General features: G+C 42.7%; 1 protein-coding gene and 1 non-coding gene across 3 annotated transcripts; both read right to left on the bottom strand.

Moving 5' to 3' along the window:
• Nucleotides 1-6470: 6470 nt before the first annotated feature.
• CNEP1R1 (CTD nuclear envelope phosphatase 1 regulatory subunit 1) lies at nt 6471-22129 on the bottom strand. 2 transcript variants are annotated; one of them, XM_030298666.1, is made up of 6 exons: nt 22017-22129; nt 20855-20926; nt 17618-17691; nt 14273-14382; nt 14102-14156; nt 6471-7834 (listed from the first exon to the last, which is right to left on the bottom strand). In XM_030298666.1, the coding sequence occupies exons 1-6, from the start codon at nt 22039-22041 to the stop codon at nt 7793-7795; spliced, it is 378 nt and encodes a 125-aa protein (XP_030154526.1). In that variant the 5' UTR covers nt 22042-22129; the 3' UTR covers nt 6471-7792. The 2 variants fall into 2 exon arrangements, with proteins under 2 accessions (XP_030154526.1, XP_030154527.1); XM_030298667.1 differs by having other exon boundaries at nt 7792-7834; nt 14102-14151.
• Nucleotides 22130-67272: 45143 nt separating this feature from the next.
• On the bottom strand, nt 67273-67379 carry LOC115503609. Its single transcript, XR_003965444.1, has one exon. It is a non-coding gene; the product is annotated as a U6 spliceosomal RNA (small nuclear RNA).
• Between the last annotated feature and the right edge of the window lie 2326 nt (nt 67380-69705).

The following is a 69705-nucleotide window of genomic DNA, read 5'->3' on the forward strand; positions in this document are numbered from 1 at the left end:
GCACCCCCACACCAAATAAATAAATAAACTTTTTAAAAATTACATAAAAAAATTGCTGAAGTTAGGTGATGGGTACTAGGTGTTCATTACACTACTTTTACATGTGTTTAACTTTTACATGTGTTTAGGGCTTGAACCTATGAACTGTGAGATCATGACCTGAGCCGAAATCAAGAGTCAGACCCTCAACCCACTGAGCCATTGAGGTGCCTTAAAATGTTTTTTAAGTGTTTATTTATTTTTGAGAGAAAGACAGTGTGAGCGGGGAGGGGGGGGGTGTGCAGGAGAGAGGGGGACAGATGATCCGAAGCGGGTTCCATGCTGACAGGGGAGAGCCTGATGCGGGGGCTCGAACTCACAAACCATGAGATTGTGACTTGAGCTGAAGGTGAATGCTCAACCGACTGAGCCACCCGGGTACCCTGAAAACTTAGTATTTAAAAAGCAACTTCTGGGGCACCTGGGTGGCTCAGTTGGTTAAGTGTCGTGCTCTTGGTTTCAGCTCTCAGGTCATGATCTCACAGTTTCGTGAGTTCGAGGCCCACAGTGGACTCCACACTGACAGTGCAGAGCTTGCTTGAGATTCTCTGTCTCTCTCTTTCTCTCTGTCCCTCCCCCACTTGCACTGTTTCTCTCAAAATAAATAAACTTAAAAAAAAAGCAACTTCTAACAAAAACATATTTCTCTTTTGAGTTAATGACGTTATAATCAACTTAATTATTTTAGTTTTCCTACTGTTATTTAAATAACAAATCTTAGGGGCTCGCTTAGTTGGTGGAGCATGTGACTCTTGATTCTGGGTTGTGAGTCTGAGCTCTATGTTGAATGTAGAGATTACTTTAAACAATAAATAAAATAAAAAGGCAGGGGCGCCTGGGTGACTCAGTCGGTTGAGCATCCGACTTTGGCTCAGGTCATGATCTTGCTGTGAGTTTGAGCCCTGAATTGGACTTGCTGCTGTCTGCACGGAGCCGGCTTTAGAAATCCTGTCTCTCTCTCTGCACCTCTCCACCTTCTCAAAAATAAATAAACACTAAAAAAATTAAAGTGATGTTTAGAAAAAATAAAATTAAAAAGCAAAAAAAGAGGCAAATTTAGCATTTAGTCTTCTATTTTAAGAACCTCTCCCAAAACTAGATAAGCAAATTATGTAAGAGAAGTTACAATTTAGTGTAATTATGTCCAAACCCAATTTCAGCACCAAAGTCAAGATTCATTCATTCTTTGGATAGTCCCTGAGCATCTTGCCAGGTGCTCTTGGGTACTGAAGATACACATTTGACAAAGACTCAGATAGGGGCTTGACAAGTAGTTTGTAACAAAAATACCCAGAATAATTTCATTTAGTCCTTTAGTTCTGCAAGATAGCTATGAGGACAGTAAGGTTCGGAGAGAATGAGTCACCTGCCCAAACAGCTAATGGAGGAACCAGGACTATAAACTGGTCAGTCTGCCAGAAGGGTCTCTTCCACCACACAGGGCCCAAAGCCCCTTACCTGGCAGATGAGGTCATGCTTAGTTTGAAGCAGCACCCTTGTCGTCCCTCGCACAGATCAACTCTCCTCAAAGTGTGCTCCTTGGAACACTGCTTCTGTGTAAGTCAGGGTCTTAGGTGCGAGTAATGGAAGCTGACTTCCATTTGTAGTGAAACAAAAAAACCTATTCTTTAAAGGACATTGGGTACCTCAGAGAATTTGGGGGAGGCCTAGAGAGACCAGTCTAAGACTAAACTTTTGGGAAAAGTGCACACATTCCTGCCATGAAACGGGCCTGATGGAACTGGTGCCCCCCAGGAGCACTGCCGAGCACCTGCAGCAGAAACGCAGCCGACAGCCTCCTCACGTGCCCGCGTCCCAAATGCAGAGTCAGGGAAGTTTTCTGGGCTGTCTGGGAGAAGCTGGACTGACTTGGCTGGGATTCCCCAAACCCAGCAAGGGTCCTCAATAGGAGCTTGGTAGACAGAAACCATGACAAATACCCCAATATCCACAGCGAACACTAATAGCTCACAAAATGGCAGGGAAACAGGTTTCTCTACTGCCGGACTTCCTGGAGCTTTTAGGTTTTTGGGCTTTTTTTTTTTTAAGTTTATTTATTTTGGGGAGAGAGGGAGAGAGAGAGGGAGAGGGAGAGAGAGAGAGAAAGAGAGAGAGAGAGGGAGGGAGAGAAATCCCAGGCAGGCTCTACGTTCAGCATGGAGCCCAACACGGGGCTTGAACTCACGAACCATGAGATCATGACCTGGGCCAAAATCAAGAGTCGTCGGAAGCTTAACTGAGCCACCCAGGCGCCCCCACTGCAGGGCTTCTTGGAGCTCTTAATACACTTTGGAGCATGCAGAATCTCCAGAGGGGGACATAAGAGTTCCCAAACACTGGTGATCACAGAACCTTTATTTCTGTAACAGGTTACACATGATGGGAAAGGGTGGCAGGTTTCATGCTCCACTGCTACCCCTCAGCCTCCCACTAGCTCTCACTCCTCTGGATCCCCTAGCTGCACTCTAATTCAGGAGCCCAAATCTGTCACCTGGACTGTCACAGTAGTTCCCAGCTGCTGGCCCAGGCCATGCCCCTTCAGTCCACAGTAGTCAGTCACCATCATCAGATACGAATCCACTTGTCACTTCCTACTTACAACACTCAGCGGCTCCCCACTGCCCTCACAGAACTCGTGACCCCTGGTTCCTACTTACCTCCGTGGTTTCATCTCTTGCCACAACTCCTCTCCAACTCCATGCTTCCAGTCACATCCGGGAACTGCCTGTGCTCCACAACAACCCCCCCCCACCCCGGGGCCCCACCCTGCCCTGCAACCGACCCTTCAGATCAGTTTGGAGAAAACTTTAGAAAGCCCTGTGTGGGCTGGACCCCCTCCCCTGGGGGGACCTTTCGTAGTACTTAAACAACATGGCAACTGCTTCATCACTGGTTTGTATTCCCCACTGGTTCTGAGAGGACAAAAATTCTTCTTCACATTTTTCTTTTTTAAAAAAAAATTTTTTAATGTTTTTATTTATTTTTGATACAGAGAGAGACAGAGTACGAGTGGGGGAGGAGCAGAGAGAGAGGAACACACAGAATCTGAAGCAGGCTCCAGGCTCCGAGCTGTCAGCACAGAGCCCGACGTGGGGCTTGAACTCATGGACTGCGAGATCATGACCTGAGCCGAAGTTGGATGCTCAACCGATTGAGCCACTCAGATGCCCCCTTCCTCACATTTTTCATACCTAGCAAAGCACCTGCCATGAGAAGGGCAGCCCACAAAGCAATGAAAGAGTACCCCAGGAACTTTCTGAGAAGACAATCTTTTACTTTCATTTTCGTCTTGCACACAATCAGACTTGCATAGCAGATAATTAATCACAGATGAGAAACGTGTTATTAAATGTTTCATGATGCAGACAAGATGCTCTTCCTATTTTTTGAGGATAAAAGATAAAGATTATACTAAAAAAGATAAGAGCTTATACTTACCCAATGCAAAAGCATTGAAAGTGGAGTCTGCAGAAAGGATGAAACTCAAGCTTCTGTGGTTTCAGCAAGAGGAAAAGATAGGGGAACTGTAGATGCTGATAAGGGCAGAGCATCTGTTAGCCAGAACGATTCTTAGCGGAGTCTCTATACAAGGTCAATCAAGGGGCACCTGGCTGGCTTAGTGGAGCTTCCAACTGTTGGTCTCAGGGTCATGAGTTTGAGCCCCACGTGGGTGTAGAGATTAAATAAAAACAAAAAACTAAAAAAAAAAAAAAAAAAAAGTCAATCTAGAGTCCAGTTCTAAAGGAGAAAAGAGCTCTTCAAAAAACAGCAGTTATCGGGGTGTCACAAGCCTTGATGTTGTCAGTGAGGCTATTTAAATGGAAAACACCTAGAATCGTTTTATTTTTTTGTTTGAAGTTTTATTTAAGTAATCTCTACACCCAACACAGGGCTCAAACTCATGACCCCAAGTTCAAGAGTCCTATGTTCTGGGGCACCTGGGTGGCTCAGTCAGTTAAGCGTCTGACTTCGGCTCAGGTCATGATCTTGCAGTTTTGTGAGTTCGAGCCTCACATCAGACCTGTTGTGCTGTGCTGACAGCTCAGAACCTGGAGCCTGCTTTGGATTCTGTGTCTCCCTCTCTCTGCCCCTCCCCTGCTCATACTCCTGTCTCTCTCTCAAAAATAAACATTAAGGGGCGCCTGGGTGGCTCAGTCGGTTAAGCGTCCGACTTCAGCTCAGGTCATGATCTCGCGGTCCGTGAGTTCAAGCCCTGCGTCGGGCTCTGTGCTGACCGCTCAGAGCCTGGAGCCTGTTTCGGATTCTGTGTCTCCCTCTCTCTCTGACCCTCCCCCACTCATGCTCTGTCTCTGTCTCAAAAATAAATAAATGCTAAAAAAAAAAAATTTTTTTTTAAAAATTTAAAAAAAAATAAACATTAAAAAAAAAAAAAGCCAGGGGCGCCTGGGTGGCGCAGTCAGTTAAGCGTCCGACTTCAGCCAGGTCACGATCTCGCGGTCCGTGAGTTCGAGCCCCGCGTCAGGCTCTGGGCTGATTGGCTCAGAGCCTGGAGCCTGTTTCCGATTCTGTGTCTCCTTCTCTCTCTGCCCCTCCCCCGTTCATGCTCTGTCTCTCTCTGTCCCAAAAATAAATAAACGTTGAAAAAAAAAAAAATTAAAAAAAAAAAAAAGCCACATTCACTCCACTATTCAGGAGTTTGCTTGGTTCTTAAAAGATAAGAATTTCCTCATGGTTATCCCAACTGAGACGTTGACATTGGAAGGAGTTGTTTTCCAACTTTCGCAATTTGGTTTAACTAGATTTACAGACCAATGACTCTGTAGCATAGTGGATATAAACCTGGCCAACTGGCATTATACCTATTTTATAAATGAGGAAACTAAGCATGCACAATTTGCCTAAAGTTACAAAACAAGCAAGTAGCAGATCTGAGATCCAAATCCAGACAGTCTGGAGTAAGAATCTACATTCTTTTTTTTGTTTTTTAAATTTTTTTCAATGTTTATTCATTTTTGAGAGAGAGAGAGCATGCACAAGCCATGAGCGGAGGAAGGGCAGAGAGAGGGAGACACAGAATCCGAAGCAGGCTCCAGGCTCTGAGCCGTTAGCACAGAGCCCGACGCAGAGTTCAAACCCACAAACCATGAGATCATGACCTGAGCCGAAATCAGACACTCAGCTGACTGAGCCACTCAGGCGCCCCAAGAATCTAAATTCTTAACTGTAACATTATAACGGCTCATGAATTAAGTTCAACACACACACGCATCTTTTCAGTCAAGACTTGGATTCTGGCGCTGGATCTGTCGTAAGTCATGGAGAGCCAGAGTAGAGTCACTTTTAAAATCCAAGACTACCTGGGTGGCTCAGTCGATTAAGCTTCCAAACTCTTGATCTTGGCTCAGGTCACGATCTCACGGTTCGTGAGACTGAGCGCCGTGTCAGGACCTGCCCTGACAGCACGGAGCCTGCTTGGGATTCTCTCCCTCCCTCTCTCAAAATAAACAAACATGAAAAAAAAAAAAAAATCCAAGACTGCTTTCCCTACCTGTGACATTGGACTGGACTCAGTCAGTAATTTCCTAATAGTGTGGAAGGGGGTATGAGAGGGTCTGGGTGGTGGTAAAGAGAGGCTAACCTGACAGGGATCCTTTGACCATTTCAATCAGACCAAACTTTTTTGGAAAAATCAATTGTTCTACTATAAGTAAAGGTATAAAAAATCTTTGGAACTATAACAAATGTTTCTTTCTTGGAGCCAATATATTCCAAGCAGTCTAGCATCAGGAAATCCTTGAAAGCATGCCAAGTTTATGTACACACTATTTTTCTAAGGGAGAAGATTCAAGGCTTTCATTAAATACTCAAAGTAGTTGATTACCCTAAAAAGGATTAAGGACCTATAAAATCCTTCCTCAGCTTTATGTGGAGGAAGATGGCAATCCAAATTTGTAAAGCACAATCAAGAAAACCTGCATCTCCTGATTAAGAGCCAAATGTCATTACATAGTGACAAGTTAATACATACTGAAGTAGTCAGTATGTAGTCAGTATGAAGTAGTCATAGCTTAATAAACTGGGTAGCTACAATTGCTACTTGAAATGTGCTCTACTAGACAGAGTTAAAGAATGGTAGTATCTAGGGGCACCTGGGTGGCTCAGTCGGTTAAGCGGCCGACTTCAGCTCAGGTCACGATCTTGCGGTCCGTGGGTTCGAGCCCCGCGCCAGGCTCTGGGCTGACGGCTCAGAGCCTGGAGCCTGCTTCCGATTCTGTGTCTCCCTCTCTCTCGGCCCCTCCCCCATTCATGCTCTGTCTCTCTCTGTCTCAAAAATAAATAAACGTTAAAAAAAAAAAATTAAAAGAAAAGAATGGTATCTATTTCAAACTCGCCTGTATCTGATACATATGGTACCTTAAATTTTTTAAGCATTACAGATTTTCAATGAATCAAGAAAAAAGCCCAACCACTAATTATATATAAAGTATTTATTTTTATGCACATATTTACCTACAAAATTTACAGAAAATAAAACAATGCCGAATATATAGAATACCCTCTTATGACTTCGTAGGAGCAGAGGGTTTTATTGCTGCAGCTTAAAGAATTAAAATTTTACACACATGAAAGCCAAGATCAACACATTTAAGTGGTAGCCTTGCTAAAAAGTTTGTGTCCTGTTAACTGAATTTTCAGCTTTATGGTAAATGGAATTTAAAAGACAGCTTGTGAAATAATTTAAACCTTTTCAAAATCTTCTAGTAAACAGGTAAAAGGCACCTCCAGTTCTTTAAAATATTTACAGCAATCCTAATAGTTTCAGTTTCAGGGCTATTATAGTACATGTGGCTAATATGCATACACAGTATGTCATTAACACTCTCTGAACAGTGAGAACCGTGGACTCGGGTTTGTGGTGCCGCTCCCACGTGACCTTTGTGATGGAGGGGCTGATCAATTACACCTGTGCAACACCAGTGTCACAGCCACGTCCACCACAGCATAAAATCCAATTATCTAAAACAATGACTATCGAATTCCCAGACATTACATAATTTATAACTAAACTTGTATATTCAGAAGCCTTTGTGGAGTGTTCTTAAAATTAATTAAAAAACATAAAGTATATTCAGCGTTAAACGAAAACAATGAACAGGAAACTTACTAACACAATAGTGGCTGAAATTCACTATCTGGCTTAATGAAAACTGTTTCTCAAAACGTCTATAATTTCTTACAACGTACACAATGGAAAGGAGTCTTCCTCAGTTTAGGCTCAATCCGATGTTTTTCTTGCATTATGATTAGAACAGAGGAGTGTAAGAATGAAAGGCACAGCTATGCAGGATAGCTGGGTTTAAAGAGCTGTGGGGATGGCAAACAGATGTTCCTGAAATACTGGTGCAGGAGAACAGAGTCCGAGTAACATCTCCCTCTGTAACATTGGCATTGATTTGCTATTTACAGTAGTTTGCAAAAATACATTATAAAAACTGGATGAGGTTCTAAGTTTAACTTAGTAACATACAGACATACTTCATCTGCAAAAGTCTCTGCAGGGTCTGAAGTACTAAAGTGACACTAATACTGAAACACAGATAATCAAAGGTACCGAGCCAGAGAATGCGAGCCATCATCATCAAGATCACCTGGGTAAATATTGCACACTTCTTGTCAGTTGTTGCTATGACCTTCACATATCCAACTGTAAAAGGAATCCTTTATGGCTTTTTGCTCAATCACTTATTTGAAGAAAGGCTGTTGGAGGTCCCATAACAACGAGCGCACATTGTCATTGAACATGAGGCCTAGGTTTCAAAATGAGTTTTCCTGTCTGTAAAGATGAGAAAAAATGTTTCAATACACAGTTCTATTAAAAGTATCACTTCTCCATAAACCTTAAGTGTATTTGAAGGGTAACAGAACACCCCTTTATATTAAGTAAAGATTAATCAATAGTTACGTTTTCAAAGTTTTCCTTGTGTGGAGCATTCTTTCTGAAATCTTCATCACTTTAAAACACAATCTGTTTGATCAATTCCCTGTCCACTGGCTACCTAAAAACCGACCAATCAATCCAATGAATAAAATCCCAACATGTATAAACCAATTCATGCTCCTTGCCAAATGGACGTTTATAAAACATAAATGTATTTGAGCAAAAACATTTTTCCTTTTTCAACATTACATTTTTAATTCCAAGTGAAAATGTAAACCAATGGTTGGAGTACTGAACACTCACAAGTTCAGTGTTAAGTGGATGTAACTCTTCTGTGAGGCCAATGGTCTTTTTTTTTTTTTAATATAAGCTCTATACCCAACGTGGGGCTTGAACTAATGACCCCAAGATCAAGAGTCACATGCTCTATGGACTGAGCCAGCCAGGTGCTCTGGACCAACTGTCTTATTTATCCAAAAAAAGGGTACATGCCACATAATCCGAATAGTTCTACTTCTGGGAAGTTTTCTGAACGAAACTGGACTTGAGTGTAAAGCTGTACACAAAAATGGTACTAACTCTTTCATTCAATATCTACTGAGTGCCTACTATGGGCCAGGCCTTGCATGAAATGCTAGGGATCCAGGAATGAACGAGACAGACTCCCTGGTCCTCTTGGAGCTCAAGTTCTGGCAGAGAATACAATACGTAAGTAATATAGAAACCGTGGAAACAACTGCATGACGAACAGGGCATTATATCATGATGCGTCCGTAAAATGGGACAATACATGATTAAACAAAACAGAAGACCCTAACTATGACAGTGTGGGTAAAAAGCCCAGAACCCTGCAATACATGCAATACATGGTGGCTCTTGGAGCCTAATATTGGGTCAAAGAAGCAGGTCTGAAAATTCCTTAATATCTTTTATGAGAAGTGAGAATGTGCAACATAATATAAGACACCTTTGGTTGCTGAGACTCCAGTATCCTCAGGTCAAAAGTGCTGTCCAGGGGCGCCTGTGTGGCTCAGTCGGTTGAGCATCCGACTTCGGCTCAGGTTATGATCTCAGGATTCTGGGTTCGAGCCCCACATTGGGCTCTGTGCTGAGAACTGGGAGCCTGGAGCCTGCTTCAGATTCTCTGTCTCCTTCTCTCTCTGCCCCTCATCCACTCACACTCTCTCAAAAATAAACTTAAAAAAAAAAAAAAAAAAAGTGCTGTCCAGATTCTGGTCACCTTAAGATTCTCCCTTTCACTTCATTTTCAGCCATTTGATTTTTGACAATTCCTTGACACACTGGTAGAACTTGGACACTAATTTTTTCACTGTTTTGTTGAGGTACAATTTATATACAGTTAAGTGTTCAAACCTTGTGTACAGTTTTATGAGTTTTAACAAATATATACGGCCACATAGCCACCACTCAGATCTAGCTACAGAACATCACCACCACCCAGAAAGTTCCTCCATGCCCCTTTCTAGTCAATGGCAGCTCCACTCCTTACACAGACATAACCACTTACCATAAATTCTGCCTGTCTCTGATCTTTACACAAATGGAATACTAGTGTGTGTCCTTTTGCATCTACTTCTTCCACTCAATGGGTGTGAGATTCATCCATGTTACTGTTTCAGTAGTTTGTATCATTTTATATTGTTGATTACAACATAAAACATACAGTATTCCACTGCATGAATAGACCATTTGTTTTATCCACCGTTTTAATCTATTTTAAATTACGTAAGACGTTAATATAATCTCATTTTTTATGTTTTTTAAAAATTTTGAGAGAGAGAGAGAGAGAGAGAGAGAGAGAGAGAAGCATGCACGCATGCACAGGGGAGGGGGTAAAGGGGGAGTGGGGAGAATCCCAAGCAGGTTCCATGCTTCCATGCTATCAGTGCAAAGCCTGACATGGGGCTCAAACCCACACACTGTGAGATCATAACCTGAGCCCAAATCAAGAGCTGGAGGCTTAACTGACTGAGCCACCCAGGCACCCCTAATGTAATCTCGTTATTAAAAAATTCAAATACAGGGGTGCCTGGCTGGCTCAGTTGGTGGAGCATATAACTTTTGATCTCAGAGTTTTGAGTTCAAGCCCCGTGATGGGTGTAGAGATTACTTACAAAGAGAAAATAAAAAATGCAAATGCTGCTAAACAAAATCCTTCCTTCCATCTATCTCAAATTCTAGCCCTCTTACAGAAGAAATCAGTTTTAGCATGAATTCTCCCAAACTGTGTTCTATGGGTTTACATTCATATATATAAATAAAACCTGGAGGGTTTTTTTTTTATTGCTTATTTATTTATTGAGAGAGAGTAAGTGAGCATGGGGGAGAGGCGGGGGGGAGGGAGGGAGAGAGGATATCCCAGTAAACAAAAATGAGCAAAGAAAAAGGAAACCAAGAAACGGACTCTTAATTATGGAGGACAAACTGGTGGTTACCAGAGGGGAGGAAGAGGGGGAATTGGTTAAACAGGTGATGGGGATTAAGGAGTGCACTTGTGGGGCTGAGCACCAGGCGATGTATGGAATTGCTGAAATCACTATATTGTACACCTGAAACTAACAGAACACTGTATGTTAACTCTACCAGAATTAAAAAATAAATGGTACTAGGGAAGAAAACAACTGAAAAAAAAATACCAAACTGAGTATATTGTTTGGTAATTTTCTTCTTGCACCTAACTTATCTTGGAGGTCCTTCCATGTCCACATTTACAGATTTACTTGTGCTTTCCTATTTTCCCACCCCCCTGTTGAGAAACATAAAACCTGTTTCCATTTTTTCTGTACTGCAAAGGATGCTGGATGAACGACCGCGTACCTGCCTCCTTGTGTACATGTGATGGTCCCCACTGGGGGGAGATAGAGAAAAGGAGAATGGTTGGGTCGTGAGGCATGCCAATTTTACATCTTACGGGATGATGAAACTGCCTTCCAACACGGCCATACCAGTGTATGTTCGCCACAGGCAGTGTGTGGATGCATCTACTTCAGTCAGCACAGTTCTGGGGGTTTAACTTCTGCCCATGTGACAGGTAGGCAAGACAAACAAATGGAAACTCAGTTTTACCTTGCATTTCCCCAGTTACAAATGAGGCTATTTGTAGTACCGCTTCTATGATTTGACTTACCTTTTCCCACGCATCAAATGTACTATTTGTCTTTTTTTATTGATTTTTAATACGTCTTTAAATATTCTGGATTCTATCCTCTACTAGATACCTTTCAAATGTATGTATTTTTTGATCTTGAAAGAGAGAGTGAGAGCGAGCCTGAGTGCACAGAGGGGAGGGGCAGAGAGAGAGAGAGACAGAGAGACAGAAACTTCTAAACAGAGTCCACGCTGTCAGCATAGAGCCTGATGTGGAGCTCAATCCCACAAACTATGAGATCATGACTTGAGTCAAAATCAAGAGTCACATACTTAACAGAATGAGTCACTCAGGCGCCCCCCCACCCTTTAAGTTATTTAGTTTTTGCAATAATCTCTACACCCAACGTGGGGCTCGAACTCATGACCCTGAGATCAGGAGTCACATGCTTTTGCCACTGAGGCAGCCAGGTGCCCCACAAATACCTAATCACTACTTAATTTCTTGCCTTTTGCTGTACAAAATTTCCAAATGTTGATGCAACTAAAGGTATCCAACCTCTTCCATGATGGCATTTCTGTGTCTTAAAGAAAAAGGAGCTTTTCTGCACCAAGATTATAAACATATTCACCTGTATTTTCTTCTAATGCTTTAATTGTGGGATGTGAATGTCTTCTTAAATACATTTACAACCAGGGGCGCCTGGGTGGCTCATTCAGTTAAGCATCGGACTTCGACTTAGGTCATGATACCACAAGTTGTGAAGTTTGAGCCCTGCGTTGGAGTCCTCACTGAAAAGTGTGGAGCCTGCTTGGGATTCTCTCCCTCTCCCTCTGCCCCTCCTCCACTCTCTCATTCTCTCTCAAAATAAATAAATATATATAGGGGCGCCTGGGTGGCGCAGTCGGTTAAGCGTCCGACTTCAGCCAGGTCACGATCTCGCGGTCCGTGAGTTCGAGCCCCGCGTCGGGCTCTGGGCTGATGGCTCAGAGCCTGGAGCCTGCTTCCGATTCTGTGTCTCCCTCTCTCTCTGCCCCTCGCCCGTTCATGCTCTGTCTCTCTCTGTCCCAAAAATAAATAAACGTTGAAAAAAAAAATAAAAAAAAAATAAATAAAATAAATAAATAAATAAATAAATAAATATATATATAAATAAAAAAGTTTACCTGGAATTTAGTTTAATTGATGCAGAGATCTAAATTCATTTTTTTCCAAATGAAGTCAATTATCTAAACACTACTAGCCGAATTCTTCCCTTTTGACTTAAAATACTATCCTTATTCTCTCCTAATTTTTAAAAAAAAATTTTTTATGTTTTTTTTTTGAGACTGAGAGAGAGAGAGAGCGAGCGAGCAAGCAAGTGAGCATGCGCAAGCCAGGGGCAGAGAGGGAGGGAGACACAGAATCGAAGCAGACTCCAGGCTCTGAGCTGGACATGAGCACAGAGCCCGACATGGGGCTCGAACCCACAAACTGTGAGATCATGACCTGAGCCGAAGTCGGACACTCAACCGACTGAGCCACCCAGGCGCCCCCTTCTCTCCTAATTTTTAAAAAATCAGTGTTGGGACCCCTGGGTAGCTCAGTTGGTTAAGTGTCCAACTTCCGCTCAGGTCATGACGTGATTCTGTGCCGACAGCTCAGAGCCTCCAGGAGGCTTTGGATTCTGTCTCCTTCTTTCTGCCCCTCCCCGGCCTGTGCATGTGCATGCGTGCACACTTTCTCTCTCTCAAAAATCAACAAAGAGGCACCTGGGTGGCTCAGTTGTGTCCAACTTCCACTCAGGTCATGATGTGACTTCAAGCCCCACCTCAGGCTCTGTGCTGATAGCTCAGAGCCTCAAGCCTACTTCAGTTTGAGTCTCCCTCTCTCCCTGTCCCTCCCCCACTTACACTGTCTCTCAAAGGTAAATAAACGTTAAAAAATTAAAAAAATAAAATAAACATTAAAAAAAATCGAAGTGTTTAGTCTTTATTCTCTTCACTCATAGCAGTGGGCTTCCTGCTCCTAGTATCTTTTTTTCCTCTTTATTCTAATTTTTTATACAAGGTATTACTTAATACATTAAAAAACATTTTTTTTAATGTTTATTTATTTTTGAAGGAGAAAGAAACAGAGTGTGAACAGGGGAGGGGCAGAAGAGAGGGAGACCAAGAATTCGAAGCAGGCTCCAGGCTTTGAGCTAGCAGCACAGAGCCCAACGTGGGGCTCAAATTCATGAGCTTTGAGATCATAACCTGAGCCGAAGTCAGATGTTTGACTGAGCCACCCAAAGCACCCCAATAATTTTTTGATTTGAAGGAAAAAAACACCTTAATAAATAAATAAGCAAATCAAAACCATGAGATTTCTTATCTTTTAATTTTAACTAGGCTCCACCCCCAACGTGGGGTTTGAACTCACCATCCTGAGATGAAGAGTCGAGTGCTCTACTGAATGAGCCATTCAGACACCTGAGATACTCTTATCTTAACACGTCAAAACCTGATCAACTTTTAGAAACACAGTTGGCTTGTATGTCTGCAGTCTGTTGATCTGAGATCTAATTTAAAATCCTACATACAGAATACCATTAGTTTACAAAACCTACACCCACCAAACTAGTTTTGGCCCATAGTGACCACTCTATATTAGACCTATGATGACTTCAATTATAAGACACTACATGGTGATTTTATGTCATTAAAAAAGATTACACTTGATCTTAGCCAAAAGGCTAAAAAGCGATGTCATTAATAAAGATTAAACTGGGGGTGCCTGGCAGGCTCAGTCAGTAGAGCCTGTGACTCTTGATTTCAGGGTTGTGAGTTCAAACCCCACACTGGCACAGAGCTTATTTACAAGAAAAGACTAAACTGTACAACACCACAAATTATTAGATGCATCTCAATTTCAGAGACGTAAATGTGTATCTTAGGATCAGTGCTATAAAGAATACTCCCACCATTAACCCTTGCCGACTGACAATCTATATTAATGTCTGTTTTACTTAAGCCAAAACCGTTCAGTCCTCTCACGCAGATCTGTAATTTTTTAACATAAACAATACTCACATCGTCACAAGACATGTTGTATTCTGCTAGTACAGTTCGACATCGAGCAGCTATACTGAAAAACTGTGGTCAAAGGAAAATTGATCATATGAGGAATAAGCTTTTAACAACCCCTAGATGATCAAGAAGGTGCTTTAAGCTGAGACTAAAACTCAATTCTGCAAAGGATACATTGACGGCGCAACGACCCGCTTGTGTATTCCAGCAAAAAACAAGCCTATCAGAGTGATACAGCTAATGGTGAAGAATGGGTGATTCCATAATGACGTGAAGAAGGACACCTGAAAAAGAAGAGTTTGAAATATAAAAATGTTCAAAATCTCAGAACAATACCAACACCTACCTCCCCACTTGTGCTTAAATACATGTTAACATTTTAATTATCTCAAAATACGAGGATTTGAAGAACTCAAAATAATCTTAGTTGTTTTGCTGGCCATAAAAATAATTTGTTTCATATCTTTCACCTAACAAGATAGCAATAATCCCCCCATTCATTCTCAGGACTTGAACCATTACAAATGCATTCCTATAATCAAAAACCATCCTACCAAAAATATTTACTGAACCCTTCCTAGCAAGAAGCAATTTAAAAAAGCACAAGAACGGGGACACCTGGCTGGCTCAGTTGGTAGAGCATCTGACTCTTGATCTCAAGGGCCGTGAGTTCAAGCCCCACATGGGGTATGGAGCCTACTTCAACGTTTATTTATTTTTGGGACAGAGAGAGACAGAGCATGAATGGGGGAGGAGCAGAGAGAGAGGGAGACACAGAATCGGAAACAGGCTCCAGGCTCTGAGCCATCAGCCCAGAGCCCGACGCGGGGCTCGAACTCACGGACCGCGAGATCGTGACCTGGCTGAAGTCGGACGCTTAACCGACTGCGCCACCCAGGCGCCCCGGTATGGAGCCTACTTCAAACAAACAAACAAACAAACAAATCAGAGTCTAAGAGAAACAAAGGGCTAATTTCAGATCTGGGTATAATCAGATGACAGCAGGCAACAGGACAACATGAATACGTGGAGACAAGAGTCCAGGATCCAGCACTGGAACAAGAGTGGGCACTGCAGCCAGATGAGTGGGGAATAGAACTTGAAGAAGGAAAGATGTGTTTAAAGTCTGGAAAAAGAAATCAAGTGGACTAGTTACTAAATGGGAGCAAGAGAATTAAGCCAAAGGCCTGTGTACCTCACTCTCCTACTGAGAGATGCGTACGTATTTCAAGAAAGAGAACTAAACTTAAAAAAAGCTAGCTGGGCCAGCATGGTATGGGTTAAATAGATTTGTCAGATGAAGAAATGAGAGGCTGAAATATCAGAAATGGAAAAAGCTCCCAGAAGAATAAAATTCTGAATAAAGGTTAATAGTCCAGAGGAACGTCTTCGTGAAACCTTTAAGAACAGGAATTTCCACAGGCCAGCTCTATTTCACATGGCCTACACGATATAAGCACATATGGTGTCTTAGGTGTTAATTTTAACTAGAACAGTCAGTATCAGCTTTCTTTCCTCCATGGCAACAATCAACTGCATCTAAATCCCAATTTCCCCCTTTAGATCAGGCATTTGTGTACTGTCCAGTGAGCTATATTCCTTCTCTCCTCGGGTTCTCCCAGCTAGACACACGCCGGCTTTCGAGTCTGCAACTCTTGCTACAGAAACAATTGCTTTTTAAAACTCCTTTCAGGTTTGAGGTTATTAAATACTGAAATACAAAGAGCTAACCCTTAGGCTAATAGTTATATTCTCACCTAATTTAGAAAATTACATTAACTACAGAGTTTTGGGCCTATTTCAAATTACATTTAATTCTGTGTTTTATTAAGATCTCAACTAGCTGAAATCAGCTTATATTTTTCCCAATTAGAAGTCAGATTCATTTCCCAAGACAGACCTTTTCAATCTTCTTGGCAGCCTCCTCACTCTTCCCCTGAAGATGAGCACCAAGCACAGGCTTAAGATCCGACTTTTTTAAACGAACACACAAGAGAGTTTCCTATCTGCCATAAAAACTCCTCTATTAACGTAAAATTCCATCTCCAACCTCCCCTACCTCCTATTCTTTTATATCTCCACCCCAGTGGATAAAGTCAGGGAAACTACATGCTAAATAAACCCTTGGCTGCCTGAATCGCCATTTGGACTGCTGACAAAAGCTGCCTTTTAGGTTTTTCTTCTGTAGAACCTAACAGACTATAAATAAAGCTGGTAGAAGTAGTCTACCTAATTACACTTTAAAAAAGGATGTGGGTTTACGATTTGAGAAAATTACAACATTACCTAAATAAAGCTCCACTGAGGGAAAAAAAACTTCACTGAAAAATGGGAGACTGTGGCTTCTCTAATAAAAAAGCGTGAGTTTGAAATTAAGGTACAAGTTAGAAGAAAGAGGTAGAATTTTGAGAAACACGCTATCAGATTTCATCAAAGGATGCTTCAAGAAATAACATTATGAAATCTGTTATTGCATTTGGTATAGGGATGTTCTTGGACAGTGCCCAATGGGAGATCTCTCAGTGTTTCCTATATTAAATTTCAGGCAGGAAATTTTTTTTTAAAGATAAATGTGGACAAAATTTTTGCTAGCTTATGGAACTTATACATGTGTTCTCTTCACAGAGAAACAAAACCATGGAACTGTGACTTTATTGATTAGGTAACTCAGAGACTAATTTGTAACTCAGTTTTGGCAAGTTTTCCGGCCCACATGGCCTTGTCTGTGACCTGGTTTCCTTCCTGTTTTTGGCCCTCCAATCAGTCTTTTTTATTCTAATCTGACTTTGTTTTACACTTATATTTTGCTATTTTATCATATGTTTCCTGCAAAGTCATCTCAAATACTTTATGGTATGAGGAAAGGAACTACCAAAGACATGTCATAGAAGAAAATGGTATTTTATAATTTTTTAAAGCTGGCACAGATGACCCTAAGTGAACAAAGGAGAATAAAGTCAATGTTTACACTGAAATATTTAAAAATATGTGAATATACGTAAAAAGATATGTAAAAAGCTCAGAAATGAAGGAGAAGTAGTGTAAGTGGAGTAATATTTCTTAGGCCTTTTTCCCTGTGAAAGATACTTAATCTACAAGAGCCAACCAAAGTTTTTCTTAAGCAAATGAATATGCAGGATATTTTTAATATAAGGATCAATATCACTACTTGTAACAATAGGTAGCATTTGAATAATACTTTACAATGAACAAAGCACCACTACATTACCTCATTTAATCTGCAAAAAATTTTAAATCAAAACTTCTGGGGGCGCCTGGGTGGCTCAGTCAGTTGGGCGTCTGACTTCCGCTCAGGTCATAATCTCATGGTCTGTGGGTTCAAGCCCTGCATCGGGCTCTGTGCTGACAGCTCAGAGCCTGGAGCCTGCTTCGGATTCTGTGTCTCCTTTTCTCTCTCTGCCCCTCTCCCACTTGTGCGCGCTTTCTCTCTCTCTCAAAAATAAATAAATGTAATAAAAAAAATAAAAATAAATAAATAAAATAAATCAAAACTTCTACCTTTTGTGTCTCAGGATCTATTAACCAGTTCCAGGCACCAGTAGCTGTACAGACAGATACCACTATGAGAAGCACTGAAGAAAGATAAACATGAAATTAGTAAGGACATAAGCCGTCAATAAATACATAAATCTATAAATGAATAAATGTATACAAATACCACCAATTCCTAATAAATGACAGCCAAAGGATGCAGCATTTTATTAAAATGGGGAATGCACTCAACTGAGGAATTAGGAAACTTGCTGTATGACCTTGAGGAATTCACATAAAAACCGGGATACTTAGTAACTGAGGATAATACTGTCCCTATTAGTTTAGTCAGAACTTTCGAAGATCAATGAAATTAAAAGCAGTAAGAACCAAGACAGTAAAATTTTAATATAAGATTCCATATTATGTAACTTTCAAAGTGCTTTGCGATTTTGCAGATTTTGTAAATTCAAGTTAAAAAACAAAAAACACCTCTCATTTTCAAATGTAAAAAAACCAAAGACTCCTTTATGAATGCACAGAGAATTCTGACTAGAGGATTTTGTCTTGCAGACAACTGTCTGCTGTTAGGAATGCGGAATACACAATCAAGATCAAATTTTCTTTAGAGACTTGAAGATCAGGGTAAAAATGACTGATAGTAGAACTAAGAAAAGTTTTCTTCCTCCCCACTAAGCTAGAATTATTTTAGGAATTCTAAATAGATCCTAAATAAAATGTAACAGTAAACGGTATTGGGCACCTGGCTGGCTTAGTCAGTGGAGAATGTGACTCTGATCTTGGAGTCGCTGGTTCGAGCCCCACATTGGGTATCGGTATGTGTGTGTGTATGTGTATATATATATATATATGTATATATGTATACAAAAAGGAAATCTTTGAAAAAATTTCTTTTAAAAATAAATGGTACTCCTGGAAAATAATAAAAGTGCACTAAGACTTAGTTAATATTCTGGGTATCAAGCTACTGTCCTTCAGTTAGGATGCAGACAGTGTTAAAATGTAAAGATCAGGATTCAAAGAACAATAGAAACATAGTAAAACTGTATCTAGGATTCCTGGTGATGTACTTTTAGAAGAGGCAAATCATAGGAAAACAATCTTCATTTTAGGTATTTAGTATAGAATCAAAATTTCAAAATTACATTCTCAGCTCAGAACAGACTAAACTCAATTTCTTATAATTCCTTATTTCAAATAAGAAATATATACTACACAGATGCCTCTTTTGAAAAATGAAGCAAAAGCAAAATCAAACCCACCAGAAGGGACCTCAGACACATATTTTTGATTGTTGTATTACCCAAGCTGAAGTCATTTTCACATAAGCACAGAGACCATGAATCACAGAAAAAAATAAAGTACACTCACTATATTATATTTTGTAAGATAGGACATTATCATATACATTTAAAAAAATTTTGGGGGTACCTTCGTGGCTCAGTCAGTTGAGTGGCCGACTTTAGCTCAGGTCATCGTCTCACAGTTGGTGGGTTCAAGCCCCACATTGACAGTCAGCCTGGAACCTGCTTTGGATTCTGTGTCTCCCTCTCTCTCTCTGCCCCTCCCCTGCTCATGCTCTCTCTCACATATTTAAAAAAAAAAATTTTTTTTTACAAAAAAAAGGAAAAAATTTGAAGTAGCAGTGAAATAAGGTTTATGGGGTAATTCCTCCATAAACCAAAGAACTTGAGAAAATCATTACCTGTAAATTCTGATCAATCAGAATCCTCACAGCATACAAATAAAATTTTGCCAATAGATCTAATAAAAACATCACAAACAGTCTTGACACAGAAAACACTCCTAACTGCAATAGTGCTCTCTGGTCCCACAAACTGAATTACACTTTGAAATGCAGGATGTGGGGCGCCTGGGTGGCGTAGTCGGTTGAGCGTCCGACTTCGGCCAGGTCACGATCTCGCAGTCCGGGAGTTCGAGCCCCGCGTCAGGCTCTGGGCTGATGGCTCAGAGCCTGGAGCCTGTTTCCGATTCTGTGTCTCCCTCTCTCTCTGCCCCTCGCCCGTTCATGCTCTGTCTCTCTCTGTCCCAAAAATAAATAAACGTTGAAAAAAAAATTAAAAAAAAAAAAAAAAGAAATGCAGGATGTTTTCAGCATGTGCTGTTGTACTTCCCTCTTTGCAGGAATTCAATTTAAAAAAAATTTTTTTTAATGTTTATTTATTTCTGAGACAGAGACAGAGCATGAGTGGGGGAGGGGCAGAGAAAGAGAGGGGAACACAGAATCGGAAGCAGGCTCCAGGCTCTGAGCTGTCAGCACAGAGCCCAACGCGGGGCTCAAACTCAGACTGTGAGATCATGACCTGAGCTGAAGCCCGGCGCTCAACCCACTGAGCCACCCAGGTGCCCCTGCAGGAATTCAATTTTAATAATATACATCCAAGAACCTAAGACTGGTCCCAACATAAGTGAGTAAAGCATTTTGTGTGCTGAGGTCATTACTTGTGTATTTGTCTGCATTTCTTGTGTATTTCCACGGGGTAATAACCACAATTCTTTCAATCCTATTTTGTGTTACTTGTGACATTTTCAATAGTTAAAACATGAATTTGTTTTCTTGGATAGGCTTCCAAACAACACAATCACGCTCTGCTAAAACTAAAGGTAATTTTATAACCTTTGTAAAGTATATGTTAAATATGGTTTTCCTCAATAAAACTTCAACAGTTTATAACCAAATTGTAAAACTGCTAAACAAACTCCTGAAATTATTATATATGTTACTTATCAATATTGTAATATTTAATTTTAAAAGTGCATGTATTTTAACGGAAAAATAAAAATTCAAACACATAAAACACTGTATGGCCAGTTCCTTTTCTTCACAATTTCTTTAGGATGCACTGTTTACAAATTTAAATAAATTTAAAAACTGTCACAACAGGGGCGCCTGGGTGGCTCAGCCAGTTAAGCCTCTGACTCTTGATTTCTGCTCGGGTCAGGTCGTGATCTCACAGTTTCTGAGATCGATCCCTAGTCCAGCTGTGCGCTGACAGTGTGGCGCCTGCTTGGGATTCTCTCTCTGCTCCTCCCCCACTCTCTCTCAAAATAAACAAACTTAAAAAAAAAAAAAGTAAAAACTGTCAAAACAAAAGGAAATCTTATGGTTTAGTAAAACATTTGTTAACCAAAAATTTTACACAAAAGCAAATCATTGCTAGGCAGAGATAAAAGTATCAAATGTCAGTTTATTTTGCCTTAAAGAAACATTCAAGAACTTACTTCTCCAACGTCCAGTGGCAGGTTGCAAACAATGAATATATTCTGTAAGTCTCCTCTCAAAAGCCTTGAGATCTAGGTAAAGAGATGTCAAATTCCTAATTAGCCACTCTGACGAGTTTGAATCTATTATGATGAAATTTTAGATACTCTAACTGCTTCAGGTGTTACACGCCAACTTACATGTATCACTGCACTGTTTACTTCGTTTACTATGACAGCTTTAAGCACTTGACAAAAACATTAGATTTCTTTAATTCCAATTTCACATATAAGGAAACTGGCTGGTTCACTTTTAGAAGCTTCGTAAAATGGTATGTGGAAAATCAGCAGCAGCCTCAGCCGGCGCCAAAAGCTAGAATTTTGGGGGTTGCAAATAAAAGGATCAGAATCAGGGCGAGTTTTAATTCTGTTGGAACCAAGAACTTTCTATTAGAACAACGTATTCCCCTAACCTCAAAGGCTTCCAGGTCTATTTGACCGCAATGACCCGATTCCGTTTTCCAGCCCTCATGTTTAATTAATGGCTATGCTTTCTGTCCGGTCTTACTGGACTCCTGATACGGCTAACGGGTGGGTGTGGAAAGACACTCCCCTTTCCTCCCTCTGAATGGGTTACAGGTGATCTTCGTGACACTACTGAAGCTCAAACTCGGAGGCCTTCTAAAAGGGGCGTCCAAGGTGCTCCTGAGTGAGCAAGGAAGGCTCGGTCGCGTTTCTTAAACTTTAAAAGGAGATCAAGAGGCACTCCCTTACTCCAGCAGGTACCGGAAACCAGGAATTAAAGATACAACTCCCATGGTTATCAATATAAAATAAAGTGAATTAGCATTCACAGAAAGCAAAATGCAAATCTTTGCCAATGAATAAAAACAAAAGCAGCACAGAAGAGGGGCTCCCGGTCCAAGCTGCGGGGGGTGGGGGGAGAGGGGGGATGGGAGAGCTGACGCAACGGCCCCCCAGCGCCCTCGGAGGCCAGACGCGCCGGAACCAGCGTCCGGCCCTCTGTGGCCGCCCCTCGGCCCCCAAGCTCCGACCCCCTTCAGTCCATCCTCGGCCTCCTCTCCCCGGGGCGGGGTCCTCGCCACTCCAGCCCCTCCAGAGCCCCGCCGGCTTCCGGGAGGAGCCCGGGACGGGCCCGGGCAACCCAGCAAGCCCACTCTACCTTCCGCCTGCTCCAGCGAGTTCATGTCGGGCGGCAGCTCAGGTCACCGCCGCTGTCCCGTCCGCATCGCAGCTCCCCGGCCCGCGCCCGGCCCGCAGCGCCAGCTCCCACCTCCAACCGCTCCCCGCTGCCCCTCCCCGTCGCACCGCCCCTTACCTACACCCGCTACGCTCATTGGGCATCACTGCCAGACCCCACAACTAATACGGTTTCCTATTGGTTAACTCCGGCACCGGCCTCGGGGCCTAGCGTTGGACGGTCAGCCGGAGGGACCAAGAACTGCCGGCGGCCGAGCTGGTGTAGCGCTGGCGCCGCCGCCTGCCCCGGGGGAGAACTGCAGCCTGTCCGAGCCAGTTCGCTCATAAAGGTATTCTTAGCTTTTTGTCAGGTTCTTTCATTCCTCAAATGTTTACTGTTGAGCGCCCATTTCCTTCCGAGCGGTGTCCTGGTCGCTGATGAGGGAATCAGAAATGAACCAGCTACCCTCCCTCTAGCACGTAAGGGAGTGTAGAACAAACTAGAACCCAAATAATGGATTTAGGTAGAGTACCTCTTTCCTTGATAACCTAACTCCTTAAGTAGGTATATTTCCCTTGGTCAATTTTTCTCACCTTACCCGACTTTCATAAATCATAAAGAAGGCAAGCAAAGTATGAGCCCCAGTACCTAGAACTTAAAAAAAAATCTGTAAGGTATTGACTACATTTATATTTAGTTAAAATGTTTCTTATTGGGTTCCTTGGAGTTATTCATCCAAGAACTATTTATTGCATGATGTTCTAGGCACTGTATTTTATCAGGGATACAGTTATGAGGAAGATAGAGAAGATTTCTGTCCTAAGAGAGGAAGGGTTACAGCAAGCGGTAAACATGCAAATAAGTAATGCAACGCTTGACCTTGGGGTCCTGAGTTTGAGTCCCACCTTAGGTGTAGAGTTTACTTACAAAAATAAATATCATGCAAGTAATAATTGATTTCAGATAACGATAAGTGTGTGAAGGAAGTAACAGTAATACCATGCAGTGAGCTAAAGGAGGGGTAAATTAATTAATTAATTAATTGTTTAAGCCCTAAGTCAAACTATCCCTTTTCACTTCTTGCTCAAGGCTCCATTTCTCCATCTCCAAGCCTTGTTCATCACGTTTTCCTTCTGTCTCCAGCAGTGTCTAAAGAATGGTTACTGAGCACCTGTTATATTATAGACTTTTCTGGGCTAGATGCTGGGGACGTGAGGAGTGAGACACACTGATGAAGAGGACACTACAAAGCACTGTGGTGAGTGGGAACTGTGTTAACTGCTAACCGCCTCCCAGAGACCTGTTAACTGCAGGTCTTCTGCTTGCCTGATGGGGTACGTCAGTTTCTAGCAAGAGCTTGGAACAACAGAAAGACCAAGGACTACCTCCTAGGGTTCTCCCTCTCCATCTTTCATTTTCAACTGTGCTCAAATAAATGTTGAATGTGTCTTTGAAAGGGTGCACATTCTTAGCTTGTCACAGGCACCGACATGTATGGGTCGTGGGGGTTAGGAGGCAGTAAGGGAGGAGAGGAGGGAAACCTATTTCCCTTCATAGTCAGATTAAGAAATTTTGGTTTTTGTTGTTGCTGTTTATTTATCTGAGAGAGAGAGACACACACACACAGAGGGAGAGCATTTGCACACACACAAGGGAGGGGCAGAGAGAGAGAGAGAGGGAGAGAGAGAATCCCAAGTAGGCTCCATGCTGTCAGCCCACACAGGCACCCTTATCTGATGTTTTTACAAATCCTTTGGTCTCCCCAGTACCTTGGGTTCAAAATTCTTAACCTGGTTAAAATATTGAAGCATTCATACATTGTTAGTAGGGGTGTGCCTGGGTGGCTCAGTTGGTTAAGTGTCTGATTCTAATTTTGTTATCTGGAAGGACTTTTATTTATTTATTTGTTTGTTTATTTGTTTGTTTGTTTATTATTTCTCATTTTATTTTTTTAAATTTACATCCAAATTAGTTAGCATATAGTGCAACAATGATTTCAGGAGTAGATTCCTTAGTGCCCCTTACCCATTTAGCCCATCCCCCCTCCCACAACCCCTCCAGTACCCCTCAGTTTGTTCTCCATATTTAAGAGTTTCTTATGCTTTGTCCCCCTCCCTGTTTTTATATTATTTTTGTTTCCCTTCCCTTATGTTCATCTGTTTTGTCTCTTAAAGTCCTCATATGAGTGAAGTCATGATACTTGCCTTTCTCTGACTAATTTCACTTAGCATAATACCCTCCAGTTCCATCCACGTAGTTGCAAATGGCAAGATTTCATTCTTTTTGATTGCTGAGTAATACTCCATTGTATATCTATACCATATCTTCTTTATCCATTCATCCATCGATGGACATTTGGGCTCTTTGCATACTTTGGCTGTTGTTGATAGTGCTGCTATAAACATGGGGGTGCATGTGTCCCTTCTAGTGCAATTGCTGGGTCGTAGGGTAGTTCTATTTTTAGCTTTTTGAGGAAACTTTATACTGTTTTCCAGAGTGGCTGCACCAGCTGGTATTCCCATAAGTGTCTGATTCTTGATTTTGGATCTGGTCATGATCTCACTTCACTGTTCATGGGATCAAACCCCGTATCGGGCTTTGTGTTTGCAGCAAGGAGGCTGCCTGGGATTCTCTCTCTCTTTCCCTGCTCGTGCTTTGTCTCTCACTGTCAAAAATAAATAAACATTAAAAAAAAAGAGTCTCTCTTTTTTTTTTTTTTTTTTAATTTTTTTTTTCAACGTTTATTTTTGGGACAGAGAGAGACAGAGCATGAATGGGGGAGGGGCAGAGAGAGAGGGAGACACAGAATCGGAAACAGGCTCCAGGCTCTGAGCCATCAGCCCAGAGCCCGATGCGGGGCTCGAACTCACAGACCGCAAGATCGTGACCTGGCTGAAGTCGGACGCTTAACCGACTGCGCCACCCAGGCGCCCCAAAAAAAAAAAGAGTCTCTTATGGTTTGCTTCCCTCTCTTTCTTCTTTTCTCTTTCCCTACATTCACCTTTTGGTTCTTAAATTCTACATAAGAGTGAAATCATATGGTATTTGTCTTTCTCTGACTTATGTTGTTGCAGATGACAAGATTTATTCTTTTTTAAAAATATTTATTTATTTATGAGAGAGAGAGAGCGAGAGAGGGAGAGTGCACAGGGAAAGGGCAGAGAGAGAATCCCAGCGGGGTCCAAGCTGTCAGCGCAGAGCCTGATGTGTGGCTTAAACTCACCAACCATGAGATCATGACCTGAGCTGGAATCAAGAGTCAGAAGCTTAACCGACTGAGCCACCGAAGCACCCCATGATTTCACTCTTTTTGATGGGTAATATTCCAGTGTGCATGTATGTGTGTGTCTGTGTGTGTTCACCATGTCTTCATCCATTCTTCAGTCATGCTTGAAATCATCAAAAATTTTTTTGAGAGAGAGAGACCATGCTCGGAGAAGGGGCAGAAAGAGAGGGAACAGAGGACCCCAAGTGGGCTCTGCATTGACAACAGAGAACCTGATGTGGGGCTCGAACTCATGAGCTGTGAGATCATAACCTGAGCTGAAATGGACACTTAACTGACTGAGCCACCCAGGCCCCCTGAAAGTTTTTCTAATTGAATATCTTCTTATACTTCTTTGTGATAAAATTATGTTTCTAAATTAAAATTTTTTTTTAATTTAAATTTCTTGTGACTTAGGGACTCTATTTTTAAAAAGTACTCTGGGGGCACCTGGTTGGCTCAGTGGGTAAAGTATGCAACTCGTGATCTCCAGGTCATAAGTTTAAGTCCCCCACTGGGGATAAAGCCTACTTAAAAAAATTATTCTGGGGGCGCCTCGGTGTCTCAGTCGGTTAAGTGTCCGACCTCAGCTCAGGTCATGATCTCACGGTTCACGAGTTCAAGCCCCGCGTTGGGCTCTGTGCTGACAGCTTAGAGCCTGGAGCCTGGTTCAGATTCTGTGTTTCCCTCTCTCTCAGCCCTTCCCCTGCTCATTCTCTGTTGCTCTCTGTCTCAAAAATAAATGTTAAAAAAAATTATTCTGGATTGAGTTACATTATAAATTATCACTTGTAAACAATCAACAAAGGCAATATAAATATATTACAGATACCAATAAATGACAACAAATAGAATAAAATTTGGTTGGAAATGGGGGCACCTGGGTGGCTCAGTTGGTTAAGTGTCTGACTCTTGGTTTTGGCTCAGGTTGTGATCTCACGGTTCATGGGATTAAACCTTGAGTTGGGCCCTGTGCTCATAGCACAGATTCTCTCTCCCTTTCTCTCTCTGCCCCTTCCCAGCTCTGTCTTCGAATTTTATTTTCTTTAAATAATTTTTTAAGTTTTTAAATTTATTTTGAGAGATACACAGCGTAAGTGCGGGGAAGCAGAGAGAGAAGGAGAGGGTGAGGGCAGAGACCAATTTGGGGCTCAAACCCACAGAGGTGGATCATCTTGGCCTGCACCAAAACCTAGAGTCAGATGCTTAAAACCGAGTCACCGGGGCGCCTGGGTGGCGCAGTCGGTTGAGCGTCCGACTTCAGCCAGGTCACGATCTCACGGTCCGTGAGTTCGAGCCCCGCGTCGGGCTCTGGGCTGATGGCTCGGAGCCTGGAGCCTGTTTCCGACTCTGTGTCTCCCTCTCTCTCTGTCCCTCCCCTGTTCATGCTCTGTCTCTCTCTGTCCCAAAAATAAATAAATGTTGAAAAAAAAAAATTAAAAAAAAAAAAAAAAACCGAGTCACCCAGGCGTCCCCATCAAATTTTATTCTTTTTTTTTAAAGTTTATTTATTTATTTTGAGAGAGAGAGAAAGAGAGGGTGGGGGATATACCTGTACTGTACATTGTGGTATATTGTGAAATGATTTTTCCAATCAAGCTAATTAAGAAATTTAAAATCTGACATAGTTACCTGTGTGTGTGATAACACTTAAGATCTATTCTTTCAGAAATTTCTAGTATACAATATAGTATTATTATTATTGTTATTATATTTTTAAGTAAACTCTACCCCCAATGTGGGGCTCAAACTCACGACCCTGAGATCAAGAGTCACATGCTCTACCAACCAAGTCAGCCAGGTGCCCCCAATACAGTGTTACTGATTATAATTGCCGTGTTATACATCAGATTCCCAGGGCTCATTCATCTTGTAACTGGAAGTTTGCACCCTATCATCAACCCTACTCCATTTCCCCTACTCTCCAGCCCCTGCTACTATTTAAAAAATAACTGTTGGGGCACCTGGGTGGCTCAGTTGGTTGGGCGCCCGACTTCGGCTCAGGTCATGATCTCACGGTCTGTGGGTTTGGGCCCTGTGTCGGGCTCTGTGCTGACAGCTCAGAGCCTGGAGCCTGTTCAGATTCTGTGTCTCCTTCTTTCTCTGCCCCTCCCCTGTTCATGCTCTCTTTCTCTCTCTGTCTCAAAAATAAATAAATGTTAAAAAAAAAAAAAATAACTGTTGCCTAGGATGTAGAGAAATTGGAACCCTTGTTGGTGGGAAAATGAAATGATGCAGCTGCTATGGAAAACAGAATGGCAATTCCTCAAAAAAAAAGGATTCACAATAACCGAGAGGTAGAAATAATCCAGGTGTCCATTGCCAAATACAAGGATAAGCAAAGTGTCGTGTGTGTATATATACATGGAATATTATTTGGCCTTGAAAAGGAAGTTCTGACACTATAACATGGATGGACCTTGATGACATTACACTAAGTGAAATAAGGCAGTCACAAAAAGACAAATACTGTGTGATTCCACTTACATCAGGTACTAGGGTAGTCTGGTTTATAGAGACAGAAAGTAGAATGGTGGTTGTTGGGGGAGGGGGCAGGTGGTGCTGAGAGTTGGTTGGTGTTCAATGTGCACAGTTTCCAGTTTTACGAGATGAAGAGTTCTGGAGATGGGTAGAATTGGTAATTGCACAGCAATGTGCGTGTACTTAATGCCATGGAGCTGTGTGCTTACAAATGGGTCAGACGCTGTGTGTATTTTACCAAGATTTAAACATTTTTAAAAACACAAAATAACCTATCATCCAAAAATATTTTATAGCTCTCTCACTCGATTAGGCCCTGGTTAGAGCTCTAGCAGCTTCCCCTTCTGCAAAAGGATTTCTTACTTTGTCCAAAGACTCTTCCTTACCTCCTCAGTTTCTGGAAAATATATCACAAAGGCTTTACCAAGAGTTATCAAATAAGAACTAATTTCTTGTGGTCCTCCTTCACTCAGAGACAACTTGTTTTTGTTTTTTTTTTTTAAAAATTTTTTTTCAACGTTTATTTATTTTTGGGACAGAGAGAGACAGAGCATGAATGGGGGAGGGGCAGAGAGAGAGGGAGACACAGAATCGGAAACAGCCTCCAGGCTCTGAGCCATCAGCCCAGAGCCTGACGCGGGGCTCGAACTCCCGGACCTCGAGATCGTGACCTGGCTCAAGTCGGACGCTTAACCGACTGCGCCACCCAGGCGCCCCCAGAGACAACTTGTTTAACCCAACACGCTCAGAAACAATTGGGAAAGATTGCAATGTTAGCCAATTTACATACATCTTCGCCAATTTCTTTAATATTTAAAAAAATTTTTTTTAATGTTTTTATTTTTTTTTTGAGACAGAGAGAGAGACAGAGCATGAGCCGGGGAGGGGCAGAGAGAGAGGGAGACACAGAATCCGAAGCAGGCTCCAGACTGTGAGCTGTCAGCCCAGAGCCCGACGCGGGGCTCGAACTCATGGACTGTGAGATCATGACCTGAGCCGAAGTCGGACGCTTAACCGACTGAGCCACCCAGGCGCCCCTTTAATATTTTTTGAAAAATAAAAAAGCTTTGGGGTGCCTGGGTGACTCAGTCGGTTGAGCGTCTGACTTAGGCTCAGGTCGTGATCTCATAGTTGTGAGTTCGAGCCCCGAGTGGGGCTGCTCTCTGCTGTCTGCACAGAGCCTGCCTCTGATCTTCTGTCCCCTTCTTTCTGCCCCTCCCCTGCTCGTGCACGTGCTCGCGCGCTCTCTCTCTCTCTCAAAAATAAACATTTTAAAAAAAGAATTAAAAAAAAAAAGAAAAAGAAAAAAGCTTTTATAACTCACCTTAAGTATATTTTCATGGGAAGCTGGAAGGAGCTGATTGAGCTTATTTAATTTATAGACATTCTTCACCATTTACTCTAATTGCGAAAAACCACTCTTCATTGTCAAGCTAATCAGTGAAATCACACTTCGTTTCTGTCAGAAACATAGCTTCCTCTTTCGGTGCAATTCCCAGAGAAAATCAACAGGAGCCAAAATTGCTTGTATCCAAAACAATCCTCCACGCTTAACAGAAACATGTACAAGACAAGAGAGCCAGGACTGTAGGACGGATTTAATATGCCTTCATTTAAGGAGGCTTCCAAGGTGCCCCATTTCAAATGTGAGGCCCTGGGGGGCGCCTGGCTGGCTCAGTCAGTAGAGCATGAGACTCTTGATCTCAGGGTTGTAGAGTTTACTTAAAAATTAAACCTTTTAATTAAAAAAAAAACAAGGTGCCCTCATTGTTCCCCAAGTCTTTTCTGCGCTAGGGCCAATCCCCATTGTAATTCAGAGTGGCTGGAGATGGGCCTTTCTTTTGTAAAGTGAGCTTGCAGGGGGATTGCCGGAGAGGGGGGTGAGGAGAACCACAGTCCCAGGGCGAGGGAATGGGGCGTTCAGTTTCCTTGGAGCCTCCCTTCTGCTCTGTCTCAATGTGGGGGTTAGGGGATATGCACTAACTTTGATTCTCCCCCAAACCTGGTGTTTATCCATTTTCGCCATTTTTATAAATGGCCCAGCATCCACTGGGCGTTCAGCCAAGAACCTGTGGCTCGTCCTTGATTCCATCAAGTCCCTCTTTTTTCCAAACTGTATCCCAAATTTACTCCCTTCTTACCTCCACCTCTACAGCCCAGGTCTGTAGCCCACCATCACCCTCGCCTGGAAGACTGCAAGATCCTGTCAACTGTCTTCCTTTCTCCTGCCCCCCTTCCTGCTAGTGTTCCTCCGGAGAGTAGGGACTGTAGCTGGAGGGGTCCTGTCCCTCCCTTACTTAAAACATCCCATTGCTTGCCTTTACACTTAGCATAATATTTGAATAAGATCACCTTACTAGGGTGACCAACCTGTTTTGGGCCAAACCAAGAATAATTTATCACTTCCAGAGCTCAGTGGGCTCTGTCCCTGATAGCCTCCATGACAGCTTCTCACAAGACTCCCTTGCCATCTCAGTCCGCTCCCCCATTCCCTCATTCCCCTTCTCTCTTTGGTTTCTTTGGCTCCAATCATATGGGCTCTTTGCTGTTCCTTGAAAGTCATGGGTGTCTCAGGACCTTTGCACCTGCCATTCTCTCTCTTTGGAACTCTTGCCCTTGGCTTGCTCTTGGCATTGGCTTCAGTTCAATATTCCCTGCTTAAAGAAGCCTGGGATCCCTGATTGTCTGGCCCCCACCTCTTCCTACGTATTCACTATGGAATGTGAAGCCCTCTTTGTGCTTCACTTCCCCCCCCCCCCCCCCCCCGCCTCCCTACAAATGGGGACAGGTACTATCTCCCAAAAGACTGCAGTAGGGATGCAATGAGATACTCCTTGCTCAGCCCTCAAATCACTGTTGAAACAGTAAATTCTTCATTGCAAATGTGATTACTGCCCCATCCTGTTTGCTTCCTAGCACCTGTCAATGTTTGATACAGTCCCATTTATTTATTTATTTATTTATTTATTTCATGTTTGTTGTCTGTCTTTAACTAGAATGTGAGCTCCTCCCAGGTGAAGATCTGGTTTATGTCCTTCAGTGACTAGAACAGTTGCCTGGCACCTATCAAAAGCTCAAGACCTGTTAAGCATGACTGAAGTTTGATGTTTGCTCATAGTGTGAGTGTGCCTGATGCCACTCAGTTGTACGCTTAAAAGTGGCTCCAATGGTATATTTTACCACAATAAGAAAATGTACATTAATGTCACGTAAAACCTATTTGATAACTTTCTTTGTTACAAAAAAATAAAATCGATGAGGCACCTGGGTGGCTCAGTTGGATAAGCGTCCGACTTCGGCTCAAGTCATGATCTCAGTTTGAGCCCTGCGTCTGACTCTGCTGACAGCTCAGAGCCTGGAGCCTGCTTCGGATTCTGTGTCTCTCTCTCTCTCTGTCTCTCTCTCTCTGCCCCTCCCCTGCTTGTACTCTGTCTCTCTGTCTCTCAAAAATAAATAAAACGTTAAAAAAAAATTGAATGAAGTGAAGTCAGAGCATCTTAGGAATGATTAGCCACTCCGAAAGGGGGCAGTTTGGGACTGCAGTTTTCAGGGATTTTTTTTTTTTTTTTTTTTTTTTTAACATAACACTTCTCCTTTTCAATATGCTCTTTGGCATTCAAGCCCTCCTGGGGAGGTGAGCGGAGGGAGGTGGGGACCGGAAATCCTGGGAGTCCTCTGAGGTTGAAGGCTCTGAGAAGGATTTTGCTTCCTTCAGGCAGTACTTCTGGGGAGTCCTCAGCAGGCTGAGCTTTATACACGGATTTTGTCACTCTTCCGTGGACAGAGTTTTTGCAGCTGATCAGTACTGTGCCGCTTACCAGCTGTGTGATCTCAGGTAAGTTACCTGAACTTCCTGTGCTGCTGCTTTTCCCTTATAAATGGCAACAATAAGGAAAGCTCTCTTATAGGATTGGGGTGAGGACTGAGCACGATAAAGCATGCAACATGCTTAGAGAACTCTCACGCTGTTCATAGTAAGTGTTATATAAATGTTAGCTATTAGTATTAATGTTTTTTATTATCCATCCAGTTACTGAAGCCAAGAATCTAGGGGTTGTTCATGCCCTTTCTTTCCCCCTTTTCCATTCTTCGGAATGCATCTTAAAGCCATTTACTTTTTCTTCTAAATATTCTCAAGTTTTGCCTTTCATACTAGTCTTTAGCCTGGTCAGGGACATAAGCAACGTCTCTTCTGTTCCATGTGGTCTACCAGTTGTTCCGGTGCCATCTACTCATCGCCCATCCTCTTTGTTGATGTGCCTGGACCAGCGCTGTCCTATACCAAGTTTCTTTATCTGCAAGGGTCTGTTTTTGAAGTCTGTTCCATTGGCCAGTCATTACTGATTTTCCTTCCTCCTCATTCCTTACGTGCACCCCATCAGCAAGTCCATCCCACCTCCAAAACACCTTTCAAATGTGCCTTCTCCACACGCTGCCATCACCGCCATCATTCCCCAGCTAGACAATTGAAATGGTTCTGATCTACTGGCGCCCCCTGCCCTACTGCCTCTGGAACTCCCCTTTGGCCATTCTTACTACAATCCAAGAGACCATTTTCCTCTTTTAAAATGACAACATGTAGGGGGGCCTGGGTGGCTCAGTCGGTTAAGTGTCCGACTTCGGCTCAGGTCATGATCTTGCGGTGCGTGAGTTCGAGCCCCGCATCGGGCTCTGTGCTGACAGCTCAGCCTGGAGCCTGTTTCAGGTTCTGTGTCTCCCTCTCTCTCTCCGCCCCTCCCCCGTTCGTGTTCTGTCTCTGTCTCAAAAATAAATAAACGTTAAAAAAAATTAAAATAAAATGACAACATGTTTGATATGCACAAAAATGTAAAAGAGCTACATGCGGAAGTTATGAAGCATGACCACAGAACAATCTCTGTGAGCCCACCTCACTGCCTACGAAATGGAACAGTAGCATATCCTTTGATGTCCTGTGTGTTCTCAACACTACTGGGATTTTTTTTTAAGTTTATTTATTTAAAAAAAATTTTTTAAAAATGTTTATTTACTTTTGAGACAGAGAGAGACAGGATGAACGGGGGAGGGTCAGAGAGAGAGAGGGAGACACAGAATCCGAAACAGGCTCCAGGCTCTGAGCTGCCAGCACAGAGCCCGACGCGAGGCTTGAACTCACGCACCGCAAGATCATGACCTGAGCCGAAGTCGGACGCTTAACCGACTGAGCCACCCAGGCGCCCCAAAGTTTATTTATTTTTTAGAGAAAAAGAGAAAGAGTGTGAGTGGGGAAGGGACGGAGAGAGAGGATTCCAAGCAGGCTCTGCTCAGAGCCTGAAGTGGGGCTCAAACTCACGAACTGTGAAATCATAACCTGAGCCAAAACCAAGAGTCAGACCCTTAACTGACTGAGGCACCAGGCGCCCCAATTTTGTTCTTCTTTTTTTAAATTGTTTCTTTAAAATTATCCCCTTTCTTGTATGTATGTATGTATGTATGTATGTATATATGTAATCCTTACACCCAACATGGTGCTTGAACTCACAACCTCGAGATCAAGAGTCGCGTGCTCTTCCGACTGAATCAGCCAGGCTCCCCACCCTTGTTTTCTTTTATAATTTTACTACATCTATATGTATTCCTAAGCAATTTATTTTTTGCTTTTGCTTGTAAATTTTAGAAAGATAGTATCATGTTGTGAATGCTCCTCTGAGAATTGGTTTGCTTCTTTACCAGTACTAATTCTAAGATTCATTTGTGTTGATGTATGTAGTCATTTCCGTTGCTTCTTAGTAATCCAATGTAAGATCCATTATTTATTTCTGCTTACTGCTATGAATAGACATGTTGATTGCTGCTTTCTCTTTTTTCTCTTTCTATTGCAAACAATTCTTGGTGCACGTCTTGGTACACGTCTCCCGGTGCACTCATACGGGGTTTTCTTCTGAATAGTGGCTTTCATTTTTCTCCTACTCTCTGCGTTTAATGTCATGACCCAGTACACACAGACGCATATATATCTTTCCTGATTTTTGGTAATGCACCTTGGCATTTTCTATACTATTGTTTCATTTTTCTTATTTATTTAAAAATGTTTGTTTTTTATTTTTGAGAGAGAGAGAGAGAGAATGAGCAGGGGAGGGGCAGAGAGAGGGAGACAGAAGATCTGAAGCAGTGGCAGAGAGGGGCTCCAACTTACCAGCTTTGAGTTCAAGACCTGAGCCTAAGGGCCAAAGGTGGACCCGTAACCGACTGAGCCACCTAGGTGCCCCTCTGTTGCATTTTTAAAAAAGATGTTGATCCAGGGCACCTGGCTGACTCAGTCAGTAGAGCATGTGACTCTTGATCCCCAGGTTGAGTTTGAGCCTCATGTTGGACATAGAGCTTACTTTAAATAAATAAATAAATAAATAAATAAATAGGCAGGAAGATGGAGAGCATTTCCTTTTGAATGCTTATAAAAATATTTAAAAAGTTGTTGATCCAAAAAGGATTTAATGACCAACCAATTTTCCATAGTGTGGAAAATCAGGTAGTTGAGGGGTATCTGGCTGGCTCAGTTGGTAGAGCATGCAACTCTTGATCTCAGGGTAGTGAGTCCAAGTCCCACATTGGGAGTAGAGCATACTTTAAAAAAAAGAAAAAAAGAAAGAAAATCCTGTAGTCTCGTTTGGGTATATACCTAGGAGTGGGATTGCTGGGTCATGGGGTGTGAGCACAGTGAACTTTATCAGATACACCAAATTGCTCTCCAAAGTAGTTATAATAATTCACCGCTCACCAGCTCCATATTAGAATTGATGTTTGTTCCACATCTTTACTGTGTCATATAAGACTTCCTAGTTTTTTTGCCAATCCAGTGGGTATAAAATGATACCTCATTATAACTCATCTTAGTAATAAGCCTGTCCATGTTTTTTTCCATTCTACTTTTGGATTTTTGGCATTCTTTTTTTTTCATAACTCTATGCATAATTTACTTTTTTTGTTTGTTTTGTTTTTATTTTTTAATTTTATTATTTTTTAATTTACATCCAAATTAGTTAGCATATAGTGCAACAATGATTTCGGGAGTAGATTCCTTAATGCCCCTTACCCATTTAGCCCATCCCCCCTCCCACAACCCCTCCAATTTGTTCTCCATATTTATGAGTCTCTTATGTTTTGTTCCCCTCCCTGTTTTTATATTATTTTTGTTTCCTTCCCTTATGTTCGTCTGTTTTGTCTCTTAAAGTTCTCATATGGGTGAAGCCATATGATTTTTGTCTTTCTCTGACTGACTAATTTCACTTAGCATAATACCCTCCAGTTCCATCCACACAGTTGCAAATGGCAAGATTTCATTCTTTTTGATTGCCAAGTAATACTCCATTGTATATATACACTACTTGGATAAATACCAGCAATTGCTGGGTCATAGGGTAGCTCTATTTTTAATTTTTTGAGGAACGTCCATACTGTTTTCCAGAGTGGCTGCACCAGTTTGCATTCCCACCAACAATGCAAAAGACATCCTCTTTCTCCACATCCTTGCCAACACCTGTTGTTGCCTGAGTTGTTAATGTTAGCCATTCTGACAGGTGTGAGGTGGTATCTCATTGTGGTTTTGATTTGTATTTCCCTGATGATGAGTGATGTTGAGCATTTTTTCATGCATTAGTTGGCCATCTAGATGTCTTTGGAGAAATGTCTATTCATGTCTTTTGCCCATTTCTTCACTGGATTATTTGTTTTTTGGGTGTTGAGTTTGATCAGTTCTTTATAGATTTTGGATACCAACCCTTTATCTGATATGTCATTTGCAAATATCTTCTCCCATTCTGTTGGTTGCTTTTTAGTTTTGCTGATATAACTTACTTATTTTTAAAAAATGTTTATTTATTTATTTTGAGAGAAGGGGAGGGGCAGAGAGAGAAGGAAATCAAGAATCCCACCTCCTTCAAAAATAAACAGAACAGCAAAAAAAATTTTTTAACTCTGCCCCTCCCCCACTCACACTCTGTCTCTCTCTCCTTCAAAAATAAATAAAACATTAAAAAATTTTTTTTATTTTTAAAAGGGGCACCTGGGTAGCTCAGTCGGTTGAGTGTCCAACTTCAGCTCAGGTCATGATCTTGCAGTTTGTGGGTTCGAGCCCCGTGTCGGGCTCTATGCTGACAGCTCATAGCCTAGAGCCTGCTTTAGATTCTGTGTGTGTGTGTCTCTCTCTGCCCCTCCCCACTCACACTCTGTCTCTCTCCCCTTCAAAAATAAATAAAACATTAAAAAAAAAAAAAGAATTCCAAGCACCAGGGTGCCTGGGTGGCTCATCGGTTGAACCCCCGACTTCAGCTCGGGTCATGATCTGGTGGTCTGTGGGTTTGAGCCCCCCATCAGGGTCTGCACTGACAGCCCAGAGCCTGGAGCCTGCTTCAGATTCTGTGTCTTCCCTTGGTCTATGCCCCTCCCCCACTCACACTCTGTCTCTCTCTGTCTCTCAAAAATGAATAAATGTCCAAAAAAAAAAAAAAAAATCCCAAGCACAGTCCCGAGACTGATGCAGGCTCAAACCCATGAACCATGAGATCATGACCTGAGCTGAAATCAAGAGTCAGATGCTTAACTGACTGAGCCACCCAGGTGCCCTGGATTTTTGTCTTTTTCTTAGTGACTGTTTTCTTTTTAAGTTGATTTATTTATTTGGAAGAGAGAGAGAGAGAGAGAGAGGGAGAGAGAGAATCCCAAGCAGGCTCCATGGTGACAGCTCAGAGCCCCACTGTGGGGCCTGATCCCATGGAACTGTGAGATCACAACCTGAGCTGAAACCAAGAGTCCGATGACTGAGCCACCCAGCCACCCATTTTCTCAGTGACTTCTTAGAGTTGTTTATGTTATGCATACTAATAATTTATTGGTAATATTTATTGTAAGTATCATTTCTCATTTTACATTTTATCTTTTCACTTTATCAGCAAAAGATGAACAGGAGTTATTAATTTTTTAAAGTTTTATTTTAATTACAGGTAGCTTTGATACACTGTAATATTAGTTTCAGGTGGGGGCACCTGGGTGGCTCAGTCGGTTAAGCATCCAACTTCAGCTCAGGTCACGATCTTGCGGTTCATGAGTTCAAGCCCCGTATGGGGCTCTGTGCTGACAGCTCGGAGCCTGGAGCCTGCTTTGGATTCTGTGTCTCCCTCTCTCTCTCTGCCCCTCCCCTACTCACACTGTCTCTCTCTCTCTCAAAAATAAATAAACATTAAAATAAATTTTAAAAAATATTAGTTTCAGGTGTATAATATAGTGATTAAATGCTATCCTACATCACCCCGTGCTCATCACGACAAATGTCTTCCTTAATCCCCATCACTTATTTCACCCATCCTCCACCCACCTCCCCGCTGGTAACCATCAGTTTGTTCTTTATAGTTAAGAGTATGTTTCTTGGTTTCTCTCTCTTTCTCCCCCTTTGCTTGTTTGGTTACTTTTTATTTTTCAAGTTTATTTATTTATTTTGAGAGAGAGAGAGAGAGAGAGAGAGAGAGAGAGAGCCTTAGTTGGGGGAGGGGCAGAGAGAGGGAGAGTCCCAAGCAGGCTCCTTGAGTTCAGTGAGGAGCCTCACTTGGGGCTCCATCCCACCAATTGTGAAATCATGACCTGAGCTGAAACTGAGTCAGATGCTTAACCAACTGAGCCACCCAAGTGCCACCAACTGAGCCACCCAAGTGCCCCTGTTTGGTTTCTTAAATTCCATGTGTGAGTGAAATCATACAGTATTTGTCTTTCCCCGATTGACTGATTTTGCTTAGCATTATACTCTCTAGCTCCATCCATGTTGTTTCAAATGGCAAGATTTCTTTTTTTAAGTTAGTTTATTTTTTTTTAACGTTTTATTTATTTTTGAGACAGGGAGAGACAGAGCATGAACAGGGGAGGGTCAGAGAGAGGGAGACACAGAATCTGAAACAGGCTCCAGGCTCTGAGCTGTCAGCACAGAGCTCGACGCGGGGCTCGAACTCACGGACCCTGAGATCATGACCTGAGCCAAAGTCGGCCGCTTAACCGACTGAGCCACCCAGGCGCCCCAAGTTAGTTTATTTAAGTAACCTCTACATGCAATGTGGGATTCGAACTCATGGCCCCAACCTCAAGAGTTGCATGCATCTCTGATTGACCCAGGTGCATGACCCAAGATTTCATTCTTTTGAATGAATAATATCCCATTGTAGATATATCCTCATTCATCAATCAGTGGACACTGGGATGCTTCCATATCTTGGCTATTGTAAATGAAGCTGCTAGAAACATAGGGGTGCGTGTATCCCTTTGTAAACATAGGGGTGCATGTATCCCTTTGCACTTTTTTAAGTAAACTATACCCCCAATGTGGGGCTTGAACTCACAACCCCGAGATCAAAATGCTGTATGGACTGAGCCGGCCAGGTGCCCCTGCATGTATACCTTTGAATTAGTGTTTTTGTATTCTTTGGGTAAATATCCAGTAGTGTGTTTGGTGAATTATAGGGTATTTCTATATTCAACTTTTAAAAAAATGTTTATTTATTTATTTTGAGAGAGAGAAAGGACACGAGCAAGGACGGGGCAGAGAGAGAGAGAAGAAAGAGAATCCCAAGCAGGCTCCACACTGTCAGCGCGGAGCTTGACGCAGGACTCAAACTCACAAACTGTGAGATGGTGACCTGAGCCGAAGTCAGGTGCTTAACTGACTGAGCCACCCAGGTGCCCTATAGTTAGGTATTATTGTAAGAATACAGAATGTAGTACATACCACATACAAAATGTATGTTAATTGACTCTTTATGTTATCAGTAAAGTTTCTGGTCAACAGTAGGCTATCAGTAGTTAAGTTTTTGGGGTGTCAAAAGCGATATGTGGATTTTTTTTTAAGTTTATTTAGTTAAGTAATCTCTACACCCAACGTGGGACTCGAATTCATGAGCCCAAGATCAAGAGTTACATGTTCTTCTGACTGAGCCAAGCCAGATGCCCCTACATGTGGATTTCTTAAATGTTTATTTATTTTTGAGAGAGAGAGAGAGAGAGAGAGAGAATGTGCACACACATGCACGTGATCTGGGGAAGGGCAGAGAGGGGGGACTGAGGATCCTAAGCAGGCTCTGTGTTGACAGCAGAGAGCCTAATACTGGGCTTCAACTCATGAACTGTGAGATCATGACCTGAGCTGAGGTAAGATGCTTAACCGACTGAGCCACCCAGGTGCCCCTATATGTGGATTTTTAACTGTGTGTGGGTCAGTGTCCTTAATTCCCATGTTGTTCAAATGTCCGCTGTACATATTTTCTTTTTTTTTTAATTTTTAAAAATGTTTATTTATTTTTGAGAGAGAGACAGAGACAGAGAGAGAGAGAGAGGGAGAGAGAGCATAGCAGGGGAGGGCAGAAAGAGAGGGAGACACAGAATCCGAAGCAGGCTCCAGGTTCCCAGTTGCCAGTGAAGAGCCCGATGTGTGGCTCAAATCCATGAATCACAAGATCATGACCTGAGCCAAAGTCGGACGTGTAACTGATGGAGCCACCCAGGCACCCTTGTATATATTTCCTTTATCCGTTCACCCATCAGTGGACACTCACACCATTGTCTTGACTATTGTAAATGTCTTGCCTATTGAAAATAATACTGCGATGAGTTATAAGGTGCAGATGTCTTTTCAAGATAGTGATTTCAGGGGCGCCTGGGTGGCGCAGTCGATTAAGCGTCCGACTTCAGCCAGGTCACGATCTCGCGGTCCGTGAGTTCGAGCCCCGCGTCGGGCTCTGGGCTGATGGCTCAGAGCCTGGAGCCTGTTTCCGACTCTGTGTCTCCCTCTCTCTCTGCCCCTCCCCCGTTCATGCTCTGTCTCTCTCTGTCCCAAAAATAAATAAACATTGAAAAAAAAAATTAAAAAAAAAAAAAAAGATAGTGATTTCATTTCTTTCAGATAAATACCCAGGAGTGGGATTGCTAGATCACATGGTAGTTCTATTTTTAATTTTTTTTAAAATTTTTTTTTATTATTTTTTTTTTCAACATTTTTATTTATTTTTGGGACAGAGAGAGACAGAGCATGAACGGGGGAGGGGCAGGGAGAGAGGGAGACACAGAATCGGAAACAGGCTCCAGGCTCTGAGCCATCAGCCCAGAGCCCGACGCGGGGCTCGAACTCCCGGACCGCGAGATCGTGACCTGGCTGAAGTCGGACGCCTAACCGACTGCGCCACCCAGGAGCCCCTTAAATTTTTTTTTTTTAAAGTAAGTGCTCTGCCCAGTGTGAAGCTTGATCAAACTCATGACCCCAAGAGTCACATGCTCTACCAACTAGGCCAGTCAGGTACCCTATTTTTAATTTTTTGAGGAACCCCCATACTGTCTTCCACAGGGCCTTCACCAATTTACATTCCCACCGGGCAGTGCACAAGAGTTCCCTTTTCTCCACATCGTTACTAGTTATTTCCTGTCTTTTGATACTAGTTATTCTCACAGATGTGAGGTGATATTTCATGGTGAGTTTGATTTGCATTTCCCAGATTTGTGATGTTAAGCACCTTTTCATGTACCTGTTGGCCATCTGTATGTCTCTTTGGAAAAGTGTCTATTCGGATCCTCTACCCATTTAAAAATATACATTTGTTTTGGTAATCTCTACACCCGATGTGGGACTTGAACTCATGACCCCAAGATCAAGAGTCACATGCCTTTCTGACTGAGCCAGCCAGGTGCCCCGCTCTACCCATTTTAAACCAGATTTTTGTCCATTGAGGGAGGAAGAGGGGCAAAGGGAGAGGAAGACAGAGGATTTGAAGCAGCTCTGAGCTGTCAGCACAGACCCTCATGCGGGGCTCGAACTCACAAACCTTGAGATCATGACGTGAGCTGAAGTCAGAGGCTTAACAGACTGAGCCACCCAGGCGCCCCTTCCATTTTAAAACTAGCACCTTCACCCAGAACTGGTCGGTCTCGTGGGCTTCTGGTCAGTTCCTCTCACTTACCCCAGGGAAGTTGCAATAGCCAGTTGGTGTTTACCATCTGCTAGGAAGGCTTCCATTGCCCCACTCTCCACCTGCTGCTGGGTTAACATCCCACTCAAATATCTACTACAGGGAGAGCTTTTCTGAACATCCCACTCAAAACCATTCAATCCTGCCCTTTCATAGCCAGAGAGAATGCCCTGTCCTTTTCCCTTCCAATCCTATTGCCTTTGGTAGTTGGTTCATTTGTTTGTCTGTCTGATGTCTGCTTTCTTTTTTCTTTTCTTTCTTTCTTTTGTTTTTATTTAGTTTTGAGAGGGTGTGAGTGGGGAGGGGAAGAACTAGAGGGGCAATAGAAGATCCGAAGGAGGCTCTGTGCTGGCAGCAGCCAGCCCAATGTGAGGCTCGACCTCATGCAACGTGAGATCATCACCCGAGCCTAAGTTGGACACTTAACCGACTGAACCACCCAGGGACCCCTGAGGTCTGGTTTCTTGAACAGCCTGCAAGTTCCCTGAGAGACATTGGCTGTTTGGCTGACCATAGTACCTGGTGCATTGCTTAGCACATACTACACGCTCAATAAATGTTTGTCAAAGGACCAAAGAAAAGAAGAGGCAAAGGGAGGGAGGGACTTCCATCCTGTAACTAGGAAAGAAGAAAAAAGCCAAATAAGGAAATAAGGGGTTAAAAAGGGCTGGATTTTAAAAAGGTAGTAGAGGGGGTGCCTCGCTGGCTCAGTTGAGAGTCTTGATCTTGGGGTCTTGAATTCAAGTCCCATATTGGGCATAGAGTTTACTTAAAAAGAAGGTAGGAGAATATAGGTCTTGATAGTTATAGGTTTTAAAAATTACATCATTAATGTAATGCGGAATACATTATAGTTGTCAAAGATTCAAATGATACAGAAATATAAGGAATATACCTTTAATTTACCTTTCATCACCCTCTCTTCAAACCTACTCCCCAGTGTGCGTTGGTGGTATAGTGGTGTGCATAGCTGCCTTCCAAACCTACTCCCCATCTCCAGGGTAACTACTATTTATTGTGAGTTTGGTAAATACCTTTATAGATCTTTTCTGTTATACATTTTTGCATATATACCCCATACATTTACACGCATACAGATTTATTTTTCTTTCTTTTTAAAAGTTTATTTATTTATTTATATTTATTTTGAGAGAGAGAGAGAGAGAGAGAGAGGGAGGGGCAGAGGCAGAGAGGGAGGGAGAGAGAGAATCCCAAGCAGGCTCTGCACTGTCAGTGTGGAGCCCCACATGGGGCTCAAACTCATAAACCTTGAGATCATGACCTGAACCAAAATCTAGTCAGACACTTAACCAACTGAGCCACCCAGGTGCCCCTTATGTTTCTTTTTCACAATCATAAATAGAATCATACTTTACTAGTTGTTGTGTGAAATGCTTTCTTCATTTAAAACTATGACGTGGAAATCTTTCCATTTCAGTTCAGATAGTTAACCAGCTTCCTTTTGGTAGACATTTAGTCTATTTTAATAGTTCACTGTTATAAACAAGGCTCAAATGAATTGAACGCTCATTGCATTAGTCAGAGTTCTCCAGAGAAACAGAACCAATAGAATTTGCATATAGAGAGATTTATTTTAAGGAATTGGCTCACGTGATTATGGAGGCTGGCAAGTCCCAAATCTGCAGGGCAGGCTATCAGGCTGGAGACCCAGGAAAAGCTGATGTTGCTGTAAGTCTGAAGGTCATCTGCTAGCATAACTCCCTCCTGCTTAGGGGAGCCGGTGTTTTTGTTTTATTCTTTTTTTTTTTTTAATTTTTTTTTACATTTATTTATTTTTGAGAAACAGAGTGAGACAAAGCGTGAGTGGGGGAGGAGCAGAGAGAGAAGGAGACACAGAATCTGAAGCAGGCTCCAGGTTCTGAACAAGCCGTCAGCACAGAGCCTGATGCGGGGCTCAAACCCACAAATTGTGAGATCATGACCTGAGCCGAAGTCAGACACTCAATCGACTGAGCCACCCAGGCACCCCTTATTCTTTCAACTGTATATGGTAGAGGCCACTCACATTATGGAGAGCAACCTGCTTTACTCAAAGCCCACCAATTTAAATGTTAATCTTGTTATCTTTGATCAAATCTTTGGGCACTGTGGTCTAGCCAAGTTGACACAAAAAATTAACTATCACTTTCATGAACATGTATCTTACATATATCTTTTTTTTTTTTTTAACGTTTATTTATTTTTGAGACAGAGAGAGACAGAGCATGAACGGGGGAGGGTCAGAGAGAGAGGGAGACACAGAATCTGAAACAGGCTCCAGGCTCTGAGCCGTCAGCCCAGAGCCTGACGCGGGGCTCGAACTCACGGATCGTGAGATCGTGACCTGAGCCGAAGTCGGACGCTCAACCGACTGAGCCACCCAGGCGCCCCTCTTACATATATCTTTATATATAAAGCATTTAAATGTTGATAGGTAGATAATGCTACATGACGCTCATAAGAAGTTAGAGACTGAGGGATGCCTGGATGGCTCAGCTGGTTGAGCCTGTGACTTCAGCTCGGGTCACGAGTTCGTGAATTCGAGCCCTGCATCAAGCTGGCTGCTGTCAGTACAGAGCCAGCTTCGGATCCTCTATTCCCCTCCCCCTCTGCCCTTCCCCCACTTGTGCTCTCAAAAATAAATTTTAAAGATATTAAAAAAAAAAAAAGGAGTTGCAGACTGAGAGTGAAAGGAATCTATTCAGAGTCCCCCCCTCCCCCCCGCACCCACCCCAGCCACGCTTACAGACAAAACTCACAGGTGTCTGCACTTGGCCCCAAATCTGTTTTTCTAGGTCACAGTGCCCTACATTCTTGGGAAGTAGGCCCCAACTACAAAACGTATTCTTCTCTAGCCTGACCACAACCTGCTCCGCCCTGCCAGGAGGGACCCCCTCCTCACACCTCCCACTAGGGGCCCAGCTGCAATCCTCTCACACCTTTAAAAACCCCTAAAGGGGGGGCACCTGGGTGGCTCAGTCGGTTAAGCGGCCGACTTCGGCTCAGGTCATGATCTCACGGTCCGTGGGTTCGAGCCCCGCGTCGGGCTCTGTGCTGACAGCTCAGAGCCCGGAGCCTGTTTCAGATTCTGCATCTCCCTCTCTCTGACCCTCCCCCGTTCATGCTCTGTCTCTCTCTGTCTCAAAAATAAATAAATGTTAAAAAAAATAAATAAATAAATAAATAAATAAAAACCCCTAAAGGGCCCAGCCTGACAGGAACTCAGGACCGACATTTCTAGATGTCTGGCACCTCTCCTCCCTTGGAGAGTGAATAAACTTTGTCCTGCTTGTTGCTCTAATTTCTGTGCAATTCTTTGCCACCCGTGTCACCCGCCAACCTAACAGAGATGCGGACTCTCTTCCAATAGTTTATGAGTGTGGGCATGTTTGAGTCTGGTCCAGTGAAAATCACTTTGAGCATGCGTTCCTCCACATTTCTGCTTTTTTTCTGCTTTGGGGCATTTGCACATGCTCCTTAGCAGCCTGGAATTTACTTCTTCCCCACAGTACTTTTTCTTAATTACTCCTTTACTTGTCTTTACCTCTACCTCCGACCCCTCAGATGAGGCCAACTTTTTTCTGTTTAATGCTTTTTCCTCACATCCTTCTCTTCTTCACGGAGTGAGTTATCTCCATCCCTGAGATGCACTGGGCCTTCTGTTAGCTCCTGGCACATATCAAGCCTGTCCTGCCTCAGAGCCATTGCATTTGGTGTTCTCTTTGCCTGGATTCCTTTCCCCCGGTTCTTCAAAAGACTGGTAACTTTTCATCCTAAACTTCACTTAAGTGTTACCTCCTCAGAAAAGTCTTCCTGTCCATCTAAAATATCTCTACCTTCCCATTCCTCTACATTCATTGCCTACGGGTGCTATAACAAATTATCACAAGCTTGAGTGACTTCAAAGCACAGCGACTTATTTATTTATTTTTTTCATGCTTCTGGAGCTCAAAGTCCGAAATCAAGCTATTGGCATGATTGGTTCCTTCTGGAGGCTCTGAGGGAGAATGTCTCCCATGCCTCCGCTTGCTTCCGGGGATTGTTGGCAGTCCTGGCTTGTAACTACATCAGTCCAATCTCTGCCTCTGCCTCCACATCACCTTCTCTATGTGTCTTCTCTCCTTCCCTTCTCCTATAAGGATATTTGTTATTGGATTTAGAGCCCACCTGGATAATCTAGAATAATCTCACCTCAAGGCTCTTAGCCTTAATTACATCTGCAAAGACACTTTTTCCGATATGGTCACATTCACAGGTATACATTACACAGGTGTATATACAGGCATACATTTTGGAGCGCCACCATTAACCCACTACATGCTTTCATTTTTCTCCAGAATGCTTATGGAATGAAATGCTCCTTCTAGTTTATTGGTGCTTTGAAACTGCTGGTTAGTCATAACGTAGTGGGTTTGGACAAGCATTTAAATTTTTCAAGTAAAGGGGCGCCTGGGTGGCTCAGTCGGTTGAGCGTCCGACTTCGGCTCAGGTCATGATCTCGCAGTCTGTGAGTGTGAGTTCGAGCCCCGCGTCGGGCTCTGTGCTGACAGCTCAGAGCCTGGAGCCTGTTTCAGATTCTGTGTCTCCCTCTCTCTCTGCCCCTCCCCTGCTCATGCTCTGTCTCTCTGTCAAAGATAAATAAACATTAAAAAAAAAATTAAAAAAAAATAAATTTTTCAAGTAAAAATTTAAAAACAAATGAAAAAAATAGAATAGAAAATATTGGCACCTATCACCCATATTCAAAGGGAAAGCTGAAATCACCTGCATCCGTACAGCTTGAATATCAGGACTGAGAATTGAGGCCACATGGTTTAGTTATTGTTGCTGGGAAATCTTGACCAGGAAGATAAGGCTGTAGGTCAATAAATAACTCCACTGTTTGCTTCAAGAAATTCCTATAAACCCATTTGTCTGGTCAGATAGTTTGTTCATATGGGCAAATAGCTCATTCGTCCATCAGTGTTTAACACGACCCCCTTTAAAATCCTTTACCTGTGCAGTTACCATTCCTAAATTTTTATGCCTTGAATTTTGTCTACTTCCAATCAGTTTCTCCTTTGAAAGTCTTGCCTTGAGCCACTTGAGCCCATATCCCCAAGCCCCATATGTATTTTCTCTTGTCTGCCCCCTACTGGGACACAGCTAAGACTATCAGATGGTATCATCTCACATTTAGCATTAAATACTTCTAGCAGTGCTTGGTCAACAGATTTTCTGCCGATCTTTTCAGGAGCTGACGTTCAATATTTCTGGAGAGTCTCCCCAAATCCAACTGAGACGCCCTCACTGGCCATTTTAGATTCTAAACGAGGAAACAACGTACTCCTCTAAGGCCTCTGGAACCTCCTGCTCAGAGGTGTTTGCAGTGTGATGGTCAACTACATCTCACAATGGATCGGATTCCTTTTTGTTGAACTCCTAAATGTTAAGCTTATCTTGTCTTCTTGTATTCTCATTGAACCATTCCATTTCCTCATGGTGACCATTTCAGGAATCTGGTAATGTGATCAGATTTGAAACTTTTTCTACTTGGTGGAAAACTTCCTTATTACTAACAACATTACTGGGTGATTGCTATCTCTTTATCACTTTTTAAAAATGTTTATTTATTTATTTTGAGAGAGAGAGAGAGAGCACGAACACGTGCATGTGAGTTAGCATGGGGGAGGGGCAGAAGAGGTGGGGAGAGAATCCTGAGCAGGCTCTGCGCTGATGGCACAGAGCCAAGCACAGAGCTCCATCCAACAGACCATGAGATCATGAGCTGAGCAGAAATCAAGAATCAGACACTCTACTGAGCCACCCAGGTGCCCCTCCTCTCATCACTTTTTATTGGGAGTCTGTAAAAGAAAGTTCATAGTAAAGAGAATGGATATAGGTCTGATTACTCTGCTCTCATGCTCCAGACAATTTCATTCATGGTGAGAACTTTCTTCCTGGTTTGTAGACAGTTTGCCTTATCGCTATGTTCTCATGTGGCCTTTCCTTGGTGTGTGTGTGTGTGCACACCCCAGGCAGTGGAGGGAAGATGGGTGGGTGGGGGCTAGGAGAGAGACAGGGTGGGCTCTCTGATATCTCTTCCTGTAGGACCAGGGCCTCACCCTTATGATCTCATTTAACTCAATTACCTTCTTAAATGCCACATCTCCAAATACAGCTACAGTGGGGGTTAGGGCTTCACGTATGAAGTGGCCAGGGCAAAGGCAGCACAAATATTCAGTCTGTAACACAGTTGAATATTATTCAGCCTTAAGAAAGAAAATTCTGACACATGCTACAATATGGATGAATCTTGAAGATATTATGCTAAGTGAAATTAGCTAGTCACAAAAAGATAATACTATATGATTCCACTTATATGAAATACTCAGAGTATCAAATTCATACAGACAGAAAGTACAATGGTGGTTTTCAGAGCCTGCAGGGATGGGGGCGGAAATCGGAACTTAGTGTTTAATGGGTATGAGGTTTCAGCTTTATAAGAAGAAAAGTGTTCTGGGTGGTGGTGAAAGTTGTACAACAGTGTGAATGGACTTATTGGCCAGAACTCTACACTTAAAAAAATGTGGTACATTTTACATTATGTATATGTATAATAATACATATTTTACTATAATTAAAGATATTCTACTTATAATTACTATAATTTTACTGTAATTAAAGATAATAATTAAAAAACTCACATGAAAAGCATATAGATTCCCTTGTATTCAGAGTGCTTGAGGAATAAAAGATTAAAATTATAAAAAGAAAAAAAATCCTTACAGATGAATTTGAAATAGTTCTAGGAACATATAGTCCAGGGCTTCTAGATCTAGGTCAGTATTTTTTAAAGATTTTATTTTATTGTCAAAAGAAATTTTTAATGTTTATTTATTTTTAAAAATTTTTTTTTTTCAACGTTTATTTATTTTTGGGACAGCGAGAGACAGAGCATGAACGGGGGAGGGGCAGAGAGAGAGGGAGACACAGAATCGGAAACAGGCTCCAGGCTCTGAGCCATCAGCCCAGAGCCTGACGCGGGGCTCGAACTCACGGACCGCGAGATCGTGACCTGGCTGAAGTCGGACGCTTAACCGACTGTGCCACCCAGGCGCCCCAAATGTTTATTTATTTTTGAGAGAGAGAGAGAGAGGGAGAGAGAGACAGAGTGCGAGTGGGTGAGGGCAGAGAGTGAGGGAGACACAGAATCCGAGGCAGGCTTCAGGCTCCCAGCTGTCAGCACAGAGCCCAATGCGGGGCTTGAACCCATGAACGCAGGTGAGATTGTGACCTGAGCTGAAGTCGGACATTTATCAGGCGCCCCTTTAAGATTTTATTTTTAAGTGATCTCTACATCCAATGTGGGGCTTGAACTTACAACCCCAAACTGTAGAGTCACATGCTCCACCGACTAGATCTTTATCAGTTGGTTCATATGTTGGTTAGGTGCTTGGCTGCAAAACTTGGATGGAAAAGTTACATCAGGAAAGCCCCTTGTCTTAAAAAATAAAATGGTCAGTTATTTTACCAGCAAAAAATGGATTTATTTGGGAATAGCAGAGAATTGCAATTTAGGACAAATGAAACACAGCAAAAACCATAAACTAGGCTAGTAAACAAAGGAAAGTTATTTCATGGAGAAGGAGGAAGTTTGGAGGGGTTGTTTTGAGTGAAAACCAAAATTGGAGAAAACCAAGATTTCAGGGTAATGATGGTTTTTCATTGGCTGAGTTGCTGGGGTAGTGGATTTCCTGTAGGAGATGTAATGTACATCTTTTTTCTGTTGGGGGTTATAATTGACCATTCTTTCCTACAATTGACTCTGAGTGGTATAGAGTCCCCCTTCTGGCCTCCTGACTTTATTTTAGTGATGGATCCCTTTATTAATTTTTACATTTCCTCCTTTTGATCAAGATCGTTCTGGGAAAACATGAACGATCAAGAGTCAGGTTTTCTTAATCTACAGGCTTTTTGTCCCCAGGAGGGACGTTTCTTGGGTGTCATGTCCCATGCTGGAGGGAAATAGTACAGATTAGAAACCTACTGAGGTCACATTAGTGCAATAAGGAGGGGTAGGAAGAGGAACTCTCAGGCACTTGCCATCTACTATCCATATTTATCAAGATCATTAGCATTGGAGATAGCCTTCTTGGGTGCAGTGTTTTTATTTAAAAAAATTTTTTTTAACGTTTATTTATTTTTGAGACAGAGAGAGACAGAGCATGAACAGGGGAGGGTCAGAGAGAGGGAGACACAGAATCTGAAACAGGCTCCAGGCTCTGAGCTGTGAGCACAGAGCCCGACGCGGGACTCAAACTCACGGACCTGAGCCGAAGTCAGCTGCTTAAACTGACTGAGCCACCCAGGCGCCCCAGGGTGCAGTGTTTTTAAACAAAATTAAAAATAATTTTTAAATGTTAATTAATTTTTGAGAGAGAGAGAGAGAGACAGACTGCAGGTAGGGAAGGGGCAGAGAGAGACGGAAACACAGAATTCGAAGCAGGCTCCAGGCCATGAGCTGTTAGTACAGAGACTGACACGGGGCTCGAACTCCCTAACCCTGAGATCATGACCTGAGCCGAAGTCGGACACTGACTGAGCCACCCAGGCACCCCTAAAAAAATGTTTGTTTATTTTTGAGAGAGAGAGAGAGAGAGAGAGAGAGAGAGGGAATGAATGAGTGGTAGAGGGGCAGAGAGAGAGAGGGAGACAGAATCTGAAGCAGGATCCTCACTGTCAGCGCAAAGCCTAATGTGGCTCTTGAACCCACAAACTGTGAGATTGTGACCTGAGCCAAAGCTGGACACTCAAGTGACTGAGTCACCCAGGCGACCTGGGTATATTGTTTTTACAAAGGTTTAACAGCAATAAGTACAGAATTAAAAGTGACAATTCCAAACTGTATGATGGTTCTAAGCCAGGACCCAGGGTTTGAAAGTAGCCAATTGAAAATATTTATTGGCACTTGTTCTGACTTAGAGGAGAAAAGTTCTCCCTATGGAGGCAAACCCGGAATCATCTATGTCTCCTGGAAGTCCCTGTATAAAGCAGCCATGAAAGCAGAATAGTGGGTACTGTAAAAGCACAGGAAAGAATCAAGTGAGTGTCTTTGGGAAGATACAGTGCAGGTATAAACATGAGCAATAGCTGATGAACTTTGTGCAAAACATCAAAACTTCAAAGACCTTTTAACAGTATTGTTATCTCAAAATAACTGTTTGGAAACGGATGTGTTATCAATTACACAGTCTGTAAAGTTATAAATACAGAAATCAGGAATTTGCATAAGAACCCTGAATTAGGTAATAGCCCAGATGGAAAAGATAGACTTCTTTGAATCCTGAACCTTCTTTTTTTTTTTTTTTAATTTTTTTAATGTTTATTTATTTGTGAGACAATGCGAGAGACAGAGTGGAAGCAACAGAGGGGCACAGAGGGAGACACTGAATCTGAAGCGGGCTCCAGGCTCTGAGCTGTCAGCCCAGAGCCTGATGCGGGGCTTGAACTCACAAACCGTGAGATCATGACCTGAGCAGAAGTCGGATGCTTAACTGACTGAGCCACTCAGGTGCCCCTGAATCCTGAACCTTCTAACTGGCCTGGTCTGGAATTTTGGGAAAACTGGCTTATTAGATGTCCTCTCATCAGATGCCTTTTTTTTTTTTTTAAGATTTTATTGTTTCAAATAACTTGTATACCCAACGTGGGGCTTGAACCGAGAACCCCAAGATCAAGAGTCACACACTCCACTGACTGAGCCAGCTAGGTGCCCCATCATCAAATTTTTTAAAAAATTTTTTGATGTTTATTTATTTTTGAGAGAGAGAGAGAGAGAGAGAGAGAGAGGCAGAGTGTGAGTGGTGGAGGGGCAGAGAGAGAGAGGGAGACACAGAATCAGAAGCAGGCTCTAGGCTCTGAGCTGTCAGCACGGAGCCTGACATGGGGCTCGAACCCACAAACTGTGAGATCACGACTTGAGCTGAAGTTGAATGCCTAACCAACTGAGCCACCCAGGTATCCCCAAATGTTTTTAATTCTGGGAAATCTTTTTTTTTTTAATGTTAACTATTTTTGAGAGAGAGAGAGAGAGAGAGAGGCAGAGTGTGAGCAGGGGAGGGGCAGAGGGAGAGGGAGACACAGAATCCAAAGCCGGATCCAGGCTCTGAGCTGTCAGCACAGAGCCCGACACGGGGCTTGAACTCACAAACCGTGAGGTCATGACCCAAGCTGAAGTCGGAAGCTTAACGGACTGAGCCACCCAGGTGCTCCAATCTGTTTTTTTTAAGTTTATTTATTTATCTTGAGAGAGAGAGGAAGAGAGACAGCATGCATGCACGCAAGTTGGGGAGAGAGAGGGAGAGGGAGAGAATCCTAAACAGGCTCTGGTGAGGAACCTGGTGCAGGGCTCAAACTCACAAACCATGAAATCATGACCTGAGCTGAAGTCAGACGCTTAATGGACAGAGCCACTCAGCTGCCCACAGTTCTGGGAAATCTTTACTTTCTGGTCACTAGTTGGTGTGCAGGTCCGGTCAGGATTTGGTGCTTTCTTTAAATATGTCATGCAATTCCAAGAGTCTATTTGCTGGAATTTGGTGACACAAGATTGGTTAGCAGAACCTGATGGGGCCTTTCTAGTGAGGTTGAGGAGTCTTTTGGGGGTGTGTTTAAAAGAAAAATTTTTTTTAACGTTTTAATATTTTGAGAGACAGAGACAGAGAGTGAGTGGAGGAGGGGTAGAGAAAGAAACAGAATCTGAATCTGAGCTGTCAGCACAGAGCCTGATGTAGGGCTCCAATGCACGAACCTTGAGATCATGACCTGAGCTGAAGTCAGACGCTTTTACCTGATTGAACCACTCAGGCCCCCCAGGAGGTGTCTTTTCTAACAGATAAAATCTTCAGGTTGCACCGTGTGATGCTTTAAGATCTACTGAGGGCACACTGTAAAAAGACTGCTCTACCAAAGCATGGTTTTGTGTTGTGTGTGTGTTTTAAGTAGGTTCCTCGCCCCAATATGGGGCTTGAACTCACGATCCTGAGATCAAAAGTCACATGCTGTACTGACTGAGCCAGCCAGGCGCCCCAACATGGTTATTTTTAACAGAAGCGATTAGGCCTTTACACTATTGAAGTATATCTTTTATCAACTGTGGGTCAAAGGAGGCAGGGACCAAATGCATTGGACGTCCTGTGACTGTCTCAAAGGATGAGACTCCGTGAGTTCCCAAAAAAGTGGATCTGAGATTTAGAAGGACCAACAGCAATGCTTTTGGCCAAAGTATTTGGATGATTTCTACAAATGTTATGTTACGAATTGAATCTTAATGGTGCTATTAGTGCATTCAAGTAAACTTGAGGATTAAGGGTGGCATGCACTATGAAAGTGTTGTAAAACTGGCTGAACAGTGCAGGTTCGTTGAAGCTCCTGATGGGTAAAGGTTCCCTGATCACTGTGGAGTGCAACAAGGGTTCTCCAGGTAAGGATAGTCTTTTTTTCTTAAGTTTATGTATTTTGAGAAAAAGAGAGCGCACATGCAGGGGAGGGGCAGAGAGAGGGAGAGGGAATCCCAAGCAGACTCCACACTGTCAGCATAGAGCCCGACTCAGGGCTTGAACTCACAGAACTGCGAGATCATCACCTGAGCTGAAATAAAGAGTTGGTCACGTAACCAATTGAACTACCCAGGGACCCCAAGGATAGTCTTTTTTAACAGAACTTTAGCCATAGAAGAACCAGTGGCCCATTTACAGATGAAAGCTTTAGACCAGTGAGAAAACATACAAACCATGACTGAAACATGTTTATATCCACGAGATGGGAGGAAATCGATTCTCCAAACCTTGAATGGGCCATTGGCAGTTCAAAGTGTCTGGGTGCAGATTGAACAGGTTTCCTTGGATTGAGCTTTGGACAGGTAGGAGAAGAGAGGTAGGTGCTTTTTTCAGCCTTATTAGTATTTTTTCCACCAATATTGGCTCATGATGCTGTCATTTTGTCAGTAAACTAGTGGTTTAATTCACATACAGCAGTAAGTAGTAGGAATTTTAGAATTTCTGGAAGGGCTAGATTGGCCAAATCAGAGTTCTCTCTATTTTTTAAATTTTTTAAATTGTTTTTTTATATGTTTATTTTTTATTTAGAGAGGGGGTTGGGTAGAAGACAGAGAAAAAGAATCCCAACCAGGCTCCACACTTATAGGGCAGAGCCTGACACCGGGCGTGAACTGGTGACCATGAGATCATGACCTGTCAGATGCTTAACCGACTGAGCCACCCAGGCGCCCCTAGAGACTTTATGTCTTTTTTAAGGCCAAAAGCTTAACAGGTGGATGTGGTCTTTCTGTAAAGAGGTTTGTAAGTGGAGCAGAGAAGCAGTCTGTACGTTGTACAAAATGGAGCCTGCAGAAAACTTCGTATCATGCAAATCACCTTGAAGATTTGTGAAAAGTAAGGACTCTGAAACCTTGAGACATTACTGTGCAGATGTATTGCTGTTCTTCCCAGGTGAAAGCGAAAGAGTATTGACTATACTTACCAACTGGAATACTAAAAAATGCCCTGTGTTGATCAATTACAGCAAAAAGTTGCTTTCAGTGGGAATGGATGTCAGTAGCACATGGGGGTTAGGAACAATGAGGTGCCAAGGGATAACAATGTTATTTATTACTCAGAAATCCTGGACAAAACTTTCATCCTCAGTCACTGGGTTTTCTCATGGGTAAAATAGGGGTATTACAGGGATGACTGCAGGGGATAATGAGAGCCAGATTCTTGTAATCCTCTATTATGGACTTGATGCCTTGAAAGGCTTCTGTATTTATAGAGTATTGACTAATTCTGGGGAGAGGTTTTGAGTGATCTATGGGAGATCTGTGGATTCTGCCAATATTATTTGAAGATTTTGCCCATAAACAGGATGGTAGCTTATCCAATAAGGACAAATGATTAGCGTCCTCTGCTTGAGCATAGTTCTGTCAGAGATGGAGCACATAAAAGATGTGGAAGCGTTCTTTAATTCACCTAGTTGGCAATTTTGATTACTATTGTCAAATTCTAGAATTATTTCCCCCTTTTGGGAGAAAGAAATTCCAGCATGATATTTTTCTAAGAAACCTCTGCCTAGTCGATGAATAGGGGCAGGGGAACTAAGAAGAAAAGGGTGGGTATCTTCTTTTTTTTTTTAAGTTTTTTTATTTTGAGAGAGAGAAAGAGAGCATTCAAGTGGGAGAGAGGGACAGAGAGAGAGGGAGGGGGAGAGTCCCAAGTGGGTTCTGCATGTCAGAGCACAACTGGATGCAGGGCTCGATCTCATGAAGCATGAGATCATGACCTGGGTCTAAACCAAGAGCCGGATGCATAACTGACTAAGCCACCGAGATGCCCCATAATAGGGTGCGTATCTTAAGGCACCTAAAGGAAAAGGAACAGGCTCAGAAACAGGAACCTGTTGAGGTTTACTAGAGACACCCCCCCCCTCCATTTGAACTCAATTTTAGTACTCTGAGGCAGGGCCTGCTTTATAGCAGTGGGGTTAAGCCTGACTGTAGCTCTGGTGTCAGTAAGGACAGAGAGAGATTCATTCCTAATCTGAGAGTTTGTTCTCTATGTTGAACAAGAGGGAGGATTGGGAAGATCCCCATCACTGGAAATTAGGAGGCCATTGGGAAGGCTGACTATAGGGCTACAGGTTCCTTAAATTGGTAACAATCTTCTTCCCAATGTTCTGGCTCTTTGCAACAACAGCAGAGACCAGGAGGTTTTTGGTTTTGTTTAGGGGCCTCCATTTGCCAGAGTTGAAAACTAAGAATTTTAGTGGTCTTTTAGGTGACTCTTCTAGCATGCAGGTGAGGTGGTTTGCCAAATTATTAACTCAATCTGGAATAGATACAGTTTCCCATTTCATGCTTGTCCTTTTACTATAAGGGAAATTTCTTAGTTCAGCCCATTATAAATGTGGAGAAAAAGTGTACCCAAGTGGATTCAACAACTAAATGAAGACCAGAATTTTCTTTGAAAACAATCTGAAGTCAAGTGTAATAGTCATAAACAGGTTCATCAGATGTTTGTGCATGCAAGCCTGAATTTTGTTCCTATCAACAGGCTTAGAAAAAGCTACTACAACTGCTCAGTGGAGGTTTTCAGCATGTGTTTTTAGTATTTTGCCAAAACTTAAGGGTTTGTTTTTCTAAATCCTGTTAGCATGTTCCCATGGGCAAGTTTCATCCAATGTTTGGCCTGGCTCTCACCAACAGGCATGTGGGCTAAGTGATATAAATCTGAGAAACCAGGTTGGTAAGTCTGAGTAAATATGTTAAATTCTTCAGCGAACCTACGGGGGTCCTCATTCACTTTAGGAAACTCTGTGGCTCACAATCCAGCTTTGGTCCAGGGAACATAAGAAATGTGGGGTTTGTTTTGTCCCTCAGAAGCCTTTTTGTCTTTTTCTAATGGTTTGTTTGCCTCAGTCTAGAAATTGTATTTTACAGAGGGACAATTTTAGATTCAAGATAACATTTGGAAGCTTCAAAATCCAAATAGACTTCCCATTCAGCTTTGACGACTTTAAAGCCATGGCTGTCCGATTCAGTTTTGACAAGCATAAGTTTGGAGAGATTGACATTTCCCTATAATGGCTATTGGTGTTTGAAATTCCTTTTGGTTAAGTCAGTCGATTTAGTTAGAAATGTGTATGAGAAGGGACCAGTTTCTATTTATTTATTTATTTATATTTATTTTAAGTTTATGTTTATTTTAAGTTTACTTATATGTTGATTATTTACTTTTTTAAAGTTTATTATTTATTTATGCTTTTAAAGTTTTATTTATTTTTATTATTTATTTTTTTAAGTTTATTTATTTATCTTGAGAGAGAGAGAGAGAGAGAGGGAGAGAGAAAGCACTAGCAGGGGAGGGGCAGAGAGAGAAGAGACAGAATCCCAAGCAGGCTCTGCACCAACAGCACAGAACCACATGCAGGGCTTGAACTCACAAACCATGAGATCATGACCTGAGCCAAGATCAAGAGTCAGAAGCTTACCTGACTGCGCCACCCAGACACCCCTATTTATTATTTATTCTAAAGAGACAGAGACACTGTGAGCAAGTGAGGGGCAGAGAGAGTATCCCAAGCAGGCTCTGTGCTGGTAATGTAGAGTATTGATGCAAGGCTCAAACTAATGAAAGCTTGAGGTCATGACCTGAGCTGAAATCAAGAGTCAGACACAACTGACTGAACCACCCCGGTGCCCCTAAAGTTTACTTATTTTAAGGTAACCTCCACACCCAATGTGCAGCTTGAACTCATGACCCTGAGATCAAGAATTGCATACTCTCCCAACTGAGCCAGCCAGGTACCCCAAGGGACCACAGTTTTTAAATATAAAACTGGCTGTAGTCCCAGGGGATGGGGGTGCCTCAAAGCATTTTGATGATTGGAATCCCATTTCTTAGAGGTTTCTTCCTTTTTTTTAAAAGGTTTTATTTTATTTTTTTTACATTAAAAATTTTATTAATTTATTCTTGAGAGAGAGAAAGAGAGAGCATGGGAGGGGCAGAGAGAGAGGAAGAGGGAGAATCCCAAGCAGGCTCCACATTGTCAGCACAGAGCCCAAAACGGGGCTCAATCCCATGAACTGTGAGATCATGACCTGAGCCAAAATCAAGAGACAGATGCTTAACCCACTGAGCCACCTCGGGCACCTCTCAAAGATTTTTATTTTATTTTATTTTATTTTTTTAAGTTTATTTATTTATTTTGAGAGAGAAAGAGAGAGAGAATGCGCGAGAGCCAGCAAAGGAGGCTCAGAGAGAGAGAATCCCAAGCAAGCTCCACACTGTCAACACAGAGCCCAATGTGGGGCTCCAACCCATGAACGGTGAGATCACTACCTGAGGCTAAGCCGAGAGTCAGATGTCCAACCCAGATGTGACCCACCCAGGCACACCTAAAGATTTTATTTTTAAGTAATCTCTACATCCAACTTGGGGCTCAAACTCACAACCCTCAGATCAAGAGTCACATGCTCTACTGACTGAGCCAGTCAGGTTTCCCTTAGAGATTTACTCCCTAGAGTAAAAAGAAAAATTCCTAAATGGCTCCAATTGGAATAGTTCAATTCCAAAAGGAATCAGGGCAAAGGCTAGCATAGTTCTGATAGAAACAGTATAGTTCCAAAAAGGAGTCAGACTAATGGCCAAATGAGTACTCTCGGAAAAGGACAAAGACTTCAAACAGATCCCAAATAAAGGCCAGGAGCTCAAAATGCATAGGGAGCAGAGTTAGAAATTCAGGAGAGATTTACCCTCAAACTCTAGGGTCAGCAAGAAAGCAGTGAGCTCAGTGGGCTCTGTGAGTCTCACCAACCTTGAATTGTTGGGTGTGTGTGTGTGTGTGTGTGTGTGTGTGTGTGTAGGCAGGCTCACGCACATTCTCTCTGGATCCCACTTAAGACATCAAGTAACATCCTTAAAACAATTTTACCAGGAAAGGTGGGTTTATTCGGGAATAGCAGAAAATTGCAATTCTGGACAGGCAAGCTATGGCAAAAACCATAAGCTAGTCCAACAAACAAAGGAGAGAGATGTTATTTTATTTTTAAAATTTTTTAATGTTTATTTTTGAGAGAGAGAGACAGACAGACAGAGCATGAGCAGGGGAGGGGCAGAGAGAGAGGGAAACACAGAATCCAAAGCAGGCTCCAGGCTCCGAGCTGTCAGCACCCACAAGCCATGAGATCATGACCTGAGCTGAAGCTGGACACTTACCGACTGAGCCACCCAGGCACCCTGAGAAATGATATTTTTATGGAGAATAAGGAGGAAGCTGGCAAGGGTTGTTTTGAAGAAAAGTCCATTGAGAAAAGCAAGATTTCAGAGTAATGATGCTTTCTCATTGGCTGAGTTGCTGAGATGGTGGATTTCTTGTAGAAATCCCATCTTTCCTTGCTGGGGCCTGTAATTGATGATTCTTCCTGTGAATTGACGGTTCTTCCTGTGATTGACCTCTTGCGGTATGGCATGAGAGCTCCCCCTTCTGGCCTCCTGGCTTTATTTTAGTGAGATTTCCCTTTGTTAATTTTCACAACCCTGAAGATGACCTAAAAGATCCCAAACTGCACAGGATGCCCAAAGGGGTCTAGCTGCAGATGTTTGAAAAGGTTGTTCTGGAGACTATTTCCTATAAACATAGATTAGATTCTTACCCTGACACAAAAGCAAGGAAGGTGAATTCATTTTAAGGGTTTTATTGCCTTTTAAAAAATATTTATTTATTTTTGAGACAGAGGGAGGAAGAAAGGGAGAGAGAGTGCAAATGGGGAAGGGGCAGAGAGAGAGGGAGAGAGAGAATCCCAAACAGGTTCTGTGCTGTCAGTGTAGAGCCCAATGTGGGGACCAAACTCACAAACTGAGACATGACCTGAGCTGAGATCAAGAGTCAGACACTTGACTGACTGAATCACCCAGGTGCCCCTTTATTCCCTCTAAAAAATGTTGATTTATTTTTGAGGGAGAGAGAGAGAGAGAGAGAGAGTGCAGGGGAGGGGATTACATAGGATCTGAAGCAGGCTCTGTGCTGTCAACATAGAGCCAGATGCGGGACACGAATTCACTAACCATGAGATCATGACCTGAGCCGAAGTCAGACGCTTAACTAACAGAGCCACCTCGGTGCCCCCTTTATTGCCTTTTTAAATGTGTTTTTTATTATAGTAAAATAAGCATAACAAAATATACTATTTTAACTTTTTATTTTAACTATTTTTAAGTGTACAATTCTGGTGCATTAAGTACATCCACACTGTTGTAACCATCAGCACCGTCTATCTTCAGAACACTTTTCATCTTGCAAAACTAAAACTGTACCCATTAAACACTAATTCCCCCTCTCCCCAGTCCCTGGTGACCACCATTCTATGTTCTGTCTCCATGATTTTGACGCTAAGTACCTCATGTCAGTGGAATCAAATAGTCAGTGGAATCAAATAGTATTTGCCCTTTGGTGAATGACTGATTTCACTTAGCATCTTGTCCTCAAGGTTTATCCATGTTGTAGCATGCGTCAGAATTTCCTTTCCTTTGAAGGCTGAATAATATTCCACTTTATCTACCACGTTTTGTTACGCTTTCATTACCCTTTGACAGTTGGACTACCATCTAAGGATTCTCAGATTCCCCTAGAAGCAAACAGTATGAGATGAAAAATAGCTACTCTGAGGCTTTCAGACCAAGTAGATGAACTGAAGAATACTTCCCATGCAAAATTCCAAATCAAAATCTCACTTTTCTTTCCGGTTTTGCTCTTCAAATCTTCTTTGGCTTATTCAAGTCAGGCTGCTGTTCATTCTCTGCTGATTTTGTAAAGACAGAAAGAATTGCTTTTATGTTAACCTTTTTTTTAAGGCTTATTTTTTTTTTCTGGTTATGATATTATAGGTGGTTACAAATGGCTCACTCAATACCCAATCTTTAGAAAAAACTGATCACTATGCATGTGTCCATTTTGCTTTGCATGCTGGTCACTTTCCAATATTCCCCATTCCCTAGCCAAAACAGGTAACCAAAACACCTTTTCAGAGACAAAAACATGGGGGAAAATGACTTTTTGGAAGTCAATATAGTCATAGACCTAAGGAATCCCAGCCTAATTCATGTTATGATGTGGTTTGCAGAAAAGGAAAATGTGTTTGGTGATACTGGACCCAATCTTGAGACCCAAGGTTGGCACCAGAGAATGCAAGAGAAGTTATTTTTAGGTTTCCATGCCAGAAGGAAAGTTTACTTGGCAATGGTCAGCCAATCCATGTGGCCTGCCTCTCCTATATCCCTCTTCTTTCTTTCCAAAAAAGTAACTCCTTATTTTCCAAGTAATCCAAATGTGGAGGAGTTTTTAAAAATATATTTTATTTTTTAAGTAATCTCTATACCCAACATGGGGCTCGAACTCACAGCCCCAAGATCAAGAGTCACATGCTCTACCCACTGAGCCAGCTAGACGCCCTTAAATGTGTAGGATTTAAGATGGTGACATTCTTTGACAATCCTTAAGAGGTGGGGTCTGTTCCCCTTTCCTTGAGTCTGGGTGCTCTTTCCTGTTGCTTTGACCTGTAGAACACAGCAAAAATGATGCTGTGCTCAGTAAGCTAAAGCTATAAACAAATAAACGTTTGGTTTAGGGACTTCATTCAAACCTATTTATCTGGACAGTTTGCAGGATGGGCTCTCGTATTGGGAAGGAATCCCATCAAGATTGTCCATTTGGGAAATCAAGTTACTTATCAAACAGCAGTATACTTATTAAAACTTGCTTTAAGACCCTTGCTGTGCTGTGCTCACTAATGCTAAAATTTACATCAAGACATATGCCCAATCCCAAATAATTCCTGTTTTTTTTGGGGGGACAGAGAGACAGAGCACGAACAGGGGAGGGGCAGAGAGAGAGGGAGACACAGAATCGGAAACAGGCTCCAGGTTCTGAGCCATCAGCCCAGAGCCTGATGTGGGGCTCGAACTCACAGACCGCGAGATTGTGACCTGGCTGAAGTTGGATGCTTAACCGACTGAGCCACCCAGGCGCCCCAATTCCTGTTTTTTAAAACAAGTCAGGGCACCTGGGTGGCTCAGTCGGTTAAGCATCTGACTTCAGTTCAGGTCATGATCTCAAGGTTCATGAGTTCAAGCCCTGTGTCGGGCTCTGTGCTAACAGTGCTAACAGTCTGCTTGGGATTCTCTTTCACTCTCTCTCTGCCCCTCTTCTGTTTTTGCATGCTCACATGCTCGCTCTCTCTCTCAAAATAAGTAAACTTTAAAAAATAAAATAATTCAAATATATAATTTATTTAGTCCATAAATATCAAGGAAATGACATTTAACATTTCTTTAAAATTAAGAGGGTGTTTTTCATTAAAGCTATATTACTAAAGGTGAAATTCTATAGCCTTTTAAACACAATCATTGATAGCCAATAAACTAAAGGAAATACAAATGTCCTTCTAAAATTTAATCTTTCCACCTGCTTTGTGACATCTTTCTTGCCTGTTAGGTCTCACAGACTCCCAATCAATTCTTGTCTTGAAAGACCTTCTTGAACTACTCAAGCCCAGACCCCAGCCCTATACATTTCCTTTCCATGTCTCCCCATTCTGACATACTATTAAGATTGTCATGATAGCATTCTCCATTACTGCAGCAAATCTAACAAAGTTAGTTTTGCTTGGTCACAAGTTTTCTGATTGTCTTTTTTTTTTTTAAGTTTATGTATTTATTGGGGGTGAGGGGCAGAGAGAGAGAGAGAGAGGAAGAGATTGAGGCTTGAATTCATGAACTGTGAGATCATGACCTGAGTGAGCCAAAGGACATTTAACCTACTGAGCCACTCTGGCGCTCTTTCTGGTTGTCTTTTTAGGAGCTGCCAATCTACAAGGTAAGTATGGCTTTGTGAAACCTCAGTGTTAGTCTTATGGGTGCTGTGTGTGTGTGTGTGTGTGTGTGTGTGTGTAGGTATACTGGAAAGTGATGTAAAACATGTTGCACCTGTGGGTGGGGTGACAAAGTTGGAAAGCCATTCATTTATTGTCATCTACTAGAATGTAAGCTAATGAGCACAGGAATTCTATCTTCTCTGCCTTATCCCCAGCGTTACTTTATTATTATTATTATTATTATTATTATTATTATTATTATTATTTTGAGGTGGAGGGTGAGGAAAAGGGAGAGAAACTCTTAACCAGGCTCCTGGAGCCCATTACAAAGTCCTATCCCACCACCCTGGGATCGTGACGTAAACTGAGATCAAGAGTCAGGTGCTAGACCGAGCCACCCAGGTGCCCCTATCCCCAATGTTTTGAGCAGTTTCTGGCACACACATAATTGTTAAGTGTAAGAATGAATAGGGGTGCCTGCGTGGCCCAACACCTGACTCTTGACTTTGGCTCATGTCATGATCTCATGGTTCGTGGGTTGGAGCCCCGTGTTGGGCTCTGCACTGACTGTGAGGAGCGTGCTGGAAAGTCTCTCTTTCTCTCTCTACCGCTATCCCCCGTCCTCTTTCTCTCAAAATAAATAAATAGACTTAAAAAAAACAAACAAACCAAGAATGAATGAAAGAGCGACTTGTGATTGAAAACATGAAAGGCAAAGGGAAGGCGGGGGAGGGAGCGAACAGCAACAAGCGACAGGGAAGAGAAATAGTAAGGGGAAAAGAACAGTCTACAAGGCAGGGCGTGGGCCCGCGCCTCCCTGCCTAAAGGGGGCGCTGTGGGCCGCCTGTGCTGCCCAGGGCGGGCTGTGGCGGGGGGGGGGGGGGGGGAAGCACTGGGGGCGGAGCTGCGGGCACGCAGGGCCAGGTGGGAGTGGAGAGGCTGGAGGCAAGGAACGCGGGAGGTGTCCTGAGGGAGCTGTGGAAGTACACCTCGGTGAGTGTTCCGCCAAGGGCAGGGAGGCCTCGCGCCACCTCACTGCAGTCCCTATGCCCCTTACTATCTCCTGGATGGGGAGTTCCGGGAGGCTGAGGCGGGCTGGTGCCTGGGAACCTGTGTTCCCCCTCCTTGGGGGCCTCAGTTTCCCCACTTGAGAAGTGGGCAGGTGGGCTGGACGCATTGCCTTACAATCAACCGGGAAGCTACAGCAACCTCTCCTGCCTCCTTTATAGCCTCCCTGCCCATCCTCTTGCTTTCCCGCCTTGGCGTGTCCTCATCACGAGCAGGTCGGAGCTCTCTGGATCAGCCTTCCCCTAGCCTCCCTTTACCTTCGTGGGAAAACTTGCTCATCTGCTGTGGCTGGCTCCAGTTCATGCTTTTCCTCCGCTGTTTACCCTTGCAGCCGATTTGGTGATTGCACCAGGCTTCTAGAGTTAGACCTGCGTGTGAATCTGGGTGGACCACTGATGAGCTGTGTGACCCTGGGCAAGTTACCTTACCTCTCCGTGCCCCCATTTTCTCATCCCCCAAATGGGGTAATAACAGAACCTACCATAAATGAGTTAATGTGAAGGTTTAGAGCAGATATATTTTCCTGTTGCGACATTTCCAAAGTGCCTCCGCTTCTCAGCCTGTTACCACGCAATTGTAGTTTTGCTTCAATGATAACCTACTTGACTGCTTAATGTTTGATTAATAAATTATTCCCAGGAGGACAGGACGGTGCTCTTATCTGCTCACCCTGTGTGGAGGAGCCTGAAGCCAGGACTGGCTAGGCTGGGCGTACAGGGGTGATCCAGATGGTTGTGCCCTCAGTCTGAAAGAGGCATTTGAACAAGTATGGCTAGGTTGGGTCTTATTTGGGGAGTTCAGCGTCTGGGCAATATCAGTTAAGGTCAATATTACTCTTGAAAGAAGGGTGCTTGCCTTGGCTCATTGGGAGGAACATGTGACTCTTGATCTTGGGGGTCCTGGGGTTGAGACCCCCATTGGGTGTAGAGATTACTTAAATACATACACTTAAAAAAATATTACTCTTGAAGGAATTGAATCTTGAAAGCTGCAAACTGAAATTTATGGGTTTTGTTTTGTTTTTGGTCATCTTTGTATTCCAGCTTTGTCCCAGTCCCAGGAGCAGTGAAGTGAGGGCCACGTGGCTACCTCCTGTTTCAGAACGTAAATGCCTCCTGTCGTGGCTCTGCCATAGTGGAAGAGCGAGAGCAGACAGGAGGCTACTGCAGTTCAGTGTTGGCTTTCTAATTCTGCGCTTATTTAAGTGTTGAGAATGCGCTGGAATCCCCAGCTCCTCCATTTGGGTGGGTGACCACTAGCTTCTAGGGTGAGGTTTTATTTTGCCAGTTCCCATGACACGTGGACTTGTGGGGTGACCCTGCTCCCAAGCTTGTGGTGGAAGAATTTATGTCCTCCTTACACATTTGTAAATTGACAGAGTATTTTTTTTTATTATACTTGTAAAGAGTTGCAAAAGATACCATTACCATCCTATCCTGTGGTTTTCATATGCATGTTTTCATCCTATTTTGAGTAAAATCTAGGAGGTGTAGATTTCACTCGGGTTATGGAAATTATATGGCAGAGCACCTATCTGGCCAAATTGGGCCTCACTGTCCAACCCAGAAGAATGACTTCACTTTTTATTTTATTTTATTATTTTTAAAGAATTTATTTTTAAGTTAATAAAACCTCTACGACCTAACTTGGGGCTTGAACTTACAACCCCAAGATCAAGAGTTGTGTGCTCTCCCAACTGAGCCAGCCAGGTGTCCCCTGACTTTACTTTTTTTTTTTTTAATTTTTTTTTTTAACGTTTACTTATTTTTGAGGCAGAGAGAGACAGAGCATGAACGGGGGAGGGTCAGAGAGAGGGAGACGCAGAATCTGAAACAGGCTCCGGACTCTGAGCTGTGAGCACAGAGCCCGACGCGGGGCTCGAACTCACGGACCGCGAGATCATGACCTGGGCCGAAGTCGGCCGCTTAACCGACTGAGCCACCCAGGCGCCCCTTGACTTTACTTTTTAAAAACAGCTCCTTGAGGTATATATAATTGACATACCACATAATTGACTCATTTTAAATTTAATGATTTTTTTGTAGAATTACATGATACTGTTAAGGTCAGGCATCGGGCAGGGTAAAGATGAGTCAGAGGCTAAAAAATTTTAGCAGTCAAAGGCTTTATTGGGAACTAAGGTCTTGGGCGAGGTTCTGTGACTCAGGGACAGAGAGAGAGAGGAGTCAGGGAAGTCGCGCCTGGGTGGGGTGGGGTGGGTTTTTTTTTAAGCTGCAGCGGTTCCGGGTTTAGGTCCGGGTGGGCCTTTTTCTCTCCAGGTCGTGCTGTCGCTTGGTGATTGGTTGACCTTCGATTCGTTCTGGCGCGCCGCTTGGGGCTTTCCCTTGGGTTGCGCTGGCAAGATGGCCGTCCCCTCCACTGTGGTTCCAGGGACATCCTGACAGATACCATTACCATAGTCCATTTTGGAGCATTTCTGTGACACCAGAAACATGCTTCCCGTTCTACCCCAGGCAACCAGTGATCTTTCTGTTTCTATGCATTTATATTATCTAGATATTTCATATAAATGGAATCAATAGTTGTTGGTTTGGCAGCTCGTTGGGAGCTTCTGGGTGTAATCTGAAACCGGCAGAGGACAGAGAGCAGCGTTTCTGAAGAAAGAGGGAAGTCACTGCAGATTGGTAGGTGGTAGGTATAACACATACCTTGTCTTGGACGGCTACGGCACAAGTAGATCTCCACACCCACCCACCAAATCGTAAACGTTTATATCGAGATTTTACCTGCGTTCAGTAATGTGTACCGTCCAGATGGTCTTAGTACCACATCGCTATCTCAAGGCTCTGTCCTTAGGGCAGTCTCTGGGAGTGTGAAAGGCAAGCGGGAGGCATGGTCCAAGGATAGGGGAGGGAGTAAGGAGCCTCCGGCTGCTGGGATCTGCTCACAGGTCAGCCGGTGGTCATGTCCTCTCAATGACCTCCTCCACCATTAAGATGTTAGCCTTTTGTGACTGGCTTTCATTTTAGTGTACTGGTTTTTTTTAATGTCTATTTAGGGGCGCCTGGGTGGCTCAGTCGGTTGAGCGTCCGACTTCGGCTCAGGTCATGATCTCGCATCGTGAGTCTGAGCCCCGCGTGGGGCTCTGTGCTGACAGCCCAGAGCCTGGAGCCTGCTTCGGATTCCGTGTCTCCCTCTCTCTCTCTCTGCCCCTCCCCCACTCGCACTCTGTCTCTCTCTCCCTCAAGAATAAACAAACATTTTTTTTTTAATGTTTGTTTATTTTTGAGGGAGACAGACACAGAATGCGAGCTGCGAGGTCATGACCTGAGCCGAAGTCGGACGCTCAACCGTCTGAGCCACCCAGGCGCCCCTAGCATACTGTTTTTGAGATTCATCCATTTTGTGGTGTGTATCAGTACTTAATTCCTTTTTATCACTGAATAGTATTTGATGGTATGGATGTACGACTTTTTTTACTTTTTCCTGTTCACCAGGGATGGACATTTGAATTGTTTTCATCTTTTGGCTATTGTGAATAATGCTTCTATGAACATTCGCACACAAATCTTTGTGTGGACATAGGTTTCACTTTTCATGGGTGGATGAGTTGAATTGCTGTTTATGTTTACCTTTTTTAAGAACCTGCCAAACTGCTTTCCAAAGTGGTCGTACCATTTTATATTCCTACCAGCAATATATGAGGGTTCCAGTTTTTTCACATCCTCACCCATACTTGTCCTTTTGATTATACCCGTCCTACTAAATGGGAAGTGCTATCTCACTGTGGTTTAAAAAAACAAACAGAATATAGCCAACGGTCAGTGGTGCCATAATAGTGTTGTCTGCTGACAGAGGGTAGCTGCACTTGTGGTGAGCACAGAATAATGTATAGGCTTGTTGAGTCACTCACTATTCACTATGTGGTGCACCTGAAACTAGTGAAACATTGTATGTCAACTATACTTGGATTTTAAAAAACTGCGGTAAAATACACATGACAAATTTGCCATCTTAACCATTTTTGAGTGTACAGTTCAGTGGTATTATGTATATTCACCTTCTTGTGCAACCAGTCTCCAGAACTTTTTTATCTTGCTAAACCAATACTCCTTGCCCATTAAACAACAACTGTCTATTCTCCCTCTTCCTAACCTCTGGCAAGCACCGTTCTCCTTTCCTTTTCTATATATTTGACTATTCTAGGCACCCCACGTAAGTGGAATCCTATAGTATTTGCTCTTTTGTGTCTGGCTTATTTCATCTAGCATAATGTCCTCAAGATTCATCCCTGTTGTAGCACGTCAGAATCTCCATCCTTTTTAAGGCTGGTTAATATTCCACTGTATGGACATACCACATTTTGTTTATTCGTTCTTCCATGACGGACCCTTGGGTTTAGCTCTTATGTGTGAACTGTGCTGCCATGAACATGGGTATACAAATGTCTCTTGAGACCTTGCTTTCAATTCATTTTGGGGTATACCCAGAAGTGGAATTACTGAATGACCTGGTAATTCTATTTTTAATTTTTTGAGGAACTGCCATTTTGTTTTGTATAGGGGCTGCACCATTTTACATGCCCACCAACAGTACACAAGGGTTCCAATTTCTCCACACCTTCACCGACATTTATTATTATTATTTATTTTAATTTTTACATTTTATTTATTTTTTATAGAGCACAAGTGAGTGAGGGGCAGAGAGAGATGGAGACACAGAATCTGAAGCAGGCTCCAGGCTCTCTGAGCTGTCAGCACAGAGCCTGATGCGGGGCTCGAACTCAAAAACCGTGAGATCATGACCTGAGCTGAAGTCGGATGCCTAACCGACTGAGCCACCCAGGCACACCTGTTTTGTTTTGTTTTGTTTTGTTTTTTGATAGAGGCCCTTATGGGTATGATATCATTGTGGTTTTGATTTGCACTTTCCTTATGACTGATGATGTTGAGCACTTTTTCATGTGGTTTGTGCCGTGCGTACATCTTCTTTGAAGAAATGTCTACTCAAATCCTTTGCCCATTTTATTTATTTATGTAGTTAGTTTCTTTTTTTTTAATATATGAAATTTATTGTCAAATTGGTTTCCATACAACACCCAGTGCTCATAAAAATAAGGAACGCTTCACGAATTTGCATGTCATCCTTGCACAGAGGCCATGCTCATCTTCTCTGTATCGTTCCAATTTTAGTATATGTGCTGCCGAAGCGAGCACCCTTTGCCCATTTTAAAATTGGGTTATTTTTCTTTTTATTATTGAATTGTAAGAGTTCCTTGTATGTACTAAATGTAAGCTCTTTATTAGATGCGAGAGTTTCTTTAAAACATTTTTTTATATGTTTTTTCTTTTTGGGAGAGAGAGAGAGAGAGAGAGAGAACAGGGGAGGGGAAGAGAGAAAGGGAGACAGAGGATCTAAGACGGGCTCTGTGCTGACAGCAGATAGCGCAACGCGGGGCTTGAGCTCATAAACGTTGAGATCATGACCTGAGCCGAAGTCAGAGGATTAACCGACTGAGCCACCCAGACACTCTTATCAGATATGAGATTTGTAAATATGTTTTTAATGGTGTCTTTTCACAAATTTTACAATTTTTATAAAATCCAGCTTATCATTTTTTTTTCTATTTTTTTTTTTTTTAGGTAGACTCCACATCCAGTGTGAGGCTTGAACTCACAACCCTGAGATCAAGAGTCACATGCTCTACTGACTGAGCCAGCCAGGCACTCCTAACTTTTTTATGCTTGTGCTTTTAGTGCCATATCTAAGAAATCTTTCTCTAACCCAAGGTTGTGAATATTTACTCCTATGTTTTCTTCCAAGAGTTTTATACTTTTGGCTCTTTCATTTAGGTCTGTGATCCATTTTTAGTTGATTACTGGCTATGGTGTAATCAAACATTTTAGGGTCCATCCCTGTGTTGAACATTCCACTCTTCTAGGATGGACAATACTTAGAGCCATGCTGGGAATTGGATGAAATAAGGCTCTGTTTCCTTTAGTGTCTCTTGTTGAAATTCTTTGCATTGTTCTGACTTCTCCATTTACCTTAATCTCATTCTGAAGTTTTCACACTGGGGTGATGCACTGGATCAAAGGAGATTCTGGGTGGTGAGTAATTGGTCCTTCTTTTGTGCAGTGCATCGGGTGATTGAGCAAGAGGGGGGAAGGAGGTCATAGGCATTTTCTCAGCCTGCTAGATCAAGTATATGTGGGAAAGAGCTCTTACGGAAGCAGAGGGCCTGAAATTGTCTTCAGAGTATCCATCATGCTCAAAGTCATGATCCCCACGGAAGGTCTTCTTATCCCCAGGTCCATGTACCCAATTTGAAGACTGCCACTTAAGATTCATATGAAGTGTTGGCAAGGTTGGAGAGAAATTGAAACCCTCATGTATTGCTGCTGAAAATTTATTTATTTATTTTTTTTTTGTAAAGAAAACCTTAGGTTTATTTTTTTTAACTTTTTTTTTTTTTTATGAAATTTATTGACAAATTGGTTTCCATACAACACCCAGTGCTCATCCCAAAAGGTGCCCTCCTCAATACCCATCACCCACCCTCCCCTCCCTCCCACGCCCCATCAACCCTCAGTTTGTTCTCAGTTTTTAACAGTCTCTTATGCTTTGGCTCTCTCCCACTCTAACCTCTTTTTTTTTTTTTTTCCTTCCCCTCCCCCATGGGTTCCTGTTAAGTTTCTCAGGATCCACATAAGAGTGAAACCATATGGTATCTGTCTTTCTCTGTATGGCTTATTTCACTTAGCATTACACTCTCCAGTTCCATCCACGTTGCTACAAAGGGCCATATTTCATTTTTTCTCATTGCCACATAGTATTCCATTGTGTATATAAACCACAATTTCTTTATCCATTTATCAGTTGATGGACATTTAGGCTCTTTCCATAATTTGGCTATTGTTGAGAGTGCTGCTATGAACATTGGGGTACAAGTGCCCCTATGCATCAGTACTCCTGTATCCCTTGGATAAATTCCTAGCAGTGCTATTGCTGGGTCATAGGGTAGGTCTATTTTTAATTTTCTGAGGAACCTCCACACTGCTTTCCAGAGCGGCTGCACCAATTTGCATTCCCACCAACAGTGCAAGAGGGTTCCCGTTTCTCCACATCCTCTCCAGCATCTATAGTCTCCTGATTTGTTCATTTTGGCCACTCTGACTGGCGTGAGGTGATACCTGAGTGTGGTTTTGATTTGTATTTCCCTGATAAGGAGCGACGCTGAACATCTTTTCATGTGCCTGTTGGCCATCTGGATGTCTTCTTTAGAGAAGTGTCTATTCATGTTTTCTGCCCATGTCTTCACTGGGTTATTTGTTTTTCGGGTGTGGAGTTTGGTGAGCTCTTCATAGATTTTGGATACTAGCCCTTTGTGTGATATGTCATTTGCAAATATCTTTTCCCATTCCGTTGGTTGCCTTTTAGTTTTGTTGGTTGTTTGCTGCTGAAAATTTAAAATGGTATAGCATATGTGGCAAGCAGTCTGGCAGTTCCTTAAAAAGTTAAACGTAATTACCATATCATTCA

The sequence above is a fragment of the Lynx canadensis genome, chromosome E2, assembly GCF_007474595.2.
Source record: "Lynx canadensis isolate LIC74 chromosome E2, mLynCan4.pri.v2, whole genome shotgun sequence".
In the NCBI taxonomy this organism is placed as follows: domain Eukaryota; kingdom Metazoa; phylum Chordata; class Mammalia; order Carnivora; family Felidae; genus Lynx; species Lynx canadensis.

Bases quoted from the DNA above. Each gene is read 5' to 3' on its own strand.
- CNEP1R1 (XM_030298666.1), bottom strand. From the start codon at position 22,041: ATGAACTCGCTGGAGCAGGCGGAAG. The intron at 17,692-20,854 runs GTAAGTTCTTGA...ATCTTTCTTCAG, and splicing joins TGCCACTGGACGTTGGAGAA to TGCTTCTCATAGTGGTATCT. The intron at 14,157-14,272 runs GTATCCTTTGCA...ACAGTTTTTCAG, and splicing joins CGGGTCGTTGCGCCGTCAAT to TATAGCTGCTCGATGTCGAA.